The sequence below is a fragment of the Apostichopus japonicus genome, chromosome 15 (genome assembly GCF_037975245.1).
Source record: "Apostichopus japonicus isolate 1M-3 chromosome 15, ASM3797524v1, whole genome shotgun sequence".
In the NCBI taxonomy this organism is placed as follows: domain Eukaryota; kingdom Metazoa; phylum Echinodermata; class Holothuroidea; order Aspidochirotida; family Stichopodidae; genus Apostichopus; species Apostichopus japonicus.
Genome location: NC_092575.1, coordinates 16,245,559 through 16,317,647, shown reverse-complemented (window position 1 = coordinate 16,317,647; position 72,089 = coordinate 16,245,559). Strand labels below are relative to the sequence as shown.

General features: G+C 38.0%; 3 protein-coding genes across 5 annotated transcripts in view; 2 read left to right on the top strand and 1 right to left on the bottom strand.

Moving 5' to 3' along the window:
- LOC139980916 (transmembrane protein 132E-like) overlaps nucleotides 1–25,573 on the top strand; it is a 36,789-nt gene extending 11,216 nt beyond the window's left edge. The window contains exons 2-10 of the mRNA XM_071992959.1: nucleotides 2,774–3,560; nucleotides 8,922–9,068; nucleotides 12,931–13,111; nucleotides 14,897–15,040; nucleotides 15,500–15,705; nucleotides 16,947–17,071; nucleotides 18,087–18,238; nucleotides 19,419–19,610; nucleotides 20,129–25,573. Coding sequence (XP_071849060.1) covers nucleotides 2,774–3,560; nucleotides 8,922–9,068; nucleotides 12,931–13,111; nucleotides 14,897–15,040; nucleotides 15,500–15,705; nucleotides 16,947–17,071; nucleotides 18,087–18,238; nucleotides 19,419–19,610; nucleotides 20,129–21,385 — 3,191 coding nt within the window. The 3' untranslated portion in view covers nucleotides 21,386–25,573. The remainder of the gene's footprint in view (nucleotides 1–2,773; nucleotides 3,561–8,921; nucleotides 9,069–12,930; nucleotides 13,112–14,896; nucleotides 15,041–15,499; nucleotides 15,706–16,946; nucleotides 17,072–18,086; nucleotides 18,239–19,418; nucleotides 19,611–20,128) is intronic.
- Nucleotides 25,574–27,488: 1,915 nt separating this feature from the next.
- LOC139980743 (uncharacterized) lies at nucleotides 27,489–36,470 on the bottom strand. The gene is made up of 2 exons (XM_071992633.1): nucleotides 36,321–36,470; nucleotides 27,489–31,095 (listed from the first exon to the last, which is right to left on the bottom strand). The coding sequence occupies exons 1-2, from the start codon at nucleotides 36,341–36,343 to the stop codon at nucleotides 29,631–29,633; spliced, it is 1,488 nt and encodes a 495-aa protein (XP_071848734.1). The 5' UTR covers nucleotides 36,344–36,470; the 3' UTR covers nucleotides 27,489–29,630.
- A 6,477-nt stretch (nucleotides 36,471–42,947) lies between these two features.
- Nucleotides 42,948–71,840, top strand: LOC139980744 (uncharacterized). 3 transcript variants are annotated; one of them, XM_071992635.1, is made up of 2 exons: nucleotides 42,948–43,835; nucleotides 69,823–71,840. In XM_071992635.1, exons 1-2 carry the CDS (start codon nucleotides 43,791–43,793, stop codon nucleotides 70,300–70,302), a joined length of 525 nt encoding a protein of 174 aa, XP_071848736.1. In that variant the 5' UTR covers nucleotides 42,948–43,790; the 3' UTR covers nucleotides 70,303–71,840. The 3 variants fall into 3 exon arrangements, with proteins under 3 accessions (XP_071848736.1, XP_071848737.1, XP_071848735.1); XM_071992636.1 differs by lacking the exon at nucleotides 42,948–43,835 and adding an exon at nucleotides 51,770–52,086; XM_071992634.1 differs by lacking the exon at nucleotides 42,948–43,835 and adding an exon at nucleotides 61,233–62,066.
- Nucleotides 71,841–72,089: the final 249 nt, after the last annotated feature.

The window sequence follows — 72,089 nt, the reverse complement described above, 5'->3', positions numbered from 1 at the left end:
AAACATAAAATAATGTTAGGATTTAACTGTATATATAGCAACAGGCTGAGAGTCAGTTGTTACTTCTTTATTGGGGCGATTTTATAGGCTGGTGGCGCCATCCCAATCTGGCTATGATCTCTTTATGAGGTCAGCAACTGCCAAGGTCATATTTTATTTGGTGGCCTGTGTTTGAACAAAAATCTTGAGATCACATTAAGGCTGTGGAACCACACTGTGTTTATTCATCCCCTTTTCCCTATGTCGTAAATTGCCTTGTTTGTGTGAGTAGGGCCTACAAGAGAGTCTCACAATCAGATTTTAATTACAGATTCTGCAAACTCTTTTAGGACTTTGGTATTTTTTTTATTGCCCCATTTTGTGGGTCTAATTTCATTTGTGGGGTGTTTAGCAGCACTGGACTATTTGTGGTCTGCCCAGTCATGCAAAGGTAAAAGGCAAGTACTGGTATCGGGCAGAGTGATAATGACTTGAGTTAATATCTAAAAATGAAGAAGAAAAAAGGAATAATATTGATATATATTGGTTTGTTTTATCGGTTTTTTTTTAATGGGGCTGTATGCCAAACTTGCTAAGATGAAAACAGGGCTACAAAAACTTACACTAGCTTTTGTTTGAAAGTTCTGTTTTCAAATAGTTTTTGAATTTGCAATGTGTTACCAAAACTGCATGCATTGGAATGTTGGGCTATAAAAGGGGATTGACTTATATAACTAAACAAAGGTGCAATTGTGTTTTTAAACAATATTTTCTACCATTTGTAAACCTAAACCTACAGGTAAACTGTGCACATTTTGGAAATTTTAAAGATTTAGTACCAAAAGCTTAGCTTGGTTATAATTTTTCCTAGCCATTCAGTGAAACATTGTGATGATGATACAGCACATGAGACTTTCAAGGTATGTGTGTGTAGTGGGTTCCAATCATTATTTTCTTTAACCATCTATCACGCAATATATATTGTATGGGCCTTTTGTATCTAGGATTTAAGAGAATTATGTCAGAAAAAAGTGACTTGACCCCAAATTTTGATTGTCTTGCCCTATTTTTGTTAAAATTTGTTTTGAAACCCAATTAGGTTTTGGTTTTCTTTTCATACCTTATTGTACAGTCAGTGCTGCTCAGGTGGTGAAACTTGGAAAAGTGTGATTCAATTCATAGTGTTAGGTTTAAGACGGTTCTACCGGACAATGGCACCTTTTATTCAGACCAGCTTGTTTCCACAACAACATCACAGCGGTGTCCGGGTATCAATTTCACACCAACTTGACAATGGTGTTGCTTTTTGTTCCATGGATAAAAGAGTTATTTCAACAGAAACTGGGAAATTTCTCGGGGACTATGTAGCAACCACATTTAAAAGTTGACTATTTTTGTTTTGGGTGCCTCGCTGTGAATAAACCAGGCTAGTACTGGAATTTGCTTTTTTTATGCATTCAAAATTCCAGTTATTTTAGCCTATATAATGGCTGATATAAGTAAAAAATGCCTAGTATTCATGATGATGGGAACCTCGCCTAGATCTAAAAGATTTTGTTGAAATTTTTCCCCCACTAACCTATTAACACCTCAGTTCGAGATTCAAAGTTTTTTTCTTTTCTTTTTTCTTGAAAATTAAGGCAGAAAGGTGGAAAAAAATTAACTTGAAGAGTCAGTTGGTTAATAGTTGGTATCTTGCCATAGGTGATACTGTAGGTCACTTATAGAGGTGGAGGTACAGAGTAGGATTATTGGGGGCTGGGGGTGGCATGTACAGTAGGGGGTAGAGGGTCATATTCATGAAAATAACCCAACAATTTCAAGCAACAGATACCAAGAGTGAGTTACGACAGTGGTTAGGTACATGGTCTAATACCTATGTACTGTATGTAAGTATATAGACACTGTTAAAATAAGGTAATAAAATTATGGAGATAACATCATGATGTCTCCAGAAAATTTACAATGTTTATCGGCCGTAAGGTAAACAAGTCGGGATGGTGATAACTTTTGAGGCTTTGCTGTGGATGATCATGCGTATTTCATTTTGTTTACAGACAGCTTTCAGAGAGCATGTCATTGGTTAATTTATAGTATGGTAGACCTAAACGTTCAGCTTGCCACAGTTGGTGTCCATCTATATGAGGTCAATGATATGGATGAGTACAGTAGATTGTCTAAGAATTGATGGAATTGCCTACAAAATGGGTTAGTTTACATACAGTAGGCCTTTGTCCACATTTGAAAATGCTCTTTTGATTTGGGTATGACCAAATATTACAGCCCGACCCTTGATGCACCCACATGTGAGAACCGGTGTGTGGATCAATAACAAAAAAACGCGAGTAATTTACTCATCAAGAATGCAAAAGTGACAACGATTTTATATGAGATTAATTAGCTGTCGTAGTTACTTACGTAGTTTTACAGTACGATACGTGACCCTGCCCTGCTTTATACTGACGTCCTATGTTCTGTCTGTGTAGTATGTATCTAGTTATCTTGCCCATACGTCCCATCTGTCTATTTCACTTTGTAAAACCTGAACAATTTTCGTTTCATAGTCAGTGGTCTAGCTGAAGATTTCTTGACGTTTACTGATATATACATGCCAGAGTATTACCGATAAAAGTCTGACTTAAACAGATTTATACACATACAGTACTTGATTTTCAAAAAGAAGTTGGAGGGCTTCTCCAGAATCCTGATTTATTTCAACTTCAATTTTTTTTTGACCTGTTTTGTTTCAAAATTAATCATTTGTTTTTGTTCATTTCTTTCTTTATTTTCATAGGTTGCCATGCAACACATCACAGAAATAATAACCTACACATGGACCACGTGTGGAAGGCAGTCAACATCAGCATCGAGAGTTTGGGACCCTCCTTCATCGTTCATTTGTTGGGCGAGTATCCGCCCTCCACAAATATTCTACAGCGGTCTCTCTCCGTAGGTTACCCCGACGTCGAACCGAGCATCTTAAGTACGTCTTACGGTCCCTTTCAGACCCGACAGACTTTATTCGCATCTGAAACAGAGGCAGATTCTGACTTTTTCGTCAGAGCTCTTCTGATCGATCGGGAAATTCACAGACACACTCCCAGCGTCAGAGTCTTATTCCATCTCGAGAAACATCAACTAGCCGCCGGAAAACACAAATCCAAGACGTGCTTGAAAGCCGAAATCAAAGCCATGGGTCTGGTCTCGACGGGTTATTGCTCCCCAAAGGGTCATCCGTCGGCGTGCCTGGCAGAGGTAGATGTCCTCTTGGCCTGGAAGAGTAAAACGGACAATTCATCGATAGGCGGCGGTCCCCTCAGCTTAAACGTCACGTACGCCATTCTGCCGCCCTCCGAGAATTTCAGGTGCAATTCGAGAGAAGTGGACCCGTTCCAAGAGAAGGACGGCGTGCCTGGACAAACCCTGGGCACGGTCGGGATCATCCTGGACGACGATGCAGATTACACCCGTGTTACGGACGATCGGTACGTCCACATGGATATCCCCAAACGCCAAATGGGACTGCACGAGAAATTTGATATCACCATCATGGTTCACAGGCAGTACCAGTGCACCCTGCGGTAAGTATCGTACAGTACATGTCGTGGGGTTGTCATCAGGTGGGTCTGGGAGATGGGGGTGATGGCGAGGGGGAGGAGTGATATATATTTAAATTATTACAGCATGAAAGTATGGAAGCAAAATAATTGGTGTGAGGAAGGAGGGAGGATGGAGGTGCGTGAGAGCATATGTCCATTCCGGACTCAGATGTGCTCAATTACAGTAAAGTCTGTCACTATACACCTACATTTTCGTTGCCCGACATTTCAAAATCATTAGTTTCACTGGTTTGAGTGAATTTTGAACTGCAGGTTCGAAATTTTCTCGTCACTGTAATACATATATAAGCTTCATTTTGGTGGCGAACAAATAATTACTAGAATATTATACTCTTTCATGCATCAAGTAAGAACTTTGTAATTGATCACGCACCCCAAAAAAGATGATAAACTAACACTTTGCTCTCAACAAACTGTGCTGTTCACATTTTGTAAGAATTGCAAATAACAGATCTTCGAATTGCTGACATTTCGTTGGGAAAAGTGTTGCCTCAGATCAAGTTTCCAGTGTGCGCATAACAAATGTGCCATGTTTCGTACAGTGTCAGACAAACCAACCAGCTCTATAGATCGTTTTTTAAAAGAACTGACTTTTAAATGTCTTGTCACTTGGGATTGTGATGGGTATTTTCAAGACTGAGGCCTAAGACAGGTGTCTCATGATTATCATTCAAGTGCTCGGTGGAAGGAATAATATGATTTTTAACGGTTGCACAGTGTAGTGGACATTCAAGGTTTGCTTCATTACTACTCACAAACAACATTTTAAGGTTTTTGCAATAATAAAACTTTACAGCATATATGTTATGTATGGATTCAAGTATGCATTACTTTGAACATGTACCTTTTATGCCTCTATTGATCTGTTGAAATTTACTTCGCTCCTCGCTTAACTGTCTCCCCACAACCTTAGCACCTCATTCTACCGTGTCTAGTATGCCCTGGTAATCTTTTAACACTGTGCACCCTCAGCGACCGGCTCCTCCGGTCGTTGCCCTTCCTTCTCATTCTACCATCCAAAGTGTTTATGCCTCTATTGATCTGTTGAAATTTGAAACAATACAAAGCAGGCCATACTGGGGCAGGGAGAGGGGGGGGGGGAACACATTAGCCACATCTGTTAAAGTAGCAAGGTAATACTAAGTGTTTGGTTGACAACTTGGCAGAGGGGAATACTTAATGCTCAAATTAAGATGGAAACAGATAAAACTAGGTTGACTCCTCAATAAATAAATGCACACTACTCGGCAAACATTTACAGATTTCAATCAATTCTCAACAAGCCGTGGCCGAGACAGCCTTCCCTGAATTCATCGAGCAGAAATTCTTCTATAATTTTTGTCCTTTTCGTCCACTGTATGCGTGTATATTCATGTACTGTGACTGTGAGTAATATACTGTAGCAGTTACAGCTAAATTAAGATAACTTCTAGTTGCATCATTGTTGTATTTAATTCTACATATACATATATGCAAATGCTACCATACAATTGGTAGCTCTATAGTTAATTCTTAGCCATCTAAATTGCTTTCCGTGACAAGTAACTGCTCTCGTCTCGATCTCTCCAATTTTTCAAGGATTGTTGTTTACAGACTTTCTTACATAAATTACTAAGATCTATTCTGATTAGGAATTGCTATGAAAAATCACAAAGCAGTTAACAACCTCTGGATGGTACAGTCTCCAAGTCGGTTAAAAAGACATTTTTTTTCTTTCTCGGAAGCAAGCATATATACATATTACAGTACTTGTTTATATTGATATCCCAGACCATAAAAGTTAAGTTATTTGGAGAAGTTTGTCAGTTCTGCTGGTCAATAAAAGCTATATTGTACCAATTCACATTTTATCACCACAGTAATAATCCTTCCCTTCCTCTTCGAAATAATAAGGCCAAATTCATCTCTTGTTTCAATGTATAATTTGCAAAAGCCTTCCTGTTCTGTAATGACCTTTGCTTATACCCTAACATAGTAAATCATTATACCTGTATTGGGAGAAAGAATGCCTCTAACCTCCATTAAGCTGTCTACAAAATTTACAACCACAGAGTGAGGGCCAAACCTGTTTAAAGCAGACTGCCGTTTTTTGTAAGTTTAGACAGCAGCATACATGATTAAATTTACTATATTGCGTCAAATCCCTCCCTGAGTGGTCGGTGTGTTTACTAGTCTTTAATGTACAAATACCAGGTCTCGTGGGTAGATCTATACAGTCACAAGCCATTTGTAATTGTAAACCAAGTAGATTCTGTCACAGAACCTTTCAGTAATAACACATTTCTAAAAAATTTCTAAAAAAACGGGTGTTAGAATCTCTACAGATATCTTATGGATTTGTTAATGAATTAAGTACTTCAAAATTAAACTCATTAACCTTTGTAATTTGTAATTTATAATAGAGATGCTCTTCAGATAGTCTAGAAACAATGGCTTAGATATATTTATATCTACATACGTGTAGACCTCGAGTTGCACAGCTCCTTTAAGTCCTCACTGAGCAGCTTTTCCCTACAGACTGTAGATTTTTCTCTAGACCTGAAAACGGAAGAGGGGAACTATTTCATTTAATGATGAGGGTAGGTTCTGTACCACAGTGGTAGGTGGAGGAAATGCATGATACCTTGTGGTATCGTTGGTACTGGCCTCTTGCCTGTAGTTAAAAATGTAACAAAGTTATGGCCTTAACAGAAGGACATCTGAATTCAGTTACTGTTCATGAGTTAACATACTTCAGTCTTGTATAGTAAGTGGAAACAAAAATAAATGGGTGAAGTTTTTGGTAGATTTTTTTTATTTTTTAGCCTTGTATATATGTCATACTGTATTCCAAAGGGGGGGGGGGGGGGGATGGTTGTTACTAATGCTTTTATGGCTGTTTGGGTTTCCAGATAGTATATATAACTGGTAAATATTACCCTTTCCATGTGGTTGAACTGTTCCAACAAACCCATCCATACATTTTATGATCCTTAACTACCACTATTTTCTAGTGTTTTTCAGTCAGGCTATATAAGTACCCTGGCACTATAAATATTGAGCTGTATATATACATGTGTGTAATTTAACCATCCTTGGAGTAAACCAACAAACAAACCATTTAGCTGCAATCAAGTAATTTAAGTCTGTGATAAATGACTCCCATTTACTGAGACCTTTGTACACTGATCAATGTAAATACCGTCACTCAATCCATTCAGTTTCACCACTGCTGGCTGACCATAAGAGTAATGCAGATAGTCTTGTTGACCGTCTAAAGGTCAAAGATCTAACAGGGACAGGCAGAGAGTTATAAAGACACAACCCAGGCTGGTATGGTAGCCTTTAAATCACATTTGAAGTGTTATTTTGGATAAAAACTGTTTTTTTAAAATAAATGAATGAATGAAAGTATGACCTGTATGAATGAATGAATAGGGGCTTTTAAAGAATACAATATATATTCAGAGTATAAGTAATACCAAATGGACTGGTACATATGTTTTCGGACTTTATTACACAGAACTTCATAACTCATACATGTAGGAAAGCATAATTTTCTGAAATTTTTTTTTTGTCGTTCCCATTTGCCGTATGGTTTATTTAAGAGACATGTCTTCAAGCATGGAATTACAACTTGGAGGAAATATAAAGAATTAAAAGGGGGTAGACATTTGCTGGTAGTTTTATCGGATTCTTTGAAGATAGTTTAGTCTCTATTTCATGGCAGTGCAGGTACCTCCTCCTGTATCGTGGTGGGTCAATTACCCCAAAGATCTTAACTCTGGATCATAAAATAAAAATTAAAAATTAAAAACTGAAACCACTAAAATGCAGCAGGAAATCAATTGGTTTTCACAATAAGTTGCTTTGTTGACTTGATGTTTTTGATATTTGTTTTTACTCTTAATGCCGTCATTCTCTATACCTGTTATTTTGGAGACAGTAGAAGATATATACACCCTTTCAATTTTGTAGCAATTTGCATTACTTTTGATTTAGCATAATTTGCTCAGAGAATTTTTAACCCAGTCGCTATTTTGATAGGACAACCATCAAGCCACATACACCATTTTTTTAATTTTTTTTCTAAATGTTTTTCCCTATATTTTTGCAATGTTTATTTTCGACAATGGATCTATGGGATTTTGTAAATGCTGAATGTAACATTATATTGAAGCTGGTTACATTTCATGACATTAATGATGACAGTATTGGTTTTCAGGGTCGAAACTGTTAAACATTCCACTGTGAAAATATGAGAAAGAAAACCAGAGAAGGTAAAACGAAATGATGTGAAAGATTTATAAAACCAGACATGACCTTTAAACTTAGGATATCACCCAAATGGAACAAGAGTTAGCTATGTGGGGGTGTAGTTCTTCACAAAGTCTGTGCCCCCTTTAAATTTCATGGTTCATATACACAATGCATCCCGTGCATGTTAGATCTGTGCTAATATTTTATTGCATGCAATAGTAGTATAGCGGGCTTATCTGTACCCCTGGTTCCCCTTTTGGGTTAATCTGCTTGTAAGTGACCTCTGTGACCAGGGATCTGCTGCCAGCAAAAGATAGAATTCTCCCTGTGGAGGTTGCAGCTGCATTCCCTATAATTATTTGGTATGACAAGGTTTAGATGTAGAGTTAACTATCATTACTGACATGGCACAAGTACCTAAAGGGCAAGTGGATTCCAAGAAAAGATATTAAATTTATTTAGATCTTTGCAGGAATCACAGAAACCTCAAATCAAGAAAGTTTTCCAATAGGTTACAGGTTTGGGTAAAACGAAAAATAAACCACCAGAAAACAACAAACATAAATGCCCCCCCCCCAGCATCCAAATAAACAAATAAATAAAAAATGCATAAATTTTTAAACTCCTAGTTATAAAACTAACCCAAGCTTGGTGAGCTCAGTAGATTATATACAAGAATATTATGCTACCCTGGATTGCATTGTAGATACTGAGGCTTGATTTGCTATTCCTGCATTGCCTGGATGAGGCTTTACATACAGTTCATAGTATACTGATATTGATGAATAATATACATATTAAGACATGTGTAATGAAAGCCACATGTGTGGGGATGATAAATTACTCGCACAGACCCCTGGAGGTATCAGAATAATTAACCATAGAAGATGGTTTGAAATATCGCCTCCAAAAAAAAAAAGAAAATTGCCTTAAATTTATGAAGCAAATCTATACATATACCATTATTTCAAATGTATTTTATTTCATGGAAACACAAAGGATGCATAAACAAATGCTTAGTTTTCTTTTGATCATTTGAGAGTGTATTAATAATTTTTTTTCTTTTTGCGGTATTATTTACAGAGCCAAACTCAAGGAAGGTATCGAGTTAACTAAGATAAAATATAAAGATGTGATGATGGCTAACCAGTTGTCTATGGTGAGATCCAGGGGGACGTTCGGGATGGCCACAGCCGAGAAGCAGGACACAGCAGAGGAGGATGAAGAGAGGTTAGTGACCCAACGGTTTTGAGAGAAGGGGTAGTAGATACTGTATGATGGGAAAAAAACATACCCATCAGTATTAAATATAAATACACGCAAGGAAACAACAAAATATGGTCAGCCGAATCCAAGTTAATACTGGCATGTCTGTCTGCCACTTTCATCGAAGGTAGTCAGTATAGGCCCCAAATTATAGCACTCTATAATCGCTAGAAGTTTTCAAAAATTACTTTCCTGGAGGTCTTTACTCTCCCAAATTGTTCTCAGACACTTTTAAGGAACACACAAGATGACTGAATGCACCAGTGAGGAAAATTTCCTTGAAGGTTGTACAGTAATAAAAACCATTTTGAGAATTTTGACCAAATGTGACCATATTTGAATATCTAGCATAATTGGGGCCAATACAGCATACCATTAATGCATCTTGTATCTCAGTGAAACACAGTGTTGTCTTGAACTTAACCCTGGTCGATGTCTGGGAATAATTTGATGAGGGTAAAGCTCGTTGAAAGTTACTTTGGGAAAGTTTTAATCTGGTAAAATACCTTTATGGCATCTTCTAGTCTCCTTGAAAAACTATTTTTTATAATCTAACCCTCTTCAATGTCGTAGAATATTTCGGCGAGGCGAAACCTCGGGAAATTATTCTGTCCAAAGTTTCGATCTCGTCAGACTGTCTGTTTTATGGAATCTTGCATCTCCGTGAACGAAACTACAACTTCTGATTTGAATGTCGTTGATGTACGTAGTCGTCAGAGAATAATTTGATGATGAAAAACCTCCAGGAAGTTTTACTTTTAAGGATCTCTGACTCTTGTCTTACTCTCCCTCCTTGGTAGCATCTTAAATATCAACAAATCACTTTGTTGTCTAGTTTAACCCCTGGTCAAAAGTCTGGGGAAAAATTTGCAAGGAAAGTCTCAAAGAGATCTGAAATCTCAAAGAGATTAGAAACTATAAATTCTTGTCTCATTGGCTGATCTGCATCTTGTAATACACTGTATTTCAGCGAGACGATACCGTTGTCTAACCATCCCTGAATGTTCGGGTTCAATAAAAACCACCAAACAATTGTGTACCTGTAGAATTCTTAATTAGAACAAAGGCAATCATTTGTAGAGATGATATACAGTATACGGCCTGGTCGGAATGACACCAGATGAAGAAAACAAAGTAATTCTTAGAGCTTTTAAAATACAACAATAAACTTCATCTCTAAAAGAAAATCTGTTTTACGTGTAAACTGCATGATGGCGTACCTATCATTTTGGGAGTTTTGATCCAAATTATTTCAAAACTGGTCAGATACTATTTACACGATGGGTGGTAACGTTCATCTGTGTGGGGTGGGGGCCGGGAGTGGGGGCTGGATGGACAGTGAATGATGACAGACGTTGTTGGAATTGGATTTAAAAAAATTGGCTGGTATCAAACTGTTATTAAAATCATCATCCATCTTATACCAGATGTTTATATAAATAGCTCAGCTATGAGATTATTATTTTTTCTTGTGTTTCTGTTTCCTCCTCCTCCTCCTCCTCCTCCTCCTCCTCCTCCTCCTCACAGGCTCACTTTCTCTCTCCTTTTCATGCTCTGTACCGTTCTGCATCTCATTCTGTGAGCTGTTTTCTTGGCCATGTCCATATTTAACCACATTCAGCAGAACCCCAAATCCTCTGAGAGGAAACATACCAAAACATTCATACCGATTAGCCCTGGGTGAACATGTCAGAGAGATTTCAAAATCGTGACTTTTGACCTCTCACTTGGGAGGGATATGCTCTCTTGCCCAAGCTTGTCAACACTAACTTGTAACAGAATCTAGCCGGGGAGTTTTAAAGAGGCTGTGAAGTGGTGACTGAATCAAAGAATATCTCTGTACTTAGGTGGAACTGAAAGAATGTTTTGTTTGACATTTTAATGTAAAGGTTGTGGGATAAATGTCAGGGATTATAGAAAGTAATGCTCAGAAGTGTCTTTTGTTTGCTGAGGGTTGTTGTGTTTAAAGGAGTACAGTACTATTTTCTCACTGTAATAGTTGATATTCGACAGTAAAAACTTGCTTCAAGCAAAGTTTTGCATTTATTCCATCCCCAATTTGCTAGCAAATTTTAATCGTTAATAAACCAGGTATTGTTCATTAAAGTTAATGTTACAGTCCTACAAGCCAGGACACCCAAGCTCAGATTGTTTGACCAAAAAGAATAGTTCAAAGTACTGTAGCAAATGGTGAACAGAAAACTGGGAAATTATCAACGATGGAAAAGTGCGGAGAATTTCATGGCTAGAACAGGATTCGAAGCAGTGACCACTGGATTAAATTAACAGCCTAGCACAATTCCATCTGAGCCATATCCAGCCTTTAGTTGGTGGCGATCCCTATATAGCCATTGCTGGGGCATAGGAGGCGGGGCTGGGTGGGCTGCAGCCCCCCAACCAAAAATTTTTGTGAAAAATCTGGCAATATCCTGAGAATTTTCGGGCACCTACTGAAACACGAATAATTTGCAATGTGTTTTTCAATGGTTAAACTGATATTATTATGATCATTATTATTTTAACAACTTCTGCAATAATTCTAACCAATATGGAAGGGTAATAACACGAAAAAAATGATTGTATGTTATTGGCATGTGATGTAATAACCAATGAATGCCTATATGATATGCACATTAACATGTTGAACGCGCGAAAAACTTTGGTTATATTTTTCGGGAAAGTTGTTACAGCTCCCCCAAATCAAATTAGCTGGCATACCGGTGTTACCAGGGATCAGTACGTTCCAGTGGTGTGATATTTTGAAAATTTAAAATGCCTCCTGATGGTTGTATGAGACATTTTCATGCAATTTATCTTACTGTACACACACACCTGTGTACATGAGAAGATTTGATACAGTTTTTTTAATTTTTTGTTTGAATATAAGAAATTTTCTGAAACCAAATTCAGTGTAATTCCCATGATGAATTAGATCTCACTGGGAAGACTTATGTATTTACTATCTACTTGGATGACTTGAAGTTGACAGTAATTTGATCCACCTGGTGGAATCAGTTGGCTTTTTTCTCTTCATTTCACACAGGTGTATTTTGAGATCTGTCAAAAGATGAATGACAAACTCTCAGTGGCCTTAACACCCAGTTTAGGATTTGGCAAAGGTTGATTTAATAGTAAGATTTATTTTCAAGAACACAGGCCATCAAAATATATATTTAGTAATGTCACCTATATTGTGACAAGAAGATCACCAAGCGAGGGGTGGGGGGGGGGGGGGGCGGGGGAATCGAAAAACAAATTTTTCTTTTCCACCATCAATAATTCACACATTTCTTCCTGGCTCTTGGTCATATGGTTAAAATATTTCACTAAAATATCTTCCCCAACTCTCTAGATTTTTTCCTCCAGGTGTTTTCTGTTGGAGATTAAGCAATGACCTTTAACAGATATATGTAACAGTTTGGTAGGGAATTACCTCAGCTAAAATTGAAATAAATACCTTTCTGCTTTCTTTGAAAATATTCAAATGTGGCAATTGTTTGCGAGTTGAATGGATTGGGTGGGGGGGCGGGGGGGGGGTTTCACCTGTATGATGATGGATGCATGTCAGGCAGGAAGATTTACTTGTCACAAGATCTCTAAAAGAATTACTGCATTTTAAACTTTGCTGAGCATGGTGGGATAAAGGGTTATGGGGGCCGGGGGGGGGGGGTTGGTGAGGAGAGGGGAAAAGCAAAAACAAAAGGGTGAATGGCATTCCCCATCATAGTGGGTTTCCGGTCTTAATACTGATTTATGCAAAATGAAATGTTTCTTTGTTTATTTTGACAAATGTTCCGTTATATAACTCTATCATTTCTCCTTTCAGTGACGAGATGCCAGTCGTCATGGCGATGGAATACCGAATCCTCAACCAGACTGGATCTGTCAGACAGATCAGCTGGCGTGTGGATTGCACCAGGGGACAGGAGAGGTATGCATCCAGATTTGAGACGGAGATAACCGCCTCCTCCCAGGATCAGTTGAAGGAGTTCATTCCTTTGATCAAGGTCAGTGGGATCCAAGATTATATTTTAAAGGTCTTCTCTATATACTGCCTCCAAATGTTAGCATGCTAAAAAATTGTTAAAAATAGTCTTAAAATATACTTAATTGGTGGTTCTCTACCTTCAAATTATTCCCAGGTATTTTTGTCAATTAAAGTTGTCCAGGGGAAATAAGAGGACAGGGTTTTGATTCCAAATTATCAAATGAATTGATTGAAAGTTTTTTGGGGGAATTTTCTGAAAAATGGAATATAAGAAACACGCAACAACAATGCCTCCCAGTTTAATTCAGATATTTTTTGTTCTTTATTTTTTGGTAAAATAAGGAAGGAAATATATTTTTTTTAAATTTATTAAATCTTAGTCAAGTGGCCCAACAAAATTAACAGTTAGGAATTAGAATACATACTGAATCGTCCATGTATGCGTTTTTGAAAAACTTTTGTCATTACAATATATGCAGAATATTTTCCACAGTCTTTAGGCAAAATTGTTCACCATGATGGTGTCTTAAAAATGATGCACTCTTAAAACCTTTATTCTACTTGCACTAAGTCCTATCAAAGATACGACAGCTTTCTTCCCCTTTCTCTTATCTCAAACGTTTTTTGCCTCTTTTTTATTAAAATTTCTGATAATATTTTGACCAGAATTTTGATTTGACCGCACAAGTTGATTCACCGCAATATTTAATCAGGCGCGCTCTGTACTTCCCGGGGGTTCATTGCACGCAGGCATACAGAACGGGCAAGGAGTAACGTCTTCGGTAGGACGTTACGCCCGTACATAATCTCGCCTCGGATTTTTAATTATGTCATACTGTACGTGATGGTAATTAACGGGGTGTAATTAAGCTACCTCTCAGACAATGGGATTTGGTGTTAAGTTTCTAGATGCTTAAGGGTGATGGGAGAAAAGCCATTGGCCTGAGGCCCTCCGTGCCTTTGTAGCTACTCACAGCTCAAGTGATCAATCATTCTTATATGTTCTAAATGGAAGTGAGTATACAGCATTTATTGATTTTAGCCGGAGATTGCACGCCCAGTCTGTGACATCAGGGATGTAGGCCACTCACATGCAAGGGCATCCCGTCTTGATTTATCTTGATGCTCCTTGCTGTATCATGCTGTCGTAAGATTCGAGAGGCGAGGATCTGGAGATGGGTATTCGAGAAGTAGCAGTGACACAAATGTATGTGCAAAGTGCACTGGACATGTGTGATAACCCCTGGGTGCTTCGGGTATACAGAGACTAAATACTGCTGTGGGGTATTCATGGGTTGGTGTGCACATTGCTGTATTGCTAGCTTTTATAGCAATTGTTGAGGTGCCATGTTCAATGGGGTAGGGGAGGGGGGGATGGGGAGGAAAGGGGTGAGGTTTCCTTGTGTCTTTTAATATATGTAGATATATAGATACAAGTATATATACATCTACAGTGGAATAACGACCTTCCTTACCGATTTCGAACTTGTGGACATACAATCAGCGTCCATAGCCTAGTGTCCGCTGATTGTATGTCCAGAGGTTCAAAACCGGTAAGGAAGGTCGTAATTCCACTGTTGGGGTTTGTCACCGGTATCGAACAATACTAGTTCTGTGTTGGTGACATATTTGCCTTACTCTAGAGATCAAACATGATGCTAACCAACTCAAAATCATTTGTGATTCCTAAAGCCGGATATAGATATATATATATATATATATATATATATTAATAATTCCACTTGTCGACCTCTGTGGTTTTTTAGTATCACCATAAACATAATGTTTTTTTTCTGTTTTGTAGTCCAATGACCTGGTGAACACTGCTGTTCTTGGAAGTGGGAGAATCCACTACCCAGTCAGGGTCGTCGCACTTAGTCATGGGGGAGATATAGTTCCCATCACAGACAAAGTACAGTGCAGCTCCACAAACAACAATATTGTCAAAGTAAGTCGAAGTTTGAGAACGGTGGATAGAGTTCATAAAAGTGCATTGCCAGCTTGCTTTAGGTAAGGATGGGGGGGGGGGGTTGTTTCACTGGGAGAGGTTTAATTTTTTTGTTGATTTACATTCTGTCTGTCATGAGATTTAATTAGGAAAATATATCACAAATAGACAAATCGTAAAAACCTGTCCTGAATGGGAAAATAGTAATTGTTTGTGAAGTAATTCTGTACCCATATTTGTATGACTTTATCGCAGACTAGGCAGATGCATATATGCTTTAAGCCCCCCTCCCCCTCACCTTTCTCCAGCCCAGGAAAAGATGTTGTCCAAAAATAAATCTATTTCTATCTTTAGCCTTAGCAAAACTAACCTTGTTGTCAAGTTGATTTCCACTGGTAATGTCATTCCTAAGAAGGATAGGCTCTGAAATTCAGACTTTTCTTGATCTTTTTCTCCCAGGTCCGTGAAGATTGTAGCGCTGTCTATGTTAATGGCTCCGAAGACCGAGGAGCAGAGAATGTCGACGTAAGTTTCTCCTACCGAGGACTGGAGGTGAACCTTCCTCTGAGAGTTTGGATGCCCGAGTTACCTCTCACTGTCTCGCTGTCCGATGACAAACTGAGTATCGTGAAACGATGGAAAGTGGCTCGCAAGGAAGAGGAGAGGTTAGTCTATGCTTGACAGTTCATCATTTTGTTGCATTCAACAAGCAGCACAATAATGTTAGCCTTCCTTTAGTAGCTACAAGAAAGGGTTTTGCTCTTTTCAGTGACTGTCAGGTGATCACTTTAGAGTTGTTGGAGACCTCAGACCCTGGTTCTTGGTAAGTGCTATTCCTGTGGATCCCATCAGGGAGGGGGGGGGGAGGCTCATGTAGGCAAATATTGAAGATAAAATTACACTTTGCAGATTTCAGTGATTCAGCCCCCCACCCCACTCTTCCTCTTGTCAGGGGATTATTAACAACAGAATGCTATTCAAATGTGCAAAATTGCTACAAAATGCAAAAATGTAATACAATGTTTATACCCGAAACTAGAGCGTTTTTAGTGTTCTAAAGCTGTTCCATGTATTGGTGTTGCTCTAATCCAGCAGCATTGTACTTGATGTGGTTCCACCTGACAACAATGGGTTCCTTAAGTCCGACAGATATTTTAAAATGAAACAATCCTAAGTAAATATTTTACAATCATGCCAAGTGGCACAAACATAGGTCACTGCTGCACGACTTTAAGGCATTTTAGAGCAGAGAGTCGCTAAAACTTTAAATCTCTTCGTACTTCATCTGCAAGAATAGACAAACATGGTTTTGAATGTGGAAGAAACAATGCTGTGAAAACTAGCAGAGTGAAGACAGTACATTTACACAGTATGGTTTTATCTCTTTAATGCTGATATATTCTGGAAGGGTGCCATCTATTCCTTACTTTACAGACCATTGGCTTCACTGCCTGGCAATAGTATTGTCATATTCTAAGACTTAAAGGGTGTGAAGACTTGGGCAAAAAGAAACGTCTAATGCAGGTAATCTGACCTAGTTTCGAATGAAGTGTAACAGAAGTGTTAGACACCATCATCGATCCCAGAAAATACACACACAGCTTGCTACCGTCGGTTATTAGACACTAGTGTACAGTCAGTACATACAGCTGCGGTCAATACCCACAGCAAGGTATACAAACGATACAGCGATGGACATCTCAGGTCCAGCTAAAGATAACAAGGTATCGCGTTTCATTACTCTCTGCATTTTGTAGCGACACGAACAAAACGTCACTTGCAAACAACAGAAAGTTAACTTTTTCAGATGGCCGCATGTGGTTTGGGGCGAGTCTTCAATGCCTTTAAAAACTCCAATTTGTCTTCAAAGATTACAAGATATTCTTTGTCATCCATCTTTCTCCAGGAACACCAAAAACGATGCTACAGATGAAGATCCTGGAGGTTGTCAGTTGGCGTACCAGATAGCAATGGTGGATGTCCTGACTAGGTTTTATGTTCCAATAGCAACAGGTGGAGGGGGAGATGGAGGTTAGTCCAATGGGAAGTAGCCTTTCCCTGGGGTTTCTTAGTGGTTGGTTTTTTTTTTAGCTGTCACCTAATGTTAACATCTGGTTTAACTGTTCGCATGTTATTTCCTAAGCCAGTCATTTTTTAACAAGTGGAAAGTTTCACCATTGAATGTACCGGCCTAAGTTATTATTATTTTAGCAAATACAGTCGCCTCATCACTGCTCAGTACTTTAAACTAAATGTGACGAAGTATTTTTCCCTTGTGGTTTAGTTTTGTTTTGCTTACATATTTGTATATTTTTTATATTCTTTTGAATATTGTGAGTGGCCCACTAGACAAGTCTAAAACGGTTTTCAGATCACTTCCTCTCGCAATATACATTCGTGCTTATAATTTGAAAGATAAGTTTGACTATATGTATATGTTATGAGAAAACAAATAAATGAAGTGAAATGAAAGGCTAGTAGGGATTTGTCTGAGGTCAAAGGTCAACACCCAAGTCTGGATGACATGTATGCAACTCAGAAACCGGTTTCAATATGTGTAATATATCAGATCATAAATTCATATAGTGTGATTTGGGTGCAGTCAATTGGTTTCCATGTTAGAAAATATGCTTTTGGAAATGGTAAATTGTTTCCGCGAGTCCAAGCTTGCGATAACCTGTGACCTGTTCATCTATAAGAGTGTAAAAGGAGTTATACTGTAGAGTTGAAAATAGGGATTCTCAACTGTGCAGATATGATGATTGTGTACAATTTGTTGATTCATGAAGTCTGGAATCTTGGCATGAATTTTGACAACAAACATGACGATGGTATTAACAAATAGGTGCTTGCTTATAAAAAGTCATGTGGTAGTTCAAACTTTATTCTGTGTTTTACACTTGGAAAGAAATGGGTGGAGGAGGGGTTATTGAATGGGGTCTATTCCCTGTTTGCTGATCTGTGGTTTTGAAATGGTGCAGGTGAGTTCCCGCCCCCCCCCCACCCTTTGTTCTTCTTTAAGAAGTCTTTTTCTCCCTTTCTACAGAAGAAGATTCAAAGAGGTATTTCTCTGGTCCGAATGCTCTTCAAGTGATAACCCATCTGGTTTTAAATCATCTTCGGGTCAAGGATGACAGTGTGGCATTCTCTGAAGGTCGAAGGGTTACAGGATTGGTGCCGGGAGTCACCATGGTGCAGGTAAGTTATCACATTTTGTCTCTTGAGGTTAAAGGTCATATTCCGTACTAGAAAACATAAAAGCACATTAAAAAGTACAAAAAGTACCAAAACTCAATAAGAAAATAAACACTTTTTATTCCCTGTTTTTTTATGTTTTCAAATGTATTACACTTTGTCAAGAAATATAGTGTTGAATGTTAACCAAGGGTGCTTCAGTCTTAAAGTGAAGTTGGTTTTGTAAAGAATTTGGTTGAATTACTAGCCTATGTAACACAAAGATTTTTTTACATTAGCATGAAAGTGAGGGCGCTATGAAGAATCATACCAAGGAATTCACTGTCACTTTTTGAATGCTGTATTACATCTTGTGACTTGGCAGTGTTGATGTCTCCTTAAAGTAAAATTATCAGGAAAAATCTATATTTTGGAAGACAATTTTGTTTTTCTTTGACATGGATTCATTCTTAAATTGTATCTGGACTGGGTTTAAAGCATATCCATGTCTCATCAACAGTATGTACATTTTACATGCATTAGTATCCAAGTTATCATTACTGTTTTAGTATCTAAAGACAATCTTACTCTTAATTGTTTCCACGATCTTAAAAAAATTCTTTGAAACTTCCAGCACTTCCAGGTCCCTTCGACTGTATGTACATGTTACATGCATTGGTATCCAAGTTATCCTAACCGTTTTAGTATCTTAAAGACAATTTTACTTGTAATTGTTTCCACAATCTTAAAAAAATTGTTTGAAACTCCAGCACTTCCAGGTCCCTTCGACTGTATGTACATTTTACATGCATTAGTATCCAAGTTATCATTACTGTTTTAGTATCTAAAGACAATCTTACTCTTAATTGTTTCCACCATCTGAAAAAAATTGTTTGAAACTTCCAGCACTTCCAGGTCCCTTCAACAGTATGTACATTTTACATGCATTAGTATCCAAGTTATCCTAACCGTTTTAGTGTGTTAAAGACAATTTCACTCTTAATTTTTTCCACAGTCATAAAAAAATTGTTTGAAACTTACCTTTCATTTGTAGTCATGTCTGTTGCAGTACAAAATTATCTTTCCATTTATCAAAGATTTGAGGGATATTAGGGTGTCTCAGTGACTTATTTTTTCCGCAATGTTTGAATAAGTATAATCCTCTTTTGCTTTTTGTTTTTGCGTTTGTCTCTTCTGTTTCTAGGTGGTCCATCCTCACACTCGGGATATCCTCGGCGAGAAGAAAGTTCATGTAGTGGCGGATAAAGTAGAAATTGTGGACTTAAAGGTTACCATGGTGACAGGGATGAGCTTCACGTTCAGTTCCATCGACACAGTCAATAATATCTTCGGGTACAACTTGATGGCGCTGGAAGGATTTGTCACTAATCATCAGGTAAGAAAGAAAAGCAATTAGTAAAGAGAAAACAAAAAAAAAGGGAAAAAATGTGAATATAAAGGTATCATATTTTGGAAAGTTTACGTGAAGAAAGTGAAGTTTTAATTACAGCATTAAGTAGGAATATGTGTTAACACCCATGACCATACAAAACAAGGTTTTATACTTCTCTGCGGAAAGAAAAAAAATGTAAAATTTGAATGAAGCACAATAGAGATATTATAGTATGTATCTTTTAATATCAAATAATATTTGTTGGAGGTTTACAATAAAATATATTTCAATGTCAATTATTGTATGCCCAGTAAAATATTAGAAAGGTGAGTTATGTCCATTTGAACAAAAATGACATGAAAAACGAAAAAGCTAAGCTACATCAGTTTAAAATCCACCAATCAGATTCGAACAAATCTAGATGCCTTTCAGCATTGAAATAAATGGATAAATTAAATGTCGTAACCGTGATATGAATACGGTTGACTTTGATGTGTTATTTTCTTTTTTCCATCTTCCAGGAAGCTTTCCTGTACATCACAATCACCTACAATGACCTCACCACGGTGGCGCTACAGGATCTGGATCCAGCCACGTACAGTCTGGTGGTGACCTCAAATCATAACCAAGTCATCGCCACCAGTCCGGACTCCACCCACGAGTTACCCTCGGTCATCGCCACCGGTCAGGGTACCACCGCCATGATCGTCTCGTTCCTCCCCGCGGAACACTGCCGGCGGAAACGGAAGGAGAATTGCATAGTGTTCGATACGTTTAACGTCGACGTGACGTACAACTCCAGTCATCCGTTGCTCAACGAGATCGTGAGTGGGAACGAGGACGAACCCTGGCAGAGGTTCTCCCCGGGGGTCAGGTTTGTGGACCCCGGGGTAGTGAGGACCGACATCAACCAGTATTACATTCGTCAGTTGCCGACGGTCGTGGAAAACGAGTGCGACCAAGCGATATCAAGCATACCGTTTTATCCCGACGTGTGGCCCTCCAACGACATCGACCCTGTCGGGAGGGACTGGTCGCCCGGCAGGGGGCTAAACAGTTCAGATAACGCCGGAACCGATCGTAGCGAACAGAAGGAATTGAGCAAACGAGAGAGTTTATCGATGGTGGAAATAATCATGTACGTGATATTGGCGGTCTTTGGAGTCGCCGTTCTGTTCTTTGTCATCAATTTCTTGCTATTCGTGGTCCGTTATCTGAAGCGGAAGAAGCCGGCCATGTCCGACGGGATACATCCGCAGAGTTGGATCATGCTCGGCGTAGACTGGGAGAAACGACAGGCTAACTTTCCCCTCCCCTCGGACGAGTCCATCCAGCTACAGGAGAGCACGGAGGGTAGCGGACGGGAGGACATGAGCAGCACCATGAGTGGTGCCACAGTCCCACGGCGAGGGGCGGGGGAGGTAGAGGAAGCAAACGAGGGAGATCCGTTAATACGGAGGTTGAACAACGGCGAGTTAGTGGGAAGCAGACCTCGACAAAATAGCCAGGGCGAACAGTTAGAGGCGGCCGCTGATGTGAGGTGGCCCAGAGGGGAAGAGGAGTTCCACGAGATGGAACCGTTAACAACTTCAAGGACTAGCGTAGAGAATAGACAATATGATGAGAATGATAGATACGTAGAACGAAACGATAACGAGGTCGAAAACAATAGGACTCCTAACGAGGCTTCGACCTCAAAGTTACGGGAAGAACCCGCGATTAATTCGCCAGATTTTACCTTGGAAGATCTCGAAGGAATGAAAGAGACGATGACATAACACGCAGAGTGACTAAGGAATTTGTATCTTTTAATTGAAAGTGAACTGGTGCTCGTTTTGGTTCTAAATAATTAAAAACCTTTTTTATTTATTTCGTTCGATCGGTTTGATCGCAATCGTCCGGCAAACGATGAAGACTTAACGATCTAACACAGGACTTGTTCTCAAGCCGGTCATTCGATCAGTAGAGACGAGTTAGTATTTCCGCGGTAACGGAAACTGATCTTCTGCGCTATTTTTGTATTTATTTTTCAAACAATCTATCTTTGCATTCAGGGTATTGACAGAATTAAAAAAATTATCCAAAAATCCAAAATTAAACTTGTGGTGTATGAGACAGATGATAAGAGATTTCATCTCATTGAGTTAAGAATAAACTTAACGTTGATCCTATCGGCTGCTGGTACATGTCAACAGAAGCTGTTGGGATGAATTATCTTATTGTTAATTTTTTGGTGTGTTATATCATAATTTAGTCATTTAATAAAATACACTTTTGTAATAGGGTACTTCTTCAAACACAAAATGCATTTATGAGAGACGTTTTTAAGTTTTGGAACGAAATTGACCATTGTCATTAGAACACTGCATAAAATCACCCAAATTTATCCACATCCCAGCTCGCAAAATATCCGTAGGAAATATTCCTTTTCTATGCGAAAGACAATGTATCTCTTTGTTCAGAGAAATGCATTGTCTTATGGATATACCTGTACCATTCGTCCTAAACCGTGATAATACGGTGCATAACATTTCTTTTGTCACAACCGTGATAATACGGTGCTTAACATTCTTTTGTCATTTCAAATATCAAATATGAATAGTCAGTAATAATGTTCATAATGTTCAATAACATTAAACATCCGTTAATTGGATATTTAAAGTTACAAAAGTTTTGTTTATTACTTGTCAAGGTTGAGGGGAAAATTGATAGTGGTCAATTTGGTCCAAAACATTAAAATGTTGTTACCTGTTAGAAAGGGTATTCTTATTACAAACCGATTGTTACATCTGGAACAAGTGCATGATTGGGGGGGGGGGGTGGGTTGGGGAGGCTTAATTTGCCTTTAACCCCAAGTTCAGGAAGGGATGATCTTTATTATCAAGGGGTAATGTATTTTATATCTCACCTCCTCACACAGATTAAATAATATTGTAATTAGATCCGGAGATGTGCTAATAATTATTTTAATATTTTTTCTGTCAGCCTTAACTTTTATTTATTTATGTACTATCGTGGAGAAGATGGTGGGGGGGGGTGGGGTGGGAGATGACAAAATGCTGATGAACACTAATCATGCTTGCTTGCCTTGTAGAATATGTTTCCTTCATGTATCGGCAAGTCCTCTCTTAATTTTTTGAGAAAGATGATGTACATTATACTTGCCATTGGAATTTTATGCGAGTCCAAAAAAACAAAATGAAGAAACAAAATTATGTATTCATAGAAATGTAAATATATTTAAATGAGAATGTTTCAATTTTTAACGAGTGTATATTTTTTAATATTGACTTTCAGTGGGTCTCTCCAGTATTTCTACGTAGGGTGTTGTCACATCGGACCCAATAGGTGTGATCTGTTTACACATTTCTGAATCAAAGTATTAAACCATTGTCGAGTGAAAGGGGTGAAAAGCCTGCGAACATGACAGTTGACCTTGCCAATTGACTCAGTTCTAGGTTCCATTGGGGAGTTTGGCCATTAAACTGCCTTAGAGGAGGCAAAGGTACATGAAACAATTAGTTTGACTTGAAACTTTAATAAAGTATGATTTCAAAATTAGTGAACGAATTGCAAATACTACTTACTAGTGATCAACTCAAGGTACAGTTATGATCAGCAGTCAGAGACTTCAGCCTGTCAAGTTTCGCGACCCTAGATAGCATCGATGTGACAACACCCTATTTTGGGCGTGTCTGGGGACTTCCCCCATTATGTGAGAAGGTAGTTTCCCGTAACATGTTGAGAGCTTTATCGGGTTCTCCCCTTGAAAAAGAAAATGATGAAATTATAATTTTTTTTTATTATCAAACTCAATTTTGATATTCGTCTTGCCCAAGTTTTGTTCTTTAATTTTAATGTAATACTTCATCTTCTTTTTTTTTTCTATTTGGGGGGGGGGGGAGGGGGGAGGGGCTGGAAGGTAGAGAATCTACAGAAAGCTCATTTTCGTCAATTTTTAAGAAAACGTAAAAAACCACCAAGATTAACCACCTGTACATGTATGTGATTCATCATGTATTTTTAAAAGTGCTTTACATCTCAAGAAATGTCTTTTTCTTTTGTTCATGTATTGCTTGTATTGTTTAAATGTAATATTGTGGTTTAACACCTATCATTAATAACCTATAATTAATGATACCTGTAGTATGTTAAACCTTTATTAATGTGAAATTACTTCCTCAACAAGTACTTTCAAGAGTATAATAGTGTCTGGTATACAAAGAGAGGGAAGGGAGGAGGCTTAAACCGGGTAGTTAAAAATGGTAGAACTATTTTGAGGTCGAGGGTCAAATTTGGGTCAAAGGTCAAACTCCTGGAATTTACTTGTATCTTGTACGCAAAATTTGTGCAACCAAAATTGACCAATCATATTAGACCTTACAAAAGCCACAGATTAGAAAATAACTGCCATATTTTTCTTGTGAAGGTATCAAGTATTTGAGGGTGATATGATCATTTATTTCAACAAACAAGCAGCCATATAATGTTCATAATGCATTGTATGGGTATTAAAAGAATTGAAAAGGCGGAAATAAGTCTGATTTTGGCGATATTTAGTTTTCAATGTTACAGAGTGTTCATTGAACTTATTTTGTTTTAATGCTGTTTCTTTTGATTTTTACTTCCAATTGGTTAAAAATAATTAACTCCAGCTCATTTGTCCTGATGAAGTGGGTACAGGCAGGGTAAGTGAAGGACTAGATGGGGGAGGCGTAGAAGGAGGGCTTTGAGTCGGGGGTGGGGGGTTGGGCTGTAGAAAGATAGAGTAAAACTTTAGTATTGTTACTATTGAAGAACTAGGAATGAGGTTTTTGTTTGATTTTGCTTCACATACGTATTAAATCAGTTCGGCAGAAAAGCAAGCTAATTGGGAAAACAAAAGATTTTATGCCCTCGAATGACATGGTTTTACAATACATCACAAACTTGAGCGGGACAAATTTTTCAAGGATAAATGGTGTTGAATATCATCCCAAGGGTAGTTTTGTTGTTTTATATGAAATTATTAAAAAGGATATTTTTTGGTCGAGTGATTTTGAATTTGTAAAACAATGGATTAACATTTGGGTCCTGTACTGAGGAACTGACGTCATCATTACTTTAGCATTAAAGGAGCATTTGAGAGTATATTTTAATGGTGAATATCCTGAAGTTCGGAATGGCACTTTTTTAGGACTATGATAATATTAAGATTAAAGTCCTGCCTAATATTCATCATTTCTTCTGCATATAATGGTCACCCCTGAGGCATAAGAAAACTTTCAGTTGACGAAATGATCCTAATCATACATGGTTTTTATTTCTGCGTTATGGGGCGTTTGTCATATAGGCATGGGTATTTAATCCATGGAACATGGTACACCTTTCTTAAGTAAAACTTCATACATATTTGGAATTCAAACATTTGGTATGCATGGCGGGGGCTTTGGTGCTAAGTGTAACTTGTGTAATGTAATATTTAGTGTTCATTTTTCGTGTTGATCACGATGCAATATTTACACATATAAAATGTAGCGGTTTTGTGCCGAAATATTTTTTAACCTTTCTTTCCCGCTTGTAATCAATAATATTTTATAATTGAAATCTGTATATTTGGAAGGGAGCTTATTACCAATGCCTCACATTGTCTCTTTTTTCTTTTTTGTTCAGATTTTATGTTATATTTGCGAATTTTTATATTCGGTTTTTCATTTACACCGGATGAGGATGTGTTAAAAATTGGGAGTTTTAATTGGCGGAAGAAATGGGAGAAATGCAGAGGAGGGTGTGAGGTGTTGGATCGAACGGATATGGTATTCGAACTGGGAAAGAAAGAGTTTGGAAAATAAATATGTTTAAGGCTAAGAGTGCTGGTTTCACTCTGAAAATTAAAGAGTAAAAAAAACAACGTTTCCTGTCTGTAAAATTGTCGTATTTCGGAGATGTTATTTTGAAATGAAAAATACATTAAATTAATGTTGTCATATGCTTTTCTCTCGTGAGTTTTATTTTTTGTTTGTGTGTATATGTTCTTCAACTATGTTAGGTACGTCCGTTTAAAGTAGTTTTTTATGATGATTGTGATCAATCTTCGTTGTCATGTGGAAACTTGTCCACTCGGGTTTCATTTCAAATAATGACAGGAATAGCCCCGCCAAAATTATGAAAGTTGACCCGATTTATCGTGTGTGTTATGACTGATCTAAAATTGTTTTTTTCATAAATGTCCGGGGCGACGAAATTTGAAAGTTCATTTACATTGTTTCAGAAAGTAGCAAAGTCCAGCACCATTTTGCATCAAAGCTCCCTCCATTGAACCTAAGTTTCAAACTAAATGGGGGGGGGGCAACCCCTCGTCTTAAACCCCTCCAGTTGATGACGTTACATCTTACATCCTCATACTCCCCGTACAAGAATGGGGGTTGCGCCCCTGGTATTTAATGTATACTGTGGCGGAAGACCGGAATGGGGGGGGGGGGGGGGAATTGGTAGGCAGGCGGAGCATGTATAGAGTAAGGGTATCACAGGGATTTGTTCCCTGGTTATCATTTTCTTTGAGCATCTAGTTTTGAAAATCATCTAGATTGAATTGAAAAGGTTGTTTCGGCTTTTCTTTATTTTCTGAGATTTATCTGTCGAGCCCCCCTGATAAACATAATTAAGCTGATCGCCAGCGCCCAACATGAACATGACTGATGTTGTATATTTGCTTTATTGTGTATTTGCATCCTGTTGGTTGTTATCCTGTGTAAAAGAAAAGGATTATATTATAGCTGTCGTGCATTGGCATTATCTGCAGATAGGCTAGGCTACAAACAACTGATAAAAAGTACTACGGGCCTAACGTTAGGCTCTAAATGTTTGGTATTGTATAGCAGTAGAATAATTCTATTAGACACAAACCCAAGCGTCATCTTTAGTTTATATGACAGCGATCTTTGCGAGTGACAACTGTCCCAAACAGATCAGAAAAATCTTGCTTCATTTGGGAGATATTCTAGTTTAAAACTCTGAGAACTGTCATTTTGTAACTCTGTGATGTCATATTACCATTTATATATGAAAGGTTTTACTCTATCTATCTGTTTGTTTGTTTATTGTTTTTTCATATTTTAAGGTGAAATGCAAAGAGCGTTGACACTGAAACCAATGCTATCATTAGCTCTTGTCAAGAGTTTTAATATTTTCAGATTCAGCATTTGCAAAAACCCACCTCCTTTAAAGATAATAGACATTGTAATAAATAAAACAAACATAAACAATGGGGGGGGGGTGGCTCGATGACGTCATATTTAGACTTGATCAAATCTTCGGCCTTGTGAAGAAACACTAAACCTGTGATATCTCCCAAATGGAATCAGATTTTTCTCAGATGTTTTCGGGGAAGTTGTTCATGGATGTTATTTCTATCGTTTAGACCAATCAATGATGGTTGACACTTGTCTCTCCTTGGCGGAAGAGGAGGGGGAAGGTTGAGGGGGGAGGGGTTGAGGGCGGGGGGGGGAGTTGTTCATGACAGTTATTTTTATCACTTAGACCAATCAATGATGTTTGACACTTGTCTCTCCTTGGCTGTAGAGGTGTGGACGGTGTAGGTGTGTTATTCATGACAGTTATTTCTACCACTAAGACCAATCAATGATGGTTGACACTTGTCTCTCCTTGGCTGTAGAGGTGGGGAGGGTGGAGGGAGGGGGGGGGGGGTTGTTCTTGACAGTTATTTTGATCACTTAGACCAATCAACGATGGTTGGGATTGTGTCTCCTTTAAACAGATAACTTAGAATATCATCACATATTATGCAACTTATATGTCAAAATATCATTTTATAATATATTTTTAATTTTTATAATATCATATATTATAAAGAAAGAAGCATTCTTGCTAGATCATTTTTCATGATGACATTTGCTAACTGCTGTTGTCCAAATGCACTCATAAAATTATCAACAAATTCTAAACACGTGCATGTTTCTTCACTATACAAAATGTTACTATAAGTTAAGGTTTTGATAACAAGATACAGACGCTTTCTAACAATTTCTGTTTTCTGTAGTTCAGCCCCCGGCCAGGAATACTAATGAAAAACTTATTTTCTTATAAACCGATCTTGATCTCAGCACAGTAACATATGAATTAGTGAATAACCAGGAAGCTTCGCTCATATATGAATAACAGATAAAGTTTCGTAGCGTGAGAGCTAGGGAAGGAGCACATTATAACCCCAACTATAAGCAGTACGGGAAAACCAATTAAACAAGCATATATGAATAGCTTCAAAATCATAATTAAGAATGTTTGCGATTGCTCTTTAGCTCTTTCAACTTGATTATAATAGAAGCGAAACAAGGAAACAATTACTGGGCGTTTCTTATATAAAAGTTCTTTTTACGAGAAGTGATTAAACGTAAGCAACAATTGTAGATAATAGATGGGAAACAAAATATTACTCTAAGAAGAAAAAATAGTCGTCTTATTTCTAATTATTTATTGCTCCTTGACTTTGTCTTAGGAAGAACACAACAATACGTAACTGGCAAAACAATGAAGCTTGATAAATGATAAACTACGTTTGCTTTGCAAAGGCTAGCTGTTAATATACTTGTCTGTCTTATGGTTTATTTTTAGCTAACATTAAAACCGATCACTATTAATGAGATTTTTAAACTGAAAATTACCAATAGAGTCACTTGCTTTCTCTTTGCGGTTTTATTGTTTCTAGTTAATAATTGCTGCCTGTTTTTGTCTTATGATATCCTTAATAAGCTGTTTACTAGATTCGATACAATGTAGATTTCTGATTTATAACAAAACACCGAAAAATCAATTTTCAAATTTTTTCATGCAGCGTTTATTTTCCGAAAATGTCCGGAAAGTTTGATTAAAATTTCCGAAGAATACTCAGTAATCGGATTGCAATCGATAATTGTCTTTTTCAAGAGAATAAACGTTAATTAATTAATTAATTTATGTTTCCATTCAAATCTACAAACTTCTTTGCTAGACAATTGTTTTATAATACTACCAACCACATGCAAAAACAACACAAAGGATCTTCTTAATTATTAAACATTTTACTTTCTGATTTTTTTATTGACACTTCAGTATAGGCTGTAAGTAAGCTAATGAACTACATTATTTTTTTTACTATCAAATATTATAGAAATGTTCAAATAATGTTCTCAAGACGCTTGCTTTATTTCAAGATCAGATACAATGGTGATTATGATATATATAAATACTGAAAGAACAAACGAAAAAACGAACAACAATAACAACAACAACCTCAACAGTGCATGAATATTCAGATGATCACCTCTGACACAGCTGACTCATTTCTGATTTAATAATCTAAGAAAGTGCTTGTTTTTATAACTATTTACTTTCGTATACATAAGGTGTACCGAGCATACACCCGCATGCAACGTAATCGCATGAACGACATTAATAATTAATGTTAATTACAGAGTATATAGCCCTATTACACGGTGTGGGTTATGAGTCTATGGCACGTCTACGTGCAAACTTTACTTTCACTTGTTTCACTTGATTAATGTACCGGTATATGATTTGGACCATACTGAATAACTGGTATCAAACATACAATAAATGCTAACAAAATGATAATCAAAGTTAAAAAAAAAACGGGATTGGAACGATGTCTTGTACATAGCAGACAGCTAACGTGATTATATGTCATGTTAATTGAAAAGCCTGGTGATAACAGACTATAACCAGGAACAACTCCCTGCTATAACTACAGGAATTGCTTTGCTGTCCTTTCTTCGTGCAAGACAATGATAAATACTTGTATAGGCCTACTTGCATTGCTAACATATATTTTTCCCAAATTGCCCCCCCCCCCACCACTGTGCAGACTTCTGCGTGTATTAATATGTGTGTCGGGGGGGGGGGAAGGGTGTCCCTGTCCCCTCACATTTACCTCTCCCATTCCACACCTGCTTCCCCATGCACGGAACTAAACATATATACATGCCGCACCAAAATGAAATGGAAGCAAATTGTGTGGCGACCAGCCAATCAGCATGCCGAGACTGATTCATAATTCGTTACCTCCACGGTGTTGCTACGACGACGCCCTGATACCAAAGATTTGAAGTCAGCGTCTTCTGCAATAATCTCGTACGAGCGATTGTCGATTGATAGATCCGTCAGAGCCCAATTCGCTTGTCTTTTACCTCTACTCTGATTCGGACCGATGCTCGATGTTTCGGTTGGACCGTCTCCTTGTTGATCTAGCTGAGATGAATTGTCATCTCGAGGAGATGGGATTCCTTCAGCTCGGTCAGACCGTCCTTTGAAATCCCCTTTAAAGAAACTGAATGCGCGCAGATGAAAACAATCAAAACAGGTTGGGAGGACGGTGCTGTATGGTCTAACTGTCGTAGTGTACACGTCAGAAGTATCGATGTTAGTACAAGCTGCCCGATGTTTACTGAGTTTGACAACATAAAGCCTTAACCCTAAAAACAGGTTAACGGAGAATGAGACTAGTAGGAGGACCACAGATAATATCACATACGACAAGCCTGTTGAACTGTTATAACTACCGTATAACCGATATACCGCGGTAGCATTGTTTATTGACCCTTCATAGGAGACTTGGCAAGTAACCGTCATATCGTCAAAACTGTCGATACGATTTGTGACGTCAATCGCCACAATGGACTGTCCAGGCCAATTACTCTGCCATACTGATAAAAAATTGGGTTTTATTACCCAATTAAATTGAGCATCCATAATGTTACATTTACATATGAAAAGAACATTAGTGACGTTCTCCGTGACATAATACAGAGAGATTTCCAGTTGCTGTTGTAAAATTATTGGTCCCCAAGAGCAATAGGCATTATACGAAGGAGTAAATATTTTATTTGGCGGGTAATTCTGTCGCGCAGAGCAAACCAAGGTGCTTCCGTTAGATGACTGAGAAAGCGTGGTTTCAATACCTATCACCTTTCGGCCAACTTTGGGCACTAATTCCGTCCTGTTGGTTATATTCATATTACTCATAGATAAAAATGATAAAGTCACTTCAGGCGTTCCATGATCGACTGAACAATTCATTTGCATGATTTCGTCAACCAGATGAACAGGGTATTTGTTTTTCGTCTTACATAAAGGGTCCCCTTGATTAGGTCTAATAATTACAGTTAACGAGGTTGATTTGGCAAAAGATGTCGCATACACACAGACGTAAAGTCCAGCGTCTCCAGCCGAAATATTATCAATCGTAAACGAATGCAAAATGGTCGAATATTCCGTGAGTTCCCCTAAATGGAATTTGTATCTCGTTCTTGAATCATTACCAAGCTTTCCCCATCCTTTAACAAAAACGTTTGGTTCCCTCGAAATAGTAACGGATTCCTGTCCGGGTACACGGCACGTCAACTCAACGCATTCGTTTTCAAAAACGGTTGCTTCTGTATGCTTTGCCGACATTTGATATGTTTGGCAAGCTTCGGTCAACTCCACCATAAGTACACTGATGAGTGAAAACAGTACAAGATGAATAAACATCATTCTGGTATCATACAGGGAAGAAAAGTTAGGTACGAAAATTTTGCAAAATGAAACCAGAAAAGGACTTAAAACAGTAAACAAATTGTCTAAACAAAAAGTCGACGTCTTTTATCTCGGTCTATGCCTGCATGTATATTTAACAGCCGTTTCGTATTATGTTCAGAATGATATTAAACAATCGTACAAGGAAGTATAATGCACACGCAGAGTTAACGGTTGACATATTAAGTACCATTAAAAATGTCAAAACGTTTACGCGAAAACACTACCGATGACGTCAGAATTTTATCCCTTGATTGTCTGTATAAATGATATTGTTGAAGGACGTTAACGACGGAGAGAGGGCCTTGTGCTATAACGATCATTATAATGCAAATAGAACGGGTTACCACCGTCAACTTCCCCCACCCATTATCTTCCTCTCCTCCTCCTCCTCCTCCTCCTCCTCCTCCTCCTCTAACTCCTTCTTCTTCTTCTCCTCCTTTCCTATAAATTTCGACAAAAACTTTCTGTTGGATAATCGTCGATATATACAAGAACAGAAATATCCCTATTTGGTCGCATAATGCTTTTTCTTTTTCATTCTTTTTTTTCTTTTTCCTTTTTCTTTTTCCTTTTTCTTTTTTCTTTAATAATTATAAGATGAAGTATTATTCCTCTTATAACCTTAAATTTCGGACAGTATTTTAATAAATCCACTGTCGGTCCTTGATGACCCCTGCTGCCTTTACAGTCAGCTTGGGTTTCTCATTTATTTTTAACGTTCCGTTCTCTTTGTTCGTTCATTCCGTGGTATGATGTTTCTTCTGCATACATTACTGCGCAAAGGAAAAAGCACCAAAGTGATGGCGCTACTGCAGTATCAGCCTATAGATTGCAACAGAACTTTTACAGATAGTTACTTAAATGGATAATTACCATGGTGAGTCTTTGTATACGCTATACGTAATTGCTTTCTTTTTGAATTTTCATAACTAATAGCAAACCTTCTTTACATATTCCACGTAAATTCTTATTTACGTAAATCAGACAATATATATATATGAATAAACCGTTTGTTACATATATTCGATACACCGGTTTTAGATATAGCCTACGGTATGCAGTGTCGGTATCGGCCAGCAAATGACCGTATGTGCCTAATATCTGTATAGGTAAAGTTTGAATCAACTTCCATCATTTGCCGATCGACCGATGCTGCTTGTTTTTACAAAAAGTTGACATTTTCCGAGCTTTGACTTCATAGTCGCAATGTTTAAAGCATGGATTTTATCTTCTTCTAATAACGGTATATCGGCCGATATTGGAATCTAGGTTCTAGTTGGAATCTAGTTGGATATAGGTATTTAAAAAACAATATTACAGTATTTTCTGTGCAACACAACACAATACATTGTGCTTTACGGGTCTCCTTTTAGATGTTATTACTTGCTTGGCAATATAATACGTCACTTCGGTGGATATGTACGGTCATACCAGGATACGGTGTTCGAACATGGAACTCTTATCCTGAACCGAATGTGTTCGAGTGATACGAGTTGACCATGGAACTTCCACCATGAAAGTATTATAGCCTGACATTCCGATGAGCTGACAATGGATCGAAGTACGACCATGGTTTAACCAGGGCGTGGTTAGAGTAGCAGCTCCTGGTTTAACTATCATGAATATAACTGTAAATCACCAATTCATCATACAAGGCTTTTAATATTGTAACTGTGTCATTGATTAACATTACTGACTAACAATCCAAGTGGATGATTTTTTTAAACAAACAAAAATTGAAGACACCATAAACAAACAAAGTAAAACAAACGAACGCAGACAATAACAAACAGATATCTGATTTAATATGTTGAGTATTTAAAGGAATCCTCATACTGATATGCTCAATCAATATATACCAATTGAATTCAAAGTTGCAAAATCTCGGTCGCTGCACCGAAGCTTTGGAACGACCTACCACACGACATAAAGACTGCCAAATCTCTCGCCATATTTAAGAAAATTTTAAAAACACATCTTTTTAGTTTCTCTACGTGATTTTTTCACTTTTATATACTCGTGGTTTTATCTAGACTGTTACTTTTGTACAAATCTATTTTATGTGCTTATCCTTTGTTTTCTTTTTTATAGTTTTTGGTCTGTTTTATAGTCTTCTCGTGTTTTAAGTATTTTGTGTTCGTATTTTACATACTGTTTAATTTCCGTTTATGTGTTTTCTAGACTTTTTATTCCTTTGATTTCTCTGTCTTTTTGTGCCTATTTGTTTTAGGTTTTGTAAAGCGCCTAGAGGTCTTTTGGTATTTGGCGCTATATTAAGAACTTATTTATTATTATTATTATTATTAAATGTTTCAGTTATTTTGTTTTCGCAACTTATCCATGGAAACCCACTTAATCGTTCGCCAGTTGCAATTTATATGACTGTTTATATATTCTCCTGGCTTCAACTGATATAAATATGGGGTTACACATGAGCATGATACGCTTTGAGCGTACACTTACAACAAAAAGGAGTTAAACCCCTGCTGGACCTCGCAAGAAGTCCTACGGGGAAGCGTACAATTGTACTGACGCTTAAAGCATAAACTCAATTTAGCGGACAAGATCGAAAATACCTCACATTGCAGAAGATTTCTGATTGGTGGACGACCAGACGTGTATAAAGTTGCCAAAGCGAACTGTGGGCAACATTTTGTTACTATAATGTGTTAGTTACTAGTGTTAAAAATCATATGTAAGCTTGAATAATGTCGCTCTATGTGTGAATTAGGGAATGTGCAGGTACTTTGCCCAGAAGTTTCCGTCAGAGATTTCTGAAAGGAATTTTCAGTCATTTCAGAGGCAACAGTGAGCTTGTCAAGTTTCACGGAACTATATAAAATGTAACAGCCACCTCTGTTTTGTATTGGGCGTGGCTTAAGTTCCCCACTACTTCATGTTGTTTTCGGGATAATAGGTTTTTTTTACCAGGCGTGAGCTCGAATTGACCAAGCCAAAGGTGATGTCATCAGGTCATTGATTGGCGTAAAAAATAGGTACACTTGTTATCTTTTCGCAATTTGTCTCAAAGTTTCCTCTTTATGACCAGGATAGGATACAATGATGCATGGATACGCCACAATCTCCGGTACCCGGTGCACGCTTTACAACCCTTTCATACAGTTACAAAACTTGCCAACAAGTACCCAATCCATAGGTCAAAATAATTGTGAGAATCATAAAGTATTATTGATTGTGTTACTGTGAAGTCACAACTACTTGCTCCAAGTTCATCGTTAGTATACAATATGTGCCTACCATATATACTACTACTCAAAATCTTGAGAACAACATGTAGCCAATATATTAGATGGATTCGAAATGTCACAAGGATGCTCAGAATGTGTGCTTCATTGACGTGTCAAACAATAAATTTACCTCGGACTTCATCCTTAAAAAAGTATTTCGCTAATCGGCGATTTGATGTCACTTGCATGTCACAACCTGCCTTGACTTTCCATTTCCTACCTTAGCAGGTGAAAATTGCTTGCTTTGAAACTCTCGGAGCCGAAGGGGGAAACAAGGTTGGCTTCATATCATGGAAGTTAATTTTAAAGGAATATTCCGGTGGCTGAAGTTGATTGCTTAACAACATTGTTTGAAATTGACTGTATCTGTAGACCAAAAGCACATTCACGTAACATTTCTTAATGGCGAAGAGACTATTATTATTATTCTTTTGGCGGGGGAGGGGGAAGGGGGAGAAGGGGGAGAAGGGGGAGAAGGGGAGAGGGGGTTAATTTGGTAATATCAAACAAGTGTATACATCTGACAACAGCAGAGTGAATGAGTTCATCATGGGAACTGAGTTGAAAATGTATTTGTTGTTCTTTATAAAATTTCAATCATTTTATCCACAGAGGAAAATGAGTATTTCTACAAAAGTGTTACATATTGAGGACATTTTATGAGAGTTACATATTGAGGACATTTTTAAGAGCTACATATTGAGGACATTTTATAAGAGTTACATATTGAGGACATTTTATAAAAGTTACATATTGAGGACATTTCATCAAGAGAACATTGGCAGCTATAGACATTCATTCCAAATGTATCGCAGTTCAAAGAAATAGAAAAACAGCAAGGAATAAATAGAAAAACAACAAGAAGATTATCTTGGAAAGTAAGTAAAACTTTTGAAAAAGAACACCTGATGATACCACAAACCACATATTATCTGCATTTTGAGATGCTTTTCCCTGGATGCGAAATTGTTATCCACTGTCAGGGTAGGAGGTATATGGTACCAGGAAGTTGTTCCGTAACAACTCCCTGATCGTATACATTCAATCATCCGAATACGTTACCTCGAGGAAAGGGACAGTCGAGATAATTGGAGATAGGATTTTCAATTAACAACGAGAGAATATTTTGTCTCTTCAGAGTAAGTTTGATAATGTCTGCCACTATGATATCCCTTTAATTAACAGACGGCTTGCCATGATGTCTGTTAAGGAAGTAATCCAAACAGAATAACATCATTGTTTCGAATGATAAGGTGACCATGTGGTCAAACCAGGGAAGTTCCTTAAACTTTTGAAGAAGGAAATTTAGTTTTAAGTTTCGTTTATGTCATGGCCTAGATTCCTGTGAAATACATTTATCTGTTCAGTTTTATTGGTTTTTTTCCTTTCTAAGAATAGCAAAAGGATGGACACGGCAGGCCGGGAAAGGATCAATATCATACAAAGAAAATCAAATTAAACATATTATCTCCAACTTTTGTTTTCTTTTCTCTGTCTCAAAGCAATATCGACCGAGCTAACTTGCGTTTGGGAGACCATGGAGGTAAAAACAGATAATGTAAAGTGTAACTCAGGATATGATTACAGACACCCTCCTAATTTTGTTCCACTAGTGAAAGTATTATAGCTAAAGAGTAATAAAAATAAATCCATTCGCGAATAACGCCACATTTCTTGACTCGCTGCAGATACTTTTATTCAGCTCACCATTAATCAATCACCTGCAAAAATTAATTTTGGAATTTTTGGACACGAAAAAACACGTGCTCCTTCCATTTTGTTTCTAATTGACCTTGCCAGGGGTTGTTTTATGTGGCGTTAAAAGCTGTTAAATGTTTTACGTTTTGTTATAATATATTTAACAGAATGTAATCCGACACCGATTAACCGTTACCACAGATGGATGAGTTCACCCATGATCACTTTTAAGTTCCTTCCGTTTGCCTCGTAAAATCATCAACAAAAATGTATTGGATTTCAATTCAGTTTCCCTCCGTCAGGTGTATCCTTAGACATTGCAGAGTCTGTTATGTGAGTTCCATTCTTCTAGGTCAGTTGGGTGAAAATGAATGGCAAAGGTAAGGGGAAGGGGGAGGAGGGGGAGGGGATTCTGAATTTCCCACGACTGATTAAGGTAGTGGGCATGGAAGGGCCATGGCTTGGTCCAGGATGGTTGTGGCTCGGGTATGGCCAAAGCCTACTCCAACAGGGAGTGTTGTGTCTTCGCCCTGGAATATTTTGCTGTTAAAAGTTTAAAAGTCAAGTGGTGAAATCTGAAGAAAATTTATGTCATAAAGTTAGGCCTATAGTCAGGTCTAAACGCAAGGTGGTGCTTATAGATACTATATTGAACAATTGTGTGGGGTTGAAAAGGTGTGTAGCCTAACCGCCCGCACACCCCCTTTGATCCCCTGGTTTCATAGTTCCAAGGGGGGGGGGGTGTTCTACTTCTTCCCCACTGAATGTATAATATCTTTTAATTGAACGTTCCCCGACTGACGGTGAAGCTTAGGGAAGGGGGAGGAGAGGCATAGCTCACTGGCTCCTTTCCGCAAACCACTGGCTTTACGATCTTCTTCTCACTCCCTCTGTAAATACTTGTAACAATGTAACGGACGGTAACCGAAAGTAGCGGGAAATCCAGTGGGAGAGAAATTTTCGCAAGATGTTAGGGGCATACATGAGATGACTACAGAGGGACGGACATAATTGCGAAGCAAAGTTGACGCTTAATAAAGACAATCACCAAGTAGGCCTATGTACTTTTGAGACAAACTGTACAAATTTTCCGATAAAAGTTGTGAAAAAATGAATGGATGAGGGGGAGGGGAGAGGTAGATGGTGGTGGGTATGAATGAATTTAACACTAAAGGTTGCATTGGCTTCAACTGGTCCATTTGTGGTTGTCATGCACAGGGGGCTGGGATCCATGAATCGTGAAATTTTCTGATCTTGATAAGTCAATGAAATGGCGGCAAAAGACTGTTTTGTTGACAATTTTGAATATTTCTATACTCCGTTTCAGTTGTAACAGAGAGTTGCTGGCCCCTGAAGGGTGTACATACCATTTATTGTGTTCACTGCTTGAGGAAGAACAAGACGATCATAGCAACTAATACCGTACATGACGCTATATAGACGTAACACTAGATAAACTGCATTCTTATATTGCCTACCATGCAGCTGTTTAATCAACTATACAAACAATAATAACTATGATGAACTTAGACTAGTATAATAATCGCGATATCAATCAACACTATTGAGGTAAATCATTTGATCTATTTGATTCAGTGGACACAGTTATACTACCTACTTTCATCGCTTGGATGAATATTTTTGGTACTGTTTGCGTATAGGACTACACCTCAGGGGTATTGTAAAAATAGCCGAACAATAGGTGAAATAACAAAAGAGATACCAGTCACAATAGAAACCGCAAAATGAAGCTAATTAACGTCAAGTTCAAGAATAACAATCGAATTCTTTATCTGATACCATATTCCTGGTTATACAGAATGTGTGAGTTATTCTATACTGTATAGCAGCAGCCAGCAGCCAAACCCTGCAACGTTAATGGAATATTTTCTGAGATTTGTGAACGGGGTGAAATAAAACGAGGGTTTTAATCAGCTATTGGTGAAAGGGCAAAAAAAAAAGTCCTGAATCATTCAAAGTTAGAGTGAAATTGCAATTCATTCACATGTGTCATACGTATATAGGCCTATTTTGCAGAATGATATAGGCTAGGTCATACTAATTGTTCAGCCTAACGTGCATCTGTGTATGTATATATCACATCTTTATATCTAGCCTATACAAATAAACAACAGCAAAAAATAGTCACAGACTCGTGAGAAATTCCTGAAGAGAACAATCGCTTTTCACAAAAATTGAGGTAATCGAAAGAGAATCAGATGCTGAATAATATAATAATCATAAACAAGCATTTTAAACAACAACCAATCTTTCGAACTGATTCAATAACAAAATATTGTCCGTTCATCAAATTTTGGTACAGTTATGAGGGAACATTTCCTGTCCGTGGCATGTATGAAACCACTGGTATACTTTCTTTATACTTTATGTGTACTGTGTTATGTGTAAAAAAACAAAACGGATTATTACTTAGAACTTATAACATTACTTATTACTAATAACAAAATATACTCTTTTAAATCAAACATAACTAAAGCGAGCATGTGTGGTTAGGTCTTTGTTTACCTGACGTAACAGGAAAATAGACTTTTGTTTGGAGATCAGCATGTTTTTACTTTCATATCGGATATACACGAGTTAAATAGTTTCTCTTTGTTTCGGTCTGTAAAGGGTCGAGAAAGTTTAACTTTAAAACAAAAGAGACTCATGTCAATTAATTTTGTCTGTATCTGAATGTTTACCCTGTATAGGTCTCATTTCTGTATTTCTGCACGCTTGCATTTCTGCATGTTGCACAGATTTCGTCTCCCGCTGGTAGGGGAATAACTTAATATGATATCCCGAAAATAATTATTAGAATAAAATATTCCTTATTAACAAAGCTGTACCTCGGCTTATAACGCATTCCCATAGGTGTCGTTGTATCAGGAGTTGCTAGGTTATTTATCAAGGTAATAAAATTGACTTTTTGTACAAACAAAGAAAGTTTTTAAGTCAAGACAATGAAGATATTTACAGTCGGCGAGTCTAAGTCATGTGTTGCAAATGTAAAATGCGAAACAAAAGTCACTCCTTCATTGTCACGTGAAACTGGCTAGATCATCGGGAAAGAAGAACACTGAGTGAGTGAAATGTATAGTACAAAATTCTGACGTCACAAGATGAGATCACTCGTCAACCTTGTCGTCTGCGATAATATCGAGTGAAATATATATATATATTCTAAATCTTAGAAGTGATTGTTTAGAAGAGCTTATTTCTAATATATATGTAGCCCATACTCAATCATTAGACAACAATGTATTTGACTTTGTCTTGGAGTAAACGAGAATGGGAGGGTATATCGGGGGTTTAAAGGGACGGAGGGGGGGGGGTCTTAATGTGTGAAAACTGATATATCATTGTGAGGGTGTTCGATGGTGGTGGGGAAGGAATCTCTTGTGCCAGGGTAAGGTTTTCTGTAGAAAGAGAAGAACCTCTCTTCCCCTTCCCATGAATGCGCAATATACACTGCAATGAGTATACCGCACATAACGTTTAACGCATTGGTTTAATATTTATTACTGGGTACGTCTCTGATGCAGGGCAACTTGCCTTAACTGAACCCGTGCGAATCCGTGGATAAGTAAAATAGTGTATTCAGTTATAGTAGGCCTATACATCTATAAGCAGGCTAATAAAAAATACACGAACTCTTACACTTTAACTTAAGAGCTCACACACGGACTGTGGAGCCAGAGGAAAGGGAAGGGGGGGGGGGCACAAGGCTTTTGTGAAAAAAATCAAACGTGCCCCTGTTCATAAATTTAAAAGTGCCCTTTTGTGGTAGTAAAACTGTCATTTTTATTTTTGTATTTCAAATTGCTTTCTTGCTTTCTTATCCCCACTTCCACACAGGTGGGGGTGGGGGGGGCTCTTGCAAATTAATTGACATGTCAAAGTTTACCCCCCCCCCCTTCACCTTAATCCTCCGTCGCCCATAAACTCAAAATATGCATCGTCAAAGCTCAAAAGTAACCTTTCGGGCCCTCCCTATAAATTTACTCTACTGTTAACCCCCATCTGTTTACCCCTTCTATAACATTTCGTTCAGCTAGATTATCGTAAATTAAGAATAAATTTCATTACACTAATTTTCATAAGAAATTCTCTCCTGTCTAGTAAAATTATAAAATAATTCCTTCATCGGGCCTGTCTTTGTCCTCTCATACATATATACGCCTGCATTCTTTGTTCCTGTCCTCCCGGGTTATAGTTCGCATTTTGCTTCACATATCCATTGACGTATTTCTATATATTTATCTGTTTCTTTCTATGCCATTTCAATTTTACCACCGAACAAAGCGATTTCCAACCGCGTGCAGAATAAAGAGAAAACAACAAAATCCTATTAATTTCATCCCGAAATTTTCATGACGGAAATTTCAGCCAGTCTCTAAGTTACCTCCGAGTGTACCTGATTTTTAATATAAGGATACTAATTACAACCCGCGATACTTAAGATTTTCCCTCATATTTCCTTTTTTGTCTCTACAGAGGGTAAAACTCAATTACATCAGCTCAAAAGAACACTGCCGGGCTAGAAGATATGCGAAAAATTAAACGACAGAGTTTGAACACGACCTTGCCAAATATGGTGAACTCTACAGAGGAGGGTACATTTAAGAATCAGTGTCGTAGTGGGAGCGAGCTATACCCACGTGCCACACGCGACATGCCTCTTGACCCTCTTAGGCTAAGATAATGATTGCGGTGAAAATAAAACTACGGTACTGCTTAACAGCCATTGTCTTGATCTTTTATTTTTCATTTTCATTTTGTAATGTATAGTTGGCCTATATGTGACATGTGGTACGGAACATTTTTACGTATTACTATTAGTTAAGAGAATTAAAAATGTGAATGACATACGATATAGGCTGCAGGAATACTGCATCTCACCCCACACACACATCATCTTAGAAGTCCATATTCTTCTGCTAAGCGCTTGAATATATATGTCATCAATGCGAAAAAAATATACTAACACTTGCTGCATCAGTGAGTCACTCAGTCTGATGGTTAACGACTTCCGTATGTTTTGAAATTGAACAAAGACGTTTCGAGTGTCATTCACAAGGAAAGAGCTTTTTTTTCAGCCACAAAATTACCTTGGCATAGTTGTATGTAAGAATATACGGTTAGAGTCTTTTCATTTCGTTGTATCTACAACCGGCACAATTTCTTTGCAATATATTCATATATACCAGTAACTATATTTGGGACTCGATTTGCACTGAGCAAAGAGTATATTTAGGTATAAAATCAAATTGTTCATGTTATCATGTGTTCCCGTGTAGTATTGAAACTAAAACCCCGTTTGACATGCAGTGTATAGGCATATATGTCTTGTTTGACAACGAAGCGAGCTGTGCATAAACTTTACTAAGGCGTATTGTAACAACTTCATTACACCGTGGTGGTATGTGAAAGTCCAAATGATCAAGAAATAACAAGGAAGGAAAAGAAACAGAATAAATTCAACAAGGTGCGGACCCAAACATCGTCAAGTTACCATAGCTTTAGGCTGTATATGATTGTGTTGAGTAAAAGTGAATGATATAGTGTTGATGAGCTGCACAAGTGCTATGCATGCTTCTTTACAAGAGGCGAACAACGTTTGTTCATCTGGGCGGTCCAACAAACCAACCAAGTTGTTGATTAACTAGACCTATACGATTTCAATCATATTTTCTTACCTTGTAGATGAAGAAGGTTGGACACAGTGACTATTTACAAACGTAATATTGACTTTATCGTGGGGTAAATATTTGGGATTTCCCGAACTACGAGTAGACCGAAAAGCATCGACACTGCAGTGTAGTACAATTTTCATTCGCTAAGCAAAGCTTTATAGCTTTATCTCAAATCTATATACTTTACCTATTATCGCAGAGAAGTCAATAGAAACTCTCAAGTTTACAACAAGCATTCGAGCAGTGGTACTTGGAGATTTCGAATGACGTCATTTGACGCAATATTGTCGCCTGTATTCAGTCGTTTTTATTGAATTGGAAACAGTTTCTTCTACGTTGCTATCATACACGTATCTCTTACAGTCAATGTCACGCGTCACTAAAACATAATAATAATAATCCGCACTGAGAATGACACATTTGAACCACATGTTATCCTGAGAGAACATTGTGACGTCATAAAGAGCAATGTGATGATTTTTGGGTAATGAGTTTTTTTCTATGACTGCATGTGTTTGTAGATGTGAATTGAAATTAAATTTCATGATCATCTCTGCTTTCCTAATCAACAACTGCATGAGTCATTCGTCGCCAGCACACTGAGAGAGAGAGAGTAAAAGGGAATTTTCGCGATCGTTAGTCAAGCCTGTTTCGTGATTGGCTTCCAAATCATAGCCTATATTATGTACATGAGCTGTGCCTGTCAACATAAAAGCTATAACTGGAACAATAACATTTAAAAATAGACAAAGACGTGAATTTAAACAATCAGCGGTGAAGAGGAGAAAGAAGACTTAAACCCAATTCTATGGAGCTTCGTGAAAATAATCTATATTTGTGGCGGATTTTATTAATATAATAACTTGCAAATTGTCTTTGTTCTTTAGCTCACAGAAGTCGTATACTGAAATTCTAGTCTGTCTACTAAACTAGGCCATTCATAACAAACGATTCGCACAATAACTGTACGGTTGTTCAAACCCGGCATAGCAAAAGTGATACGTATGGACTTGGTTCGTACACACTAGTCTAACTATAGACCTATTACTCGGTTTGCTTGTTTTCATTTGAGGACTGGTCGCAAGGGCAAGGTACCTGTTTGTATATATACAGGTCTATGTGTATACATATGTGTGTGCATGTGTGGTGGACAGTCGCTGCGAATTTTAATAGTAAATAACTCACGCGTGGTTACGAAAGGAAGGAAACCCGTGGATGTGATCTGTGTATACAAATCACTAGAGCTATTCCGATCAACCAGCCGGCGTATATAATCGGTTGCAACTTGAGTCAAAGAAACGGGAAAGTTTTATTGGCGGTGAAAAAGAAGAAAATTTCTGCTGACTTGATGTGACTCAACTTCCTCTCTGTTTTTGGACCCTGGGAGAGTAACTTAAAAAGTGCAATTGAAATATGAGATTGGTCATTTAACTGTTACAAGTTGACATTGAGTGGTGTGAAGATCTGATGTCACGGCAAAAGGTATTGCCTTCTTAGTATAGTATTTATAGCATTGTGTTAAATTGTCTTGTTTATTGTGTTCTTTAACGGACTGACCATACAGCGGCCTAATCAAGTATACACTCCTCTGTTTGAAGTGGCTATACGATTCCATCGAAGGGGTTCGGTGCAGTGCTATTGTATACCATACGGGTATATTAAAAGTTAGAATTCTGACAATGGTGTGTCGCGAGGGATTTTTTCTTACGCTGATACGGGAGTGATGTCATCAGTTATCAACAAAACTTTAATTGTTCTTGTTCGACATTTGTAAATGTGTTTCAGTCCACGCTATGATCTGTGTACACTCTGTTGACTGACAGGAGGTCTTTGGGAACTAATTGGCTTGATTTTCATGGTCTATATACTGCGTCGTGATTGGTTGAAAAAGTTTTCCTTGACATTATTTCATGATTTAACTTGTTATTTCGTTACGATCAACGAAGATAACTTCAACAGGAGAGACAAAGATGGTGCAAATACGAACAAAACGTGCAATTGAGCTGAAGAAAAAGGTAAGGTCTTTTTTCGCTGTTTCCAATTTTGTTTTCCGTTTTGCTTTTCTCACACCTTAAATCAGATGATAGTGTTTCATTACTACTTCAGTGATGTGTTTCTACACTGTAGCACGCATCAGGTTATCAGATCCACTGGTCCGTTCGATGTTTTCAAGAATGGACTTAAATATTAATTGAGTTACTATATCATTTTTAAAGGTCATCAAATTAGGGAACTACTTAGGCTCTATTATTAAAATCTGCCAAACGTTTGTTTATGTAGTAGCCTACCTGTTTGGTGGCTCTGATATTTCAGATATTTTCACGATACATTAGGAAGTGCTATAGGTTAGGCAAGTAAATATCTCGGCGAGGTACTTGAAACGTTTGAAGAGAGCATGATTTGGGGGAGGAGGGGAGTGGGGGGGGGGGACTGGTGTCAGTAAAATGCTAATTAATGTTTCAACATTAGTGACCATTATTTGTACATTCTAGAATAGTTAGACGCAATTTCGATTGACTTTAATCGTTAAAAGTTTATTAATCAAAGTGATTGGTATATGCTGTTAAGTTAGCTCTCTCAAGTATCACCCACACGGAGTAAGATTAATCTATTTGGGAGAGTTCGGCCGTTCTTCACCAACATCAAAACCAAGCTAAAGTTGTTGCTGTGTGCTGTGTCGCCTTTGAAAACCACTATAATTATCTACAATTCACACTTACTCGGCAGATGCTTATCTATGCATGTGATCATTTCATCACATCTTTATCATTTCCGTAGACCTCGTGACTGTAATGCCCTGAATTTACGATGACTCTCTATAGAGGATGACACGTACAATAATGTGATAACGTATATCTGTATATGACTGTATTCGCCGTGTATGACGTCACAAAGACGTAGGCCTATACTGGTGGTACCGCCACCGTTCGCTTCAACAATGTGATGTAATTAGATATATATGGTGTCGAATCACAGGTTGCAACCTTCCAATATACAAAGTTGAATTAAAAAGAAAAGTATCCCTATATAGGAAAGCAATGATGAAACACCTTTAACTTACGACTTTCTTTTAATTACATTTAACGAAAGAAATCTATAGCTACACACAACTTTGTGATCTTATAAGAACAGCCACCGTGATTCGTAATTACGTCACAAACTTGTATCTATGATTCTTTGTGACGTAATGTGCCGTAAACGGGTTTTACGGAAACTGGTAATTCCAAACACAGGCAACTCCTTAGATTTATCTGGGTGTTTTCTGCTGATGTCTGGATGACCCATCCTACCGGTTGAAGCATCTGATAGGACATATCACGAAAAATATGTGCTTGAGATTGGGAAGGGGGGTTGAGGGGGTCGGGGTGAGGGGTGGGGATGGGGGTGGGGTAGGGTTGCAACGTTGCACTCTTTGTTAAGATCTAGTCGGATTATAGGCAGTGAATTCCCTGACTCGAGATTTGAAATCTAGTGACTCAAATCATGGAGCGATAAAAAACGGTAAGGGGGGTATAGATTGTGGTTACACCAATAACTTTTGTGAATTGTTTTTCATAAACTAATTACGGTTGCTATGGTTGTTTAAGTCAGTGGCGTAGGAAGGTACTTTTGAGTGGGGGGGCTGAAGAGTGATGGCCGGCCTGGGGGAGGGGTCTAAGGGGAGGGGGTATCCCCCTCCCCTTTGGAATTTTTTTGTATTTCCAGGTGGCCTCAGATGCAATTTGGTGCAATATAGCACACTTCAACACCCAATCCATTTTGTAAATAATTTTGCATTTTCACCTGGCCTTATAGATGCACTTTGGTGCCCCAAATGAGATTTTTTTTCTCATTTGGAAATGAAAAAGGGGTTTTATGACTCGCGGAGCGGGGGGGGCGGAATGATACTTCCGCCCCCATATTTTTCACCGGGGGGCTGGCGCCCCCCAGCCCCCCGGTTCCTACGCCCTTGGTTTAAGTGACGTACTGTGTACATCCTTCGGTAATTTAGCAATTATCCACGTTTTCTTCATCATTTGAAATGAAATTTTCAAATGAATTTCTAAGTGTTAATATCGAACACCTTTAAAAACGTACCAAACCCAACGCAAGAATTTTCTTTTAATACGTACTCATTTTGAACTGCAGCTTTTGATCAGTAAACTTTTCTACTATACAGAACAACAGGAAGGATAAATGTCAACGCACCTAAAGCTTTATTTGCACAAACCGCACTCCATGTATGTGTTACGTAACAATACAAACTCTTAACCTCAAAATACAAACATAAAATACCCACTGCGTGTTTGCACTGAATATCCTCGTTCGCATCTTAGTAAGCAAATGTCCTCTTGTTTACAATTAATCCATCCATTATCTTAGTTTCCAATCTTCAGTGGCATAAATAGGAATGACCCCCCCCCCACCACCACCGCCTCCCCTCCCTATCAGACCCCTGCTACGTCTCTCTCCCCCTGTCTGTTCCCAGCTTCCTCCTCATACTTGACCTTAAATGAGAAAATGAAATTAGAAAGAAAGTGATGTAGAAAAACAAAACACAAAAACCCTCTCTAACATCATCAATGAAGCTAATTATTGCCAATCCACACACGCACACACAAAATATGCAGATAATAAATGATAAGGCGTTAAGAATTCCCATATGCAGATACAGAATTTTATAAAGAATTAGATGTGGCACTGACGTTGTTTCAGCGGATCTTCACCTGAAGGGGGGGGGGCAAGTGATCCTCGCCCCCGCCCCCCCCCCCCCGAAAGAAAAAACAAATGTTAGAGTCAAATAATGCATTACGAGCCATATTTAGGCTATAAATATGATTATATATGATAAGGTCAACAAGCAAGGTTCGTTGTGCAAATCACTTAATTTATTCTTTTAGTATGAGGTCAATAAGTGGATGGGGGGGGCTACAAATGGCAACTCCTTAGGTAAACCTGGCCCAAAGTTTAACTCCCTATGCACCATTTAGTCTTCAACTCAATTGTAACTTACCAATACCCCAATGCGAAGAGACGTTTCTGGTCTTCAGATAAGAGAAGTCGTCGAGTGCTAATGACAAAACTCACCACATCCTAGACTGCTAAAGTAATGTTATAATCTATTTGATCTTCTCTCGTCTTCAAGTAACGGGTCTGTAATCTCTGTAAACCTTAAAGGAAATAGCAAATTGTGTTTTCCTCTCCTTAGATTATTTCCTGTTCGTGTTCGTGTTGTTGATGTTGTGATTTAGGGTTCACACACTAAAGTACAAGGCAGAGTATTTAGTCATCGCGGAACTGCTCTCCTATAATGAACTAATGTACTAATCTTCCGAATACAAAATGGACATACAGACTAATACAAAAATTGTTATATAGACGTGTTAGAATGATCATTTAATATTTACGAACCTATAATATCATTTTTAAGCACTGTTTTTCCTCAAGATAATCAAATCTAATTATTAAAATGACTGCCTGATATAAATATGATTTTTTTTATTCATTCTAATTATACACTCTCTAAGTTATATAGATTGAAATTTGCAATCATTCGCCAGATTGAAATTTGTAATGACAAACTTCTCTGTCATCATATAGGCTATGGTTTAATACTTTGTATTGTCAAGTGTGCTTTTCAAAATGGCTGACTGCTGTTACGATCATTTCCATAGCAACAACTCTTTCGCTTCGGGAAATAAAAAAGAATAATGATAAGTGAAAAGTATGATTCATTCCGTAAGACGTCTATAAGGTTAGACTAAAAATTAATCCATGAGAAGGAATTTCAAAAGTAGTAATTATATGACAGCAACTAACGATGTCCTCGCCATCCGTGACAGTACATGCTTTACTCTGCAGGAAATTATTTTCATTTAAAATAATATTTAATATGGCACAACCATGGCTTTGACCAGGATCTTCCTGGCAAACTAAATGTTAAGGAAACAAAACATAGAAAAAACAGTATGAAGTAAAAAACAACTTTTGGTTTTAGATTAAAGCAGCTTTGGCCAACAATTTTATAACAAACCCACATGTTGTTATTGATGAAGTCACGTGAGCTTATTGTAATCCGTTTAGTCTAAGAAACAAATCGGTGTTAAAGATATATGCTGTATTGGCCCCAAATATGCTAGATATTCAAATATGGTCACCTTTGGTCAAAATTCTTAAACTGTTTTTATTACCGTTCTTTGAGGAAATTTTGCCTCACTGCATGGGACATTCAGTAATCTTGTGTGTTCCTTAGCAATGTCTGAGAACAGTTTGGAGAGTAAAGACCGCCAGGAAAATACTATTTGAAAACTTCTAGCAATTATAGCGTGCTATAATTTGGGGCCTATACTGACTACCTTTAAGTAATGTAAGCACTAGCTATGTGGGCAACAAATGACAAAATGTTTGCCGAAAGTGAAAAAAATTGTGCATTTAATGAGACTCCAGTCATTCATAAAGCATTAAATTTAAAGACTATTTCTTAGGAAAATATATTAAAAAAAGTGAAGAGAAAAACCTTTAATTGATATTCCCTTGCAGATTAAATCATGCATGTATCTCGTTTTTTGCTGTTTACAATGAGCATTGTTTCCTTGTTTCATGTATTTTGATTTAACCAGGTTTTATAACTCTGCAGGTTTCTTATATTTATTGTCTATATATTTACATATGACCGTTTCTGGGAAACTATAATATCGAAACGAAACGGCGAATGTCAATATTTGCTTTTAGAGTTGTATAAATCTCAGTAGCACCAACTAATAGATACCGTTTCATGTAAACGTATTAACACCGCACTTGCATTGGGCCATGATGCAGTGCCCTCTGCCTCACCCACCCCTACCCCCCAAATACAGGGGGTGGTATACCATGGAGTTTTATGGATGGCTCCATGGGTATACTATATCATAAACGGTATAGACTTAGCACAACGATCTCTTACATATCATATTATGACAGATTTACGGTACTGTTTGTAGTGATGAAGGCTTACATTCATCGAAAAAGAATGGGGGGGGGGTCAAGGGGAGGAGTAACTATAGCACAGGAGCATGCTCTGTACGCTTGTGCAATTGTTACATATTCGGCGAACCATGGACGAATGTCTGGCCCGTCTTGGTTGGTGGGTCATGTTTCCAGCGTAACAGCATAGTGTGTCGTTCACGCTTTCCAGGGTCTGTTGCGAAACTGGACTGGTCTATCATTTAGTCTTGGCAGTTTTGTATGGCTGGAACCTTTTCGAGAGGGGTGAGGGGAGGGGTGAGGGTGAGGGTAGAGGAGAGGAGAGAAATGTAACTCCATACTATACCTTTATATATATATATATATATATATATATATATATACCCTCCCTATTACTAGGCTATACTTATATACCATGCACTGCTTATATATAGGCCCGGCCTATACCTACGGGATTTACAGCTTTATACACCAACCACATAACTGTCTCTTGTTTGTTACGGGTTTCCCTCGTATTGTCGAAGTGTCAATCACGTGAGTCTTATAAGTGGTGCTCACAAAAAGATCTCAGAAGGCTGGTACCGTTACACAACAACATACTCGATAACAACTATACAACGGGACTTAAGAGACAAGGCTTATCTCGATACTTGAACAGAAAAAGACGTGGTTCACTTTCTCCTGCAGTTCTTTAGTCGAGAATAATACACCGGAAAGAAATCTATTGCCTTTTTATTAGTTCGATTCAACGTCAGGGACAGGCTATGCTAACCTCATTGGGCAAGGTTGGCTAAATTAAAATGGAAAAGGGAATTCGAAAGTTATTTTCCTGATGTAAAATCTTTCATCTGTTTTATTTACTGATCGGTGGCGCATCGAACCACCTCCATCCCCGCACCCCACTCCGCCCCCCCGCCACCCACCCACACATTGGTCCTTTCCTGATATCGTTAAAGATTAAGGGTGAATGTGAGAATGATATGTTCACTTATCGTAATGTTTTAGCCCCTGCTTCTATAGGTTTGTTCCCCTACCTCTTCCTTTAGCCCCATGGAGATTTTTTTTGTGATAATTTGGCTATTTTGTTCACCAATCACAATATTTGTTACCGTCTCGCACTCCAGCTCCATCTTACCCCCCCCCCCTCCATCCTCCCGCCCCACCTCACCATAAGTCCTCATAATACACATAACCCACCTATATACCTCCTCTATCACCCACTATATAGATCGTCCACTTCCTCTTATACAAGGAAATCTGTATACTCATCAATCGTCTGTTTTAGTTGCAATCGTTAAATTGCCTTAAGTCGTAAACGCCTATCCACTCATACCATTCGTGCCATTCCTTTACAATTTTTGTACAAATCACACTGTAAATTTTAACAGATGGCAGATCTTAGGTAGGAAGAAATACCGGTAACTCTTTTGGAAACAACTCCGCACTTTCATACCATATACATACACATACCGATAGTTTTATAAAGTCGAAAGTGAGTTTACGCTCGATACAGCAGGCAAAGCTAAAGAATCAATTACCCTTCTTGTTTAAAGGAATGGATTCGCCTCAAGTTGAATAACACGAGGGTTTGGCATCAATGTCTGCTTCTTTCTGCTTTTGTTAAAGTAGAGGGACTGGTGAAAGTACGGGAACAAAGAGGTCCTTCAGTAGTGGACCACTGGAGGGTAGTACTATAATCCACAACCTCCGTATATAGTCCTATACCCCGCCTCATACTATATATATACGTATATTGGAAAGTGATTTTTAAAGACTTAATTTATTACTGTTTTGTGGTCGGTCAATTCTGGCAGTCGTTTAAGAGGGAAGAAGTTATAGAAGTTGCAAATGTTATGCCTCTTGTTAAAACAATATCTGAAGGAAGTGCTTGTTTTAATCCTCATATGTCTGTATGCCTGTCCGTGCGGAGTTAGCTCTTTGAGAGAATAAGGAAGGAATGCATAGTTGTGCATGCTGGGTATATAACAAACCATATAGATCGACGCCCTATATTTCATTGTGCGCTTCAGTCGAATTTTCGCGGTGTTTTGGTTCGTGCTACTTCGCGATATAACTGTATACCATAGCATATCATAGCATTTCATAGCATATCATAGCCAGACAGACAACTTAGCGAAAAATTGATACATTCTTTGTTTGCTATAACCTTTAATATTTCGTTATTGGAAGGAAGATGTTTTCACTTGTGATATAAATTGTATTTGGTTATTATTGTTCGGTCTTAGCAGAAAGAAGAGTAAGTTATATAACTTAAAGACACCATTCGTTCGCTACTCCCTGACTTTGGAATATTTTGATAGAAGGATTAGGATTATACGTCAGGATAAATCTAGGTCAGCCATTGTTTTTCATATAATATCAACTTTCTTTTGAATGCATGGAGGACTATAGTCTCATACGTCATTTGCGATAATTTTATTCATAAATCACATAGTACGCAAATGTATTCGTGAATTATACAAACCCACACAAAACCCATTTAAATATGTGGATATTATTATTTCTCAAAATTGTTGACAGATACCGGCAGATTTTCAAACTGCGAGGAAAGGATCAGTAATTGCACCGAGGAAACGAGTGATTCACTGTGAATATATACTGAAATTGTTTATATATTTGTAAAACAAGTAGGTTTAGTGAGTCAGAAGTACAAAATTTCGCTTCCTAAAATGATTATACTTTTCCCCGTTAATTTCTTCGGCTTTGACATAATAGCCTTATAAATACGTTGTAAACGATTATTGTTCGGGCGTATAACTGATGTTTCCGCTAATCAAATACCCCGTCGAGTAGTGTCAAATAATCACAAACCCTTTCCGTTTAAAAGTGACACAAGTAACAATTTATTTCGTTATATACATATATGTTAAGTAGTTTTGGATATGTTGAGAAGCGAAGAAAAAAAGCAAGGAACTGTACATAAACTAACGATAATCAACGCCTGCGTTGCTGGTGCTATGTCGGATTGATAATAAGCCGCTTTATATTGACTTGAATAACGCGTTGCAGTAAAGCATACAACCATTTAAACTATTTCTGTGTTTGCGTGTGTGGTTGGTCAGACTTGACCATTGAGCCCAATTAAAGGTTTTCTATCTGCTGTAAGCTAAATTACTTATTACCAATAACCGCGCCATAAAGAAGTATTTCTTCGGATTACAAGAAGTCCTCATCTATCAGCTTAAACTGTTCTGTTACCTGGAAACTCCTGCCACATTGTTTCAGTCACCAAGACCATCAAAGATTAAATTTGAGAGAATGGTACGGGCCAAACTCAGAAGAGAGATATTCCTTAAACGCAAGGTATGAAATTTTTGTTAAAAAACAATAAAGAAAGAAAGAAAGGGAGTAAAGAAAAAGAGTGATTGTTAACTGAACTAATACAACAAATAACGCCCATTTTAAATGTCTGGAAAGCTGAAATCATTTGTGTTGTGTTGCTCACGTAATTGGTGATATAGGCGAATAGGGAATCATTGGATGTTTATGTCAAATTCAAGAAAAGTGTGTTACATATTTCTCAAATATTTCATATCATTTCGTCTTATTTCTTTCTACAAATCCGAATTGACATATATTCAGTATTCTCGCATCTAACGCATTTGGTAAACTAAAAGTAACAAATGACTTTATTTTTTCATATACCTTACCTTTTCATAACTGTCGACTCGAGTAATTGTCGAGTCGACTCGAGTCGAGTACTTTGTCGAGTAGAGTCCACAAACTGTCCTGACGCGAGTCGAATAATTGTCCTGACCCCAGTCGAGTTAATGACTCCATCACTTGACTCAATGCATTCGAGTCACGGTGTTGTGTCGACGGGAAAGTTGACGAACCTGTTCGAGGCACTTCACGTTTTCAGTTTTAGTGTCTAGAGTCAAGACTCGTTACAAGACTGTCAATTTCAACGCGAATTACCGGTATATCTTTAACGCTGAATTTATTGTGTCAATATGCCTCAGCATGGAACATTTCACGTCTTAAGTTTCTTTCTGCCTATTTCAGTCTTACCTGATACGATTTGGGTGAACTAAATAACAGATTTGTGCTTTCATTGTCTTTATTTTCCCTTCATGTTTAGACAATGATAATATCAGTTTGTGGCAAAATAAACATAAAAAGATAATTACAAAGCCTGCAACCGAAACGGGTTGTGAGCGCTATTACGGTTTGTTATTGACAATAAATTTTGAAAATGATGGCGCTATTGATGTTTTAATGGATTAAGATGGCTTGGTCGGCAATGGTGAAACGGCGCTCTTCAGTTTCTTTCATTTCCAAAAGGGAGACTTGTACAAGCTCAAGGCCGTTTCAATTTCACTAGATTTGAATATGCTGCTTTCTCTCTCACTGCAAAAACCTAACCAGTTGGACATCCCTATCTGTTGTTTATTGTACTCTTTTTACTGTAGAAATCAGTGAGAAGTCTCACAATTTCGTATACCGTACGAACGAGGCTCACACTTAAGTTTCTCATTCGGTACAAGACGTCAGACGGCCGGGAGGGTTCGTTTGTTAATTCACCATTAATTAAAGTACTGAAATAATCAATAGTAAGCTGATTAGAAACTCACAAACTAATTTATGGAAAAAAGCAAAGAAATTTTGGGAAGCTAGAGGGTCGTTTGAGAGTCACTGACCTGATGTACGTGGTATAGACTGAATAGTACAACAGCGACACTGAGGTGACTCAGTCGATCCTCATCCGAGTTGTCGAATATTCCATTTCGTTGTCTAAACTTAGATTTAATTTGATTTTAAATTCCTATAAAGATTTTTTGTTGTTGTTGATCATTTACTCTCAAATTCATTTCATAAACTGTGAGAAATATTTGGTATGGACAATATTATGTGCTATATGCAGGCGTAACGAAATGGACATTGGAAGCGGGGGGGGGGGGCGTCAGTGTGGATACAGCACCCGCGGTTCGGGGTCAATAAGAGGCGCGGGCAAAAATAAGTAGAGCATTATGTATTCTCATTTCCACTAATATTTTCCTCTTATACTTTAAGGCAACATGTAGACTTCAAGTAGAAGTCAACCTAAGTTTTTTGAGACATAAAAAGGGAGGGGAAGACTGTTGCGGCATGACCCGCCCCCCCCCCATGCCTCCCAAGGCGACGCCACTGACTTTCCCCGTGACAAGATCAGGCTTTCGACACCACTTAGCGTACAAACAATCTAATATATTAATTCACTTATTTCTTTTATCGACAATTGTATATACAATGGGAAAGGAAGTCTCTTATAACATCTTTAAAAGACTTAACAAAGTAGGAGACTCCCTGGAAGAAAAGGGGAAAAAATGTACAAATATCAATAATACAGTATATACGTAAGGATTAAATATAAAGTAATAATATCCTGATGATGCTGAGATGAATACGTGAATAGATTACATAATACTAGTACGAGTTAATAAATTCCTTTTTCAAATGTCAAATATGGTAGCGATGTCTTGAAATACTGAAATCGGTCAAGTTTATTCACTCTTTGATAATCTAACTTGCATAATTTTGGGAAATAAGTGGCTACAGTCTTTGTACCTGTTTATATGTTTTTAACACATGAACCAGGTTGACAGTATCAGCTTCAATATTATACGTACCCTTATAGTATTACACCTCACTTCTGCAATGTACGAGATATACATATGTCTCCCTCTGTACACACACTCCTTTCATGTTTACGGTACTTTAGCGACCCGAGAATTGGATTGCAATCGCCAATTTATAAGGAAATAAAGATTATTCAATTATTTGAATAACGGAATGTCCTTTGTAGTGACCGGATGTGTATTTTATCATATCCGAAGCTGATCTTAGTTTTTGCTTAGTTATTATTATCATTATTTTTTTCTTTTTCTGGGTGCACGCTACGTCTGAAATATTTCAACACGTCTATAATATGTATCATATAGTTGTATGCATGTGTGTGTAGGTACGGAGTTTTACGGCTGTTATTAATAAATCCACCTGTTTACATATATTTGGTATTCTCTGGGGATTATCCATATACCTATAGAGGCAACCTTTTCTTGATCCTTTCATATATAGTTCTCAAGGCTGATATTTTGTAATCTTCATGTCGTTTCTTGACGATTGATTAATCCGTATATATGCAAAATAAAATTCAGTATTTTGATCTTGAAAGATTAGGGAATGTTTGTTCGCTCTCAAGGCACATAAATCAACGTTATTTAAGGAATGTTTGTATAATCAGTCTGAGCTCTACAGCTCAGCCTGGTATAATGTAGTCCATCACTGCTGAGTATGCGATTTAGAAGAGATTCTTATTCTAAAACATATCTTTTCTTATCCAGAATGGCTGCTTAAAATCTGCTACAGTTTACTTAACATCATTCATACTATGCTAATGAATCTAATTTGCTGTAAATGTACATATACATTACTCGGTATGTTCATCGGTATAGGACAGTGACTCAGTAGGTGACATCCGTATGTTCCGACGTCTCTGTTCCGACAAAAAGAAAAAAATCAGAGCAACTTTTCTTTATCCAAAAATTGGTTTGTACCAACAAAACTAGTTTTGAGACCCCAATATTTTTGTGACCCAATTTTTTTGGGACTCAATTTTTTTTGGACCAACATTTTTTGGGACCAAATTTTTTGTGACCAAAATTTTTTTCACGAAAAAAAATGTTACCAAAAGTTTGTTGTCACCCAAACAGTGCTTGTGACCGAAAATTGCTTGTGACCCGAAATTTGTTTGTACTCAAATTTTCAAATCAAATTTCGAATAAAATGTGCTTAGATTTAGACCAAAATATGTTGTAGGCCTACCATTGGTGGGGGGGGTAGTGACCTGCGCAAATGTGGGGGGGGGGGGCAATAGTCATGCCCCGCTCAACTTCGGGGCTCAGTCGGGAGAATTTGAAAACGTCCACACTGCATGCGACGCGTGCTGTGTGACAAATCATTAACCCTTGTTAAATTACATAACTATCGGGCGAGTAAACGTGAAAACTATAGATATCGTTTGAGCAATAAAAAAAAGTCGCATGCAGCGTGGACACAAAACATTGCAGGGTACCAACAAAATATTTATCGCGCCGCGCCGCTTGCAGTATTCTTGTTTGGTCCCAAAGTTTGGTCCAAAGAAGTTTTGTCGAAATTTTTAATGACCATACAATCATTATAAACTATACCATACGGCTTCTTTTTCAATATTAGCAAATATATGAAATAGAGTTAAAACAGAAAGAATAAAGGTAATAGGCTATTACTCAGGTATGAAATTAATGTAGGCCCCAATATTCCATCTGAATACTATATTGGTAACAAACAGGCAAGTGAGTAAGCAAGCCGCAGTAAGGGTCACTTGAGTCTGCTTGAAATGAATTCCGATTGATTTCCATTCTGTTGGTGGAAGACCCCCCCTCCCCAACCCCAGTATGGCTTAAAGTTTTAACGAAAAGTCACCCAAGAGTCTCGTCACGAAGACCGTACAATTTGATGGACTCTCGGCAACCCCAGTCCCATCGACACTTTAACCGTGTGGTTATACATGCATCACGGTGTCATGAGTCACTTGGAAAGGGAATATACATACTACACATGATCATGTTTAAATGTTCGTCGGTGATCTCATGTTCCACATACCAACATGACATCTATTTAAGTTTCCAACAGTGCACTTTCCTGTGGAATCTTGATCCTCTCAGTACTATTTCCAGGCACTGAGGAAATAAACAATTACTACATACATATAAATATTGAACACATGAAAAACGCCCCCAAGTTGACAACAAAGGGCGTGTACAACTTTGAATATTTATTTAATTAGCAATCGTTCTGATTCCGTCCATGAACTTTGCTGATTACGTATGCACTTATTTGCTATCGTTCTAAGCTTTTTGTTACATGTTGCTGGATACTGTGAGTTTATTGGAGTACGAATGTATGACGTCACTTGATCAACTACGAACATAATATTTAAAACAGATAGCAAGATAGTTATTAATAACTCGTTAATTAACTAATTAAAAACTAGTGACAAACTTTAGGAGGTAACTGGTTTGATCCTATTAAATCATATACACTTTTGCGTTATACTTTAAGTTGGCCGTCAACTCTTGTAATTATCTAACGTTGAACGTTATATTGTCTAAGGCTTAGGCTACATAGATTGGAAGTGGTGTTAATTCGTTGTATTCAGATGTTGCTGTTCATATATCTCTATGGGAACCAGAATCTTGATAACTCACTTAAAGGGACACGGTCATACGATTATAGTCTCGATGAAAGTGGAATCGGTTTGAGAGTGGATCAAGTTGTTTGATTTCCGTAACCAGGCTATATCTTGGATGACTTTCCTTAATATGTATCTACACTATAAATTGTAGCACAACGGCTTGAGTACACGTATAATTAAGAACCCCTTGGTAGGCGTATAAGTACACTAAGACTCTAAACGCGACTCCGAGTTCTTAACCCTGCATCAACATTCCTATACCAGGCGCGTATCCAGGATTTTCTAACCCGGGGGGCGCGAATTACTATCTAAGCGGAGCGCCACCATCGGTTGGCGCGCAGCGTACAAGAAAATTTCTGGTTTTGATACCCCCCCAGATCACCGGAAACGGCACTTCTCGGGCTTGAAATGACCAACCAGATGTACACTTTTGGCCTGAGAACCAAGTATTTCCTAATAGTTTTTTTTTTCTCCATCCATAACCTTTTTGAAGATTGTCAACCCGGCACACGTCATGTTCGACCTGATCGCATGTCCTGTGGGTCTTTGCTTTTGTAGGTGATTCTACGTTGCGGCCCACAATACCCGTCAGCCCCACTTTTCAAGGTTTTAAGCCCCAAATTTGTTCAGAATTTGAAAATTCACATTTCTCGTGAATAAACTCACTTCAAAACATACCCATAATGTTGTACAAAATTTCATCTATGGACAACCAATATAGAAAAACTACCTTCAACCCCTAACAGACCGGTCAAAATTGCACGAGTAGAGGGAAGTGTGATGCAGAATGTTGGTCAGAAATTTTCGAAAATTCAGACAGAGTTAATTTATTGGTGTACAAATATTAAACCTCTTATAACGGCTATTATAAAACTTGGTTGAAGGAAATGAAAAAATAGCAGATATTTCCGAAACCGAACACTACACATATAGGCGTAGGAGGCGCGGCGGCAGTGGCGGAGCTAGGGGTATTGGTCAGGAGGGGCGAGAATGGTCTGTAGGGGCGCTTTCGACACTATCTAAGCGGAGCGCCACCACTGGTTGGCGCGTAGCGCACAGACAAATTTTGAGTAAAGATACACCCTAGATCTTCGGAAATGACCCTTTCAGGGCCTGGCTAATTTGCAGATAAACGAAGAATAGGGTGTCATCGCCACATTACACCAACAAAATGTGACAAATGTCAATAAGTAGATGAGAGCGCAATAAAAAAGTCAATAATCTAGAATAAGTAAAAAGTGGTAAAGAGCTGAAAAAGGCGCCAGCAGTCCATTTGAGTCCGTCAGGGGGCGCATCCGCCCCCTGACCGTATGGACGCTCCGCCACTGCGCGGCGGGGGTGCAGCCCCTAATTCGCCATTACTAATGTAAAAGAGGGTTTTGACATAATTGGACCTCCATGCTTTTTATACATCTACATGAGACATGTCGTTGTTTACATTAGCATCCCGCGGTATACTGCGCAATTTGAACGGACCGTACGGTACATGATGGCATGCGATGTAATAACCGATGCTTGCTTATATGATATTGACATTGACACTTTGAACGCGCGCTTCGGGCGCGAAAATTTTTGGTTATTTTTTCAGGCAAGTCGGACAGTTTTGAGGATTTTCATCCTGGAACGCCATTTTTATGCTCACTGATATGATGTGATATCTGCTGTTTGCGTTACAAATTCGAACAGGCGTGTAGCGAGGAATTTGACAAGGGAGGGGCGAAGCCTGTAGGCAAATTATCTAAGCGTAGCGCCACCATAGGTTGGCGCGAAGCGTACAAGAAAATTTTGGCCGAAAATGCCTCCCAGATCGCTGGAAATGGCACTACCCAGGACCATTTGTTAGCGCGAAGCGTACAAGCAAATTTTGGCCGAAAATGTCTCCCAGATCGCTGGAAATGACCCTTCCCAGGCCTTGTTAGTTGCATCTAAGCACTTTCTATTTTGAAATTACTTAGCGATATCATTTAAAAAAATGCTGAATGGGGGGGGGGGCGGTCGCCCCCATCCCAAAATGCGTCATGTTCCCCGGCGACACGGTCAAGTTCGAGACCAGCCACAGTTGGTTTCATAGCACAATTCTACGCACGCGTTATGATAGACCATATAAAGTATATATATAGATCATTAGTGAGAGAGGAAAATGGAAACGTAAAAAAAAATGGAGTTGTCGGTGTAAGGGGTAGAGTGAGGCACACTTTTACGAAATCATTGATCCGTCACATGGCATACCCTTCAGCGCTGTAATGATGTCACTGTTCCTCTTTCTCTTCCCGGTGTCTTCGCGTTTTTCTTTTACTCCCTCCTTTTCTCCTTCTTCTCTCTTTCTTCTTTCTTCTTTTTCTTTTCCCTTCCTTCCTCTCCTCCTCCTCTTTTTCCCCTCTTTTTTTCCTTTTTTCTTCTCTTTTTTTTCTCTCCTCTTTTTCTTACCCGGGTGGCGCGCGCCCCCAACGCCCCCCCCCCTGGATACGCACCTGTATACACATATATATCTACAAGAACTGATTCCTCTTGTACGAGTACAGATCGACGAGGGCTAGTACAAACATCGTAGGTATTTATGCTGGAACACTAGTGCGAATAAGGACTCACTACACAACTGGAGTACACACAACAGTACTAACATAGGAAGAACCTGGACAAAAGTCAATACGATTGAATATCATGGGACCATTATTAGAGACTTCTATATCTCTCTCAAATCGGCTAAACGTGAGTCGCAGTAAGCCCAGAGTATCACTGAATATTCATATCAGTATAAGATTTCAATGCTGACGCGTTTTCTGAGAAGATATTCTGACCTGGATTTGCCTAAGTATTTTCTGGGTGATATCCTGTCAGCCATAACTGCCTGAGGGGGGCGGCAGATCGAGTTTTGTGATAGCGATCTTCGGTGATACAGACCTTATGTTTTCGATAAGAAAAGTTTGAGCGCGTGAATGACAGCAATTCTTACGGAATCTTTTACAAACCATTAAAGATTTGAACGCCTCCCTCATCACCAGACCAGATTGGCCAGTGATTTATTGGCATCGAGAGACAGGAATTTTAATTTGCCAACAATGTTTAAACACTCCGATTTGCTCACCTTTAGCACCAATTAACCAAACTGTCCAATGATGGCTAACAAGTTAAACTTAAACTACGCCCTCGCAACATCTCCAGTGCGAACGTGTGTTTGTTTATGTCGTGTCTTGTTTGCTGTACCTGTGTCATGTGTTTATGTAATACGTATATATATATAGGCTATATATATATATAGGCTATATATATATATATGTATTACATATATATATGTATGTATATATTTATATGTATATAAATATATATATATATACATATATTATATATATATATATATATATATATATATATATATATACATATTATTGAACAAAACATATATGTGTGTATATATATGTATATATACAATACATACGTAGGTTGCTGTCATATATATGACAGCAACCTACGTCGTGCACAGTCTATTGTTAATCCCGTATATTGTTCTGTGTCTCCGGATTCTTTTATATGGAACCGTTGGTGCATATGTCCCCTTTAACACTGAATTTTTACTGAATCACCTGACTATAACCCCCGAAAAATCCATTTCGACACCAGTACGTACAATCGACTTCTCGTAAACATAAATGAAAGACAAAGGAATTCTTCTCGGCACGATGGCTGTCTATTAACCGCTATTTCACACATTTCATTGTTAAGTCCCGTTCCTTGTGTACACGTGAAACGCACAGTACCAGTTAATGGAGGTTTGGTAACCATATAGGCCTATACAAAATACCGTCTTAAGGAAGTTAACATTAAACAAAGAACTGATTTTCAATGAAATTATTACACAGGATAATACTTCCATGCCCGAACCTTAAACCCTGTCATAAACTGCATGCCCTGGCATAAGCCACATATAACAATATATTTTTTTTAAATGATAATTCCACTGTGTCTACTTGCCCTTCAAATTGCACGAATGTTTATAAACGAATAACTTGCCAAATTGTTCAAAAATCATTTGCTCGAAAGTAAAACAAAACCATTCACCAACTTTACCGCACTTAACTCCTTGCGACTTTTCTTATTTACGTTTTCACTATGGAAAAGATACATAGTATAAATGTCCATTCTAACAACATTTGTTGAAACCGTATTTGCTTGCTTAAATGGAGAACTAAAGCTACCGTAGACAAATCTCCATTACCATTGCCTTATCTCTTAAACAAAATATGATCACTCAAAAATAAACATCTGTTGATATGCGTTTTGCTCAGTCGCGCTTGCTCCTTGATCTCTCGCGATTAAACAGCGGATTATTTCTAAACGTTGCTAGTGCAGATCACATATATATCTGTTGAGCTCTCTTTATGTCGTTATTTCATATCTGTTGCCATTGTTCGAGTATATTGTTGACTAGACATAAAACTATTGACGCCTAAGCCATTGTGTGTGAACCAGCGCGTGTGTAACACCGTGGCTTTACAAGGGCACGTATACTTTCCCATTGACGTTACTGCTATTTTGATTACATAGTTTTTTCCCCCCTTCTATCTCGTCAATGGATATGATACAAATGGTACAGCACCGTATACGCTACATAATAACTTCACTATATTGAATCGCCTAATATTTTCTTTCCCGCGAGGAGGAGGAGAGATAACATTTACCACTTGTGGGCAGCTGCTATATAGGTTTAAAGATCATTCTAGAGCAGACATTATTAGTGTTTGTCCATAATCAGTAAGCTATTTGCTTCAAATATTTATATTTGACGGAAGTTTAGCGAACAGTGTGTGAGCATTAACGTTCGGTGAACATTTATACTCGATACGGAAGTTCCTACGTGCAATTTAGTTCGTTCGGTGTTGCATGTGCACGAGCTATATATAAGCCTGTATCAAAAAAATTGTTCGGGATTTTCGTTGGAAAAGTAACATCCAGTATGGTTGTTGTACAGAGGAAACATTGGAGTACGGCTTATCTGCCTCCTAGGATAATCTCATTTCCTAGTGAAGACGATTTGTCCCTTTTCAAAAAGGATATCAATGACAACACAGAGGTAAGACAGTCATCGGATTAGCCTATGTACGGTAGAACACTTCTAATATATGTTGATGTTATAATTACACGATCTTACCGGTGAGATCTTCACTGTTGTCGACTTGTATCGATCATGCATTATGCTAACCTAGAATAGATGAGAAAAATAGTAAGCAAGAATACTATTGACAATAAGTATAATTTAACATCGAGATATGAAGTCTTTGAGACTCTACTTTTATTGTTTGAATCTATCATTATGGGAAAGAATTCCGTTGTGGCTTCAGGTTTGAATAATTGATAGATTTGAAGCAATTTTTGTACTTTATTTTTTTTATGGGGGGGGGGTGGGGGTGAGAGTAAACCATAATGACGTATCTGTGAGGCTTCCTGCTGAAGGGGTAAACCACCCCATCACACTTTTGCCCCCCTCCCCTTCTTCCAAAGAAAGCATTATGCAACAAACTGCATGGTGAAGCACGCGTTACTAGCAGCGTATAGCGCGTGAAAAAGTTCGCCATACTTCTGCAGTTTAAAGACAAGTAGTCTACATGTAATCCCTAAAGCTCCCTTTTCCACACAAAAAAAAAATTCGTATAGGTATGGCTGAAAGTCAAAAGAATATACATTTTTAGTGGAATTTGACATTTTGTGTAACTTCCCATATTATATTTGGCCATAGCCGTAGGGAAATGCTAGCCAGAGATTTCCCACGAGTCGATGCTGCCTTAATGCAAGACACACATCTTACCAACTTCCAACCTGCCCGGAGAGCTTATTCTGTAATATTATCCACATATTGTCAATTTCTGTGAACAAGAAAAATGTTTTTGTGACACCTATGAAACCTTGCACCGGATTATGAATTGGTCCCCCCCTCGGGCGCCTTAGAGACCTCATACGTAGCAAAACTATCGGTTTGAAACTTAATCATATACTTTCACTTTTAAAGGTTTAGATATTTATAACAAATTTGATTTTGTTGTATGCAGATATATAGTATAGTAGTTATGTTTTTTTTTTCTTGCATAGGTCCATAGTTTATAATTTTATTTTCGCAATAACTTTCAATTTGTCAAGGAAAAATTATGTAATTTTTGCTCTATTATGATTATATATATATATCGTTATGGTCTTCAACCCTTCTTTTGTTGTGTTATAAAGGGAAAGGATTCGATGCTTTGATTTTTCTAAATACTTGGAACAATTTTGTCCTAATATAGGCTTCTCCAAAAATGAACCTCATGTGAGGCTGGGTTCAAGTTTAATTTTCAAATAATGAAGAAAACAAGGTCGAAAACAAGGAAAAGTTCCGATTCGAGACTGAATGAATGTAGAGTCAATGGATGCAAGGGCGTAGGAACCGGGGGCGGGGGGCTGGGGGCGCCAGCAAAAATATGATGGGGCGGAAGTATCATTCCGCCCCCCCCCCCGCTTCGCAAGTCAGAAAACCCCTTTTTCATTTCCAAATGAGAAAAAAATCTCATTTGGAGCACCAAATTGCATCTAAGGCCAGGTGAAAATGCAAAATTATTTACAAAATGAAGTGGGTGTTGAAGTGTGCTATATTGCACCAAATTGCATCTGAGGCCACCTGGATATGCAAAAAAAATCCAAAGGGAAGGGGGACACCCCCTCCCCTTAGACCCTCCCCAGGCCGGCCATCAGTCTTCAGCCCCCCACTCAAAAGTACCTTCCTACGCCACTGAATAGATGCATCACGAGGGGTGTGGGGGGCGGTTAGGGCGAGGGGCGGGATGGATTGCATTACATCATCGCCCTTGGATATTATTACCCTGTCATGTCGTATAGGCTCTGGGCGTATAAGATACACGGTACGTACTGCTTATGGGTAAAGTATTAGTTTATCTTTTTCTACTGCCCGTTAGGCCTAACTGTCATTCCTTCCTCACATGCACATGCTTCAAATAAGTAAGATACTGCCTGATAAGGTTTTAAGTTATCAGTCTAAGGGTTATAATGTGTTACAAAGGGATAACAAGTCATAACTAGTTGTAACGAGTCAGAGTCGTAATGAGTGTCAATTTTGTAACGAGTCCCAAAGTTGTGACGAGCAACCAACGTAGCAATTGGCTAAAGCTGTGACAAGTCCCAAAATGTGAAACGAATTCCAAAGTCATTACGAGTTCCACAGTGGTAACGAGTCAGCCAGGGTTGAACCGAGTCCTATAGAGGTGTAACGAGTGCCCGAGTTCAAGTCGAGGCTTTACAGGAAATTTACTCGTTACTCGAATCACCTGCAGGGATAAAAGCATTTACAATTTGCACGAGTCTTTCCATTTGGTAAATTAGTGACTCAATGTATGACTTTTTATACAACACTTAGTAACCGTCAACATTCGATTGTGTGTTTTTAGACCCCCCCCCTCCCCCCTCCCTCAGTGCCCTCGTTGAACATGACTTCACAGCTTAATTTCCTGATTACTTTTACAGGATAGTATGTCACATAGCTTATATAATTGGATTTAATTACTTCAATACACCACATGTGCTGGGATGACCGTTCCGGCTTTTAATAAGACATTACCGGTTTTCAAGTTTCATCTTACATCGTTGAGCTCAAGGAAACCTATATAAACCGCAGTATTAATATCGGTAAAAACTCATGGGGTCTAGTGTCATATAAGTGAAAACAAAGATATTTGAATCTTATACTATATAGTAATAAATGGTTTATAAGTGTAAATCTTTTAAACGTTAAAGTGTATGTAAGTTCTGGTGCTTTCTTTGATTACATAAACTGTAGAAAAAGGGGGAGTAATTCAGACAATATATATGTTAACGTTTGACCTTTTAGCTCCCTGGTTTGACAAAACTTTCACTATCACAGGGTCGAAAAGAATTTTGGAAGCAGGACAAATGGATGGTAATTGCTTCATATTTAACGACAGCAACAACTACGAGTTCGCCCCGATTCGTCAATGCAAATTAGGATAGCCTCTTTATATATTGCTCCTGGCCGCGAAACCATTGTAGGGCCAAGAATATGCCACAGGCTTCGAAAATTATCGAGCTGTTAAAACATCATTGTGAATTTAATTCAACAGAGTATGACGTTGTCAAATTGTTTATGCTTATGTAGACACTTGAGTGATAAAGAAGCAAATGTTACACCATGGAGGTAAAACCTCAATGGTTACACTAATCTGGGAGCTGGAGGACAGCAGCTGCTTCATAAACAATCTGTGTTTATATATACAAATGTTACCAAATGTACCCACGATTGGATATTTTAGCTATTGACACTCGGTGCAGTTCATTCCGACAAGCTTGACAGACGAGGTAATAAATTGTCATGGATAGGTCAAACATTTAACCTTAAAGTTTACATTATTTTAGGACTTTGTTGGCAAACAGATGCAAAACTGTAAGTGGTGTCTGTCATATGGGCAGACAACAGATTTCGTGCTTTTGATTGGCGGATGGAGGTCTTACTACAACCAGGGATTTAAATTAAAGACCCCTTCACTGAACGATAATCTGCCCCCAAATATTCCAAAATGTCCCCTGTTTGTATCCACGACGAGTTTTCTAGCTCAGTAACGTACTATAACCAACGTATACAGAGAAATATAGCTAAAGGTATCATTTTGATGTCATTTTACTAGTATTTTGTACTTGTGTGAAATCTACCATACTAGGACAGGCAAGACGGCTATCACAGAGAAATAACAACCATAACCAGCAGTTACTTTTACGACACTAAAGCGACCACAAATGTGGGAGAAACCCGCAAGGGCTTATGGATTACAACTTACACGTCGGGTGGCTTCCAACTCAAATTTGGAATCTTTTCAATTTAGAAAGTCATTTCATTATCGAACCCGGAACCTCCCGATTGCTAAAGCCTCATTGCTTCAATTGCCACCACCATTATCCACTCGGCCACAGCACCGGTTGAGTAGAGTCTCATAGGCTTCTACCAGACAAAATTCTTGAACTATTCACAAAGTAAACACAGTGAACGAAACGAGTGAGAATAAATGTTGGCATTATTATGTACAATGTGAGGGTGGGTGGGAGTGTCGGGTGGGGAGGGTGTGGGGACGAGGGCCCTCATAACAATATACATGTCTCTAAAGGTTGGACCATTGTTTTCCGATATCTGCATTGCCAGGGGTGGGGTGGGGTGTTAAACAGTGTAATGTTCCCTCACCTTTCACAACCCTATACTTCCACCATTGGTGGTATTACTTACTTCCTTCATGAACCAACTTCTTCTTTGCTTTTGTATTGAACAGAATAATCTTTCCAGATCTCGGCTCTGAAAACACTGAACTCCATGGAATGTTTGCTTATCGCATATATTACACCTCGAAATGTAAATTTAGTTAATACACCTACCTACATAATGCCCCTAACATTTAAAGCAGTTTATCGGTGTTTGGTCTTTAGGTCGTCAACAAGTTGACTAAACATGATATACACCGATTTTTTTTTCTCGTACAAAGCATACATAACTTATCACGCTAACGCACCTATATAGTATTATGTATTACTCATAATTATCGATTACTTATTGATTATGTATTGAGTAAATTCGATTCTGACAGATTTAATTGTCCAGACAATGTTAATTGTTCAGAACATTGGCAACATACTCTGCGTAAAAAAAAAAGTCAGATGGATAGTCTAACCTTTGACCTACAGGTCATACGTTTTTTATCCTATTATAACTGATGATGTGTTATTCAGAGTATATACTACTTTCGTTATCAAGAGAAAAGGTTGCATGGCTACTCTTACTACATAGTAATTTATAAACCATAAAAATGAGGAGAGTACAACGTTATATTGTCAATAAATCATTCTCACCATAATGGTCAAAGTCACTTTCAGATAATCATTATAGAAGCTCGTAAAAAGAAAACAAAAGAGGGAAATTAAGCTATGACACAAAAGGGGAAAAAAGGCACCAAAGCATAAACATTAGTTTGAAACACATGTACAGTACTTAGGCGTTTGTTTGGACAGTGAGCCGTTTAATGATTCGGAATAAATATACATACGCATACAGACGCATACATGAAGTACATACAACGTGTATTATCTCGGAAGGTTGTCGGTGGATTGTCACAGAATGATAATGACTACCACAGACTGACTATCGTATACTGTAGTGATGCTATATACAGAGACAGCACAGTGCTTTGCTCATAGTCAAGTGACCAGTGACCTTTTGAAGAGTGGAGACTGAAACAGCTGTAATTTCTCTTCACAAAGGACATGTTGTAAAACATGTCTCTTGACAGGTTAACGCGGGGAACAGTATCGGCAGACAAGCCTCTCAACTTCCTCTCCTCCACCTACCCCATACGGATGCTAATACATAACATGCCTATATTCAAACATGAGGCTTCAAGTCCGGGGAACAAGGAGACTGTGCCCCCTCGGTATAGACAACTGTGCCCCTCATCTGTGCCACGATCATCATGTGTAAAAACACTTCACAAGTTACAAGACATGAGTATTGTGCGCCTTCCTTAAGTTGTTAGTGCCCCTACTTTAATTGTTGGTACCCCTCGTTAAATTGTCGATGCCCCTCCTTAAGCTGTCGATGCCCCTTCCTTGAACTGTTGGTGCCCTTCCTTCAGTTATTGGTTCCCTTTCATTAATTAAACAATAGACTTTCAAAGAACACCGAAGTTCTCGGTTCCTTATATGACGTCATAATAAGCTGAAACTTAAAAAGTATACGTGACCGTGTTGGTAACAAACATTAAAAAGTCCATTCAAATTGTTGCATGTTAATGGTAAATATAAAGACTATAGTTAGTCTTTTCAATACTTCATTGGGTCACGTAAAGTTCTAGTCTATTCATAAATGCAAAACAATACATTGCGTTTCCAAGAAAAAGAAAACAGTAAAAACATTAGAAAGAAAAAGCTGCCTGAATAAGTGCAAACACTTGTGGTGTTATTCATTATTTTGGAAACACGACATGCTCGCAATGTACATCCGCGCAGCCTTGACATTTTTGTGAAATATGTTATAACTAAATAACCATTGGTTTGGTAATTAACGATTTCACCCCTACCTTTCTCCCCCCCCCCCCTCTCTCTCTCTCTCTCTTAATACCACGCAAGGGCCTCGAATTTCACATTTAAGAATACTTAATTTAGAATGCATCCACTAGATAACATCTTCACCGGTTTATTAAAGAAAATAAATGATTTTAATTCAAGATCAACAACCAAGGCCTACGTTATAGTAGTTTAGGTCTCTGGAGAAAACTGTGTTAGGCAGAATTTCTTAGTTACCGTCAACAATGCGCCATATGCGTTATTCATAATACTCTATTATGTGCTGTAAAATGCGTCAATGTCTGTGCACACGATTATGCCACAGCGTGTATGTGTATCGTGATTATAACATATAGCCTACATATAGGGCCTGTATTTATCCTATATATATATATATATATATATATATATATATATATATATATATATATATATATATATATCCTGGTGTGGTTAACTGGTTACATTAGCTTGTATATAGTAGCCTATGTTAACGTTTGCTGTGTAATGTATACTTTGCGAAGCAGTTTTTTTTTCTATTTCAGTTTTCTGCATGAACTCACGCATGTTATGAATATGTTACAATATACTATGAGGTCGAAGGTCATTTAGAACTCTTTTCACACATTATCAAATATGGATATTTAATAAACAAGGTTAAATGAATTTAACATATAATTTTTCTGCCGATATCGATCCTAGTGAAAATATAATCGCAGAAAAAAATATATGCCAAGGTTTTTTTCAGGTACGACTTTACGTTTTATTGGGCAAATAGAACCCCTGCTTAATCAATTGAATAATATACCAAATTCACGGAAAATGTTACCTCCTGCATAATGTTAATAAATCAGTTGCATAAATTACAGACGATAATGAGAAACGGTTAATCAAGGCTGAATTGCCAACAACATATGGTGAATATTTATAACAGTTACACGCTGCTATTGAACATTAATTTCCGGGTACGTTTTGTTGTTTAAGTTTGCACTGAATGATGTTTTAAAACTTTTCTTCTGTTATGTTTATCTATGCATACTAGTTGCACAATAGATTGTTGGCACGTGTCCACGGACCACGTAAGTCATTTAGGAATCGTTATGGTGCAATCTCGATTATTTGCCGCCTATCGCCAAGAACTATAGGCACACGGAGACTTTATGAACGAAAACGGAAACAAGGAACATGCTGTGTTTATAATACACACCGTACTATATCATTCAATCTTTAGCCTCTAGTCAACATTTACCTTTCAAAATCACTTAACATCAGAAGAAAACAAAAAGGAAGTTAAAATACAGTGTTCCAACATAACTTAAAGGAGATAGCTTATGGTCGACAATTTTGACACGGGCCCTTCCACTATGCCTCGTACTCCTGACTAGGAAGAATTTCGCGGTCGTGGAGATGGGGTGGGGTTAGGGGAAGGGGAAAGCAGACAGTCGTGGAGGGCGATGAAATATAAACTCCACCTTGAAAAGTCGAAAGGGTCCGTGTGTGAGGGTTTATAGCACATATTAAGTACTACGTCGTGAAGCAACAAATATTAACAAACCGACCATGTTCTCCATTAACACATTGTTATTTTACATGCTTTGCAGTATGACTTAAAAGCAAAAATGTCCTGTTGAATTCCTGTTGATATCACTATAATTATTGTGAATATTAATATTCACCAAGTTACATAAGAATTACTTCATTTTATTTTTTTGTTTTTGTCTCTCTTGCAGGTGGTGTACGAACGAGATGTACCCATTGAAGAGGTTGAAGGTCCGATCTACCTTTTAAGAGAGGACAAAACACCGTTGTCTCAACGCTTTCACGAGACAGTCGCCATATCGACAACTCCGGGATACGACAGATATTACGAAGGCACGCAAATCGAATACTTCAACGACAGATGGTATGTGCAGGAGGTACGATTTCTACCCGGTATACCGCCAAGGAAAACCTTCAGCAGTACTGTGTTCTACATCCCGGTCAACGGAAAGAAACACATCTGGTTCCGCGAAGCGGTACATCTGCGATTCGATTTACCGCGCGCAAAAACGTTTTCCACCAAAGTTCTCATCTATCCACGGAGAAAAGTCGAATCACAAGTGAGTGGAGTTGAACATACAGACGAAAAACTGATTAAATATTACCGTGTAGCTGTGGATCTTCAACTACGTGATTATGTCTCGTTAGAATTAGTGCCTTTAGATCAATAAAATGATGGTGCAAATAACAAAAAGAAAGAAAGACACTTTTCACATGAACCTTGATGGGACACCGCGGTTTTTTTTGTGTGTGTGTGTCCGTGATGAATTTTGTGGAATGCAGCCATCCATGAAACTCTGAACTCACTGCAGAATCAGGAATTGGTCAAATACGAATTCTAGAAATCCCTATATTTTGACAGGTATTGTTTCGTCATACTGTTTCGCTTTATTTTTTAGATCGAAAATCCAATGTAATCGATTCCATTGCCTATCTATTTCATGACACATTCAGTTACAGACTTGATTTAGGATATGTAATAGTTTTGGTATACTATTTTCTGATGTCAAATCATTACAAAAATTTCCCAGTAGTGAACTTAATTTGGACAATTCTTTTTGCAATTTGGCTGCAGTGAGGTGGATGACAATACAAATCGTTTATTTTTATTTATTTCTTATTGTGATGGCTGCAGACGACAAGCGTCGAACCTTGGGGTTGGTGCGTTCGATGTCACAACAATAGTAATTGTTCATAATTTTCGCGCCATTTTATCTTTTGCAGTTATACTTTACATTTTTTTTAAATATCATGAAAATGACGCCAAGATGACTTTGCGATTCAAAATTCAGTTAAATATGTTAAAAGAAACTGTTTTTGTGGCCTGTATGGATTCCACGGTAGCCTAGCAACAATATCTACGTTCTCCTCAAAGTGAAAGGAAATGAAATTTGGACTCTTACATTCAATAATTATCGTCTGCACAATATTTTGTTTTCAAATAACCTGAGTTGGTTTCTTCTTTTCCATTATACTACCTCTTCTAAGATTAATTCAAAGTTAATTTCATTCATTACACAAAACAAAACAATGCTTTAACTTCAGTCTTTTGTAGCAGTTGCCATAGGGGCCATAGCAACGCGGGGTTTTATTTCAAAAGGATGTAGGGCATAGTCACTTAGAGAGGTTGCCACATTCAATCAATATTCAACGTCCGCTGTTGAAAATTGGAGAAGCCCCAAATATACTGGCACTGGTTGTCAGGTTAGTGTATAAGTGGTGCCTTCGTTTGAGGCGGTCGTCCTTTACCTTTGAGTTAAATGGTTTCTTTAGTTAGTGCTGAATTGGTTTCATTTGTGACGTCTATCATTAAAGATGTGTCTTGTCAGAGATTACCATCAAGAACCATGCTTTAGTAGAGCCTGCCAAATTGGGAAGCTTTAAGATTGTGGAGTGGGGTGTCGTTGTAGGATACGGGTTAAAAGATGATACATCTGTATATAAATAGACGTAGGAAGAAAATCCAGAATCCCAGGTCATGGCCAAAAATGCAAAGTTTTAGTGAGGTGTTTCTAGTAAAAAATAATTACGTAACTATGACGTAAAGTAGTTAAACATTGTGCTAATATCAACTGTAGTATACTGTGGTACTTGCAGTTAAAACTTTGGAGATATTTCGAAGAGTTTTGTCTCGTCTTCATAGGCTAATCTCTTAATCTTTGTCTCTCTCCATATCAGCCGACTTTCTCAATATTTAGTTTCATTATGATCTAGGAAACTATAGTAAATCAGGCAAGTTCATGCAGTGGTTAGGACAGCTTATATGGAGCTAATACTCGATCAAAGAATCTTATAAACTTCTGACAGGGTCATATTGTTTTTATTTGCATCCCGTCAGTACTCAATGAAAACATCATCACTTTTCTTTGTTCATTTATTTTGGTTATATGTAAACAATTCAAACTTTCAATCTTTCCATGCATCACTAATCATTGAGAAGGTTCTTTGTATTATTTAT

Coding starts and splice junctions, on each gene's coding strand:
- LOC139980743 (XM_071992633.1), bottom strand. CDS start 36,343: ATGGGTGAACTCATCCATCTGTG. Junction 31,096..36,320: donor GGTGAACTCATCCATCTGTG/GTAACGGTTAAT, acceptor TTCACTCATCAG/TGTACTTATGGTGGAGTTGA.
- LOC139980744 (XM_071992634.1), top strand. CDS start 61,950: ATGGTTGTTGTACAGAGGAAACATTGGAGTACGGCTTATCTGCCTCCT. Junction 62,067..69,822: donor ATATCAATGACAACACAGAG/GTAAGACAGTCA, acceptor TCTCTCTTGCAG/GTGGTGTACGAACGAGATGT.